This window comes from Somniosus microcephalus, chromosome 11, assembly GCF_052327205.1.
Source record: "Somniosus microcephalus isolate GS21.2 chromosome 11, FLI_Smic_1.0, whole genome shotgun sequence".
Classification (NCBI taxonomy): domain Eukaryota; kingdom Metazoa; phylum Chordata; class Chondrichthyes; order Squaliformes; family Somniosidae; genus Somniosus; species Somniosus microcephalus.
This window is the reverse complement of record NC_140997.1, coordinates 49,157,067-49,229,155: the sequence shown is the minus strand read 5'-3', so window position 1 is coordinate 49,229,155 and position 72,089 is coordinate 49,157,067.

The window sequence follows — 72,089 nt, the reverse complement described above, 5'->3', positions numbered from 1 at the left end:
TGACAGTAAACACCTTAACAACCTAGAACAGGTGCTCACTGGACTACGGGAACATGGGCTACGAGCCAACCGCCCCAAGTGCGAGTTTTTTAAGAAACAGATATCGTAATGTGGCCACGTGATTGATGAAGAGGGGTTACATAAGTCCCCTGACAAAATTGAAGCGGTTGTTAAGGCCCCAGCACCTGAAAATGTGTCGCAACTGAGGTCATTCCTCGGATTGGTGAATTACTACCATAAGTTTTTACCGAATTTGTCCACAATTCTGCACCCACTGAACGCCCTACTACGAACGGGAGTAGCATGGAAATGGAGCAATGACTGTAAGCGGGCCTTTCAGAAGAGTAAGGACTTAATCACTTCAAGAGAAGTATTGGCTCACTACAACCCAGCACTGCCGATCAGACTGGCGTGTGATGTGTCTCCCTACTGTCACATAAATCCCTTGATGATTTAGAGAGGCCGATAGCTTTTGCGTCACGCTCGTTAACTTCTGCCGAGCGTAACTACGCCCAAATTGACAGAGAGGCCCTCAGCCTGGTGTGGGGGGTGAAGAAGTTGAATCACTACCTGCACGGTCAAAAATTTACTCTATTAACTGATCATCAACCTCTTGTCTCCATTTTCAACCCTCAGAAGGGTGTACCGATAATGACAACTCAGCGGCTGCAGAGGTGGTCCCTTTTCCTAGGGGCACACCAATATGACATCGAGTACAAAGGAACTAAACAGCATGGGAATGCTGATGGATTGTCGCGCCTACCGTTGCCGACGGTGGAAGAAGACCTTGCAGTGGATCCAATGGAGATATTCCACTCGACCATAGTCGAAGGTCTCCCTGTGACGAATGCAAACATAGAAAAGGAAACACGAAATGACCCGACACTATCCTGGGTCTATGATTTAACGGTGAAGGGATGGCCAGCACATGGCGAACCACTGCTGCCAGCATTCTCGCTGAGAAGGGAACAGCTGTCAGTGTGCAGAGGAACCTTGACGTGTGGATCCAGAGTAGTAATTCTACCCAAATTGCAGGATAGAGTGCTCAATGAGCTTCATGAGGGTCATCTGGGAGGGGTAAAAATGAAGAACTTAGCCAGAGTGTTTGTGTGGTGGCCGGGAATCGATAGAGAAATCGAAGAGATGACCAAGAGCTGTACAGGATGCCAGAAGGTCCAAAACGCCCCACCACAAGCTCCTCTACATCCATGGGAGTGGCCCTCATCTCCATGGCAAAGGGTGCACATTGATTTTGCTGGTCCCTTCATGGACTCGATGTTTTTAATTGCGGTGGATGCACATTCAAAGTGGCCAGAGGTAATAAAAATGTCCTCAACCACCACAGAAAAAACTATCACAGTTTTACGAACCATATTCCCCAGGAATGGGCTGCCTGAACAGATTTGCTCTGACAATGGACCACAGTTTGTGTCTGAAGAGTTCCGGAGGTTCTTAAAGAACAATGGTGTTAAGCATTACACATCTGCCCCACATCATCCAGCCACTAATGGACTGGCCGAGAGGTTTGTTCAAACATTCAAGAAGGCTATCAAGGCAATGTGTAATGAAGATATACCCCTACAACACAAGGTGGACAACTTCTTGTTTGCCTACCAGAATGCGACACATGCGGTTACCAACCAAACTCCAGCCATGATGTTCTTCAATCAAAGACTACGATGCCGCTTGGATTTGGTTAAGCCAAACGTCCGAAGAGATGTGGAGAACAGGCAGTTTCAGAATATGAATGAAAGGTCGACCAGGAGTTTTAAGATAGGTCAACCAGTTTTGGCCCGGGACTACCGCACTGAGAAATGGCAGCCAGGAACGATTTGTACACGGCAAGGACCTCTCATGTATACCGTGAACGTTGGAGAGAGCATTGTAAGACGCCATGCTGACCAGATTCTAGATTCACTGGAAAACGTCAACTCCACACCACGATCTAATACACCTGGCAATGAAATCGACGTACCAATTGCAGCTACCGCAGAATCGGTGATATTGGAAGCAGATGAACCAAACAACGACATGGATCCAGACTCAACCTTGCCAGAAGAACCTGATACTCCAAAGAGGCGTTATCCAGACAGAATCAGGAAGCCTCCTCAAAGACTGAACTTATAATTGCTTAACCTCAACCAATGTATCTAGCAACCGCAATTGTGATTATAATTAGTTATCATTTAGTTGTTAAATGAATGTTATGTACTGTTTATCTAAAAGGGGAGGAATTGTTGTGTATGTACCTTTAAGGGAATAACTGGTCTCAGACTTCAGTACCGGCAGTGACCACCCCTGTATGAAAGGCGCTAGCAAGCCTCTGTAGTTTCAGTTTCCCGATTGACTCCATTCAGTAAAGACTTGTTTAAATCAACTCCTGCTGTCCGTGTCTCAATTATACACGGACATAATACCCTAGCCCTCTGCTTGGCTACTTCATTAGTCCTTTGGTTACCCTCCCATACGGTATGGAGGGATCCTAAAACTATGGCCAAAAGTTTGGCCATTTCCCCAGCCTGCTCGTCCCCTGTGGCTCCCATTACGCTAAATGGGGCCTCGTTAGACCTGGGTGGATTGGATGGGTCTTCCAAATGGATCACCATGCTGGAAGCTCCAGTGTCCACCGAATATCTCCCCTGCATCGTCTCCACCCGCATCTTAACACAGGGCCTGTTCCCCTCATCGTTTTCAAGGGGACACAGGTCGACAGGCTGCGCTGGTTCTAGTCAGGGCTGTGGGTTGGATGGGGCTGATGGAGTCAGTGCACCGGTAGCGGCTGCTACTCTCCCCTGGCCAGTCAATAAGGACCTCACGGTGTCCAAAAGTGACTCGACCTCTGCGGGAGGGATTCCTGTCCCCGCCTTTTGGGCTGGGGCTGTGGAATTCTTTCCCTTGTTATCTTTAGAAGGGTTTTTGCACTCCTTCCGCCAGTGACCATCCTTCCCGCACCCGTAACAATTCGTCTTTGTGTTGGGGGGTTATTCCCCTCCTGGTGTCACACTTTCCTACCCGGTCCGGGTTTTACCTCATGCACCTTCCCCTTGGGTGGGTGTGCATCGGTTCCCCTACCGTTTTTATAGGCTAGAGTTAGCTGCCTGATCACCGTAAGCTCGATGGTCTGGGGAATTTTGGGGTCGAACCAGACTTCTGCACTGGCCCGGACCTGTGGCGAGCTGTTCGCCACCAGGCAACGGAGCCAATGGACCAGGGGATCTCCATTCAGGAACGCCCGGTTCGGCGCACCCGGGCAGGCCCTCTGGTACACCGGCCATAACTGGTCCGCGAAAGCCTGCGGGGTTTCCCCTGCGAGCTGGACCATCTTCTCCACACGGGAGAAAGGGCTTCCCTCATTTATCCCCATGGCCTCCAGAACTGCATCTCTGAGCTCCTCATACCCGCTCTGCTCCCTCTTACACTCGTCAGAGAGGGATTGGAGGAGACTACTCTCCAGGGTGAATAGCAGCATCTTGGCCTGCTTAGCGCCATCGCAGTCGTTGACGCTGGCTGCCTGCTCTATGTCCCTGAAATGGATCGATGGGTCTCCCTTTTCGGAAAGCCTTGGGATATGGTTAACCATAGCCCTAAGCTGTTGGGTGCTACAGGGTAATACGAACTGGTTTTGGAGGGGTCCCTCATCGTCGCCATTGACGGGTGGGCCGAACCTCCGATGCTGTGCTGGGCACATCGGTCCCGGCTCCGACCTCTCTGGCGGGGGTTGCTCCACCTCCGCTTCCACCTCTGGCTCCACCCACCCTTGCTGCCAAACCTCGCTGTAACTTGGCGCTACGGGTGGTGGTCGTGAGATCTCCTGTCCCTCAACTGGGTCGTCCCTGGCCACTACCGGTGACGTTGGAACTGTCCTCCCCTCGTTCCCCATAAAATCTGCCTGACCTGCCTTTGGGCTTATGAGGCATACCATGCCTTTTGCCTTCCGGAGAGCCCGGCTCAGATTTTCTATCCGCTCTTTACAGGGGCCGTGGCCTGCCTCCTCAAACCCCTGTTCGCTCGCTAGCTTGTAAGCTGCCTTTACCTCCTGTACTTTCTCTTCCTGTTCCCTAATCTGCCTTGCCAAGTGGGCGTTCTTCTCCCGCAACCTTAACTCATTTCCCTTGACTTCGGTGACTTGGCACCGTAGGTATTCCAACTGGGCCTTGTGTTCTCCCATTAAATGCACTCTCTCCTGATTCAAGGCCTGCAAAGCTACCAATAACTTCTCCCCTGCTAGAGCCTTATCCTGGATCTCCAGGGCTGACTCCCTTATCCTGGCTGCCTGTGCTGCAATGAGCCTGTCCAAAAGCTGGACCTGCTTTTTGAAACACATCAGCCAAACTGCCTTCTCTAAGGACTTCTTGTGTTCCTTTCCCTCTGTCCACTTAGCTGCTGCATCTACCGGAAGCTCAGCCCTTAACAGAGTGGTGATCCACTTCTTAGTGATATTCACCTTGCTAAACACATAATCAGAAATCCTTTCCTCCATCATGGTTTGCTCATCCGAACCATTGTCTACTGTATCGCAACCCTGTTGCCGGTGTCCTGCCGTGGTCGTCACTTTCTGTAGGGGGTGGCGGGTGGCGCGTGCGGCCAGTCAGTTATGCCCCTGACTGCCTGTGAGCGGTTCGAATCGCTCCCACACCCCTGGGTTCCAGACACTGGACTTAGGTACAGGCTGCGATACAGAAAGACTCAAGTAGACAGGTGGTTCGGTGTAAGAAAACCAAGATTTTATTAAAACAGAAACAAAAACACAGTCTTATGAGAAAAATTACTGGTGGAGAAACAATTACAGGCATATAACACTATAACTATACTTATACAGGGAATGGGGAACACACGGCACATCGAGGGAAAAACAGCTACTTTAACAATCTCCTTATCCTTATCCCACCCCTATATCTAACTAGATTAAGTTATGAGGAGCCAGGAATTCATGCTCACCAATTCAAAGCAAAACCTGTTGTTTTAGCAATCGCGAGTTTTGAGGTTTGGTCTGCTGTCCTTTGGGGTACTCCGTCGCCACGTGGTCTCAGGACACGGAGCTGGAGCTGCTGCTGCAACTCACCTTTCTACTCCTCAGCTACCGTCGTCATCTCGTCACGATGGGTTCTCTTCTTCTTTTCCCTCGGGCGGTCGTCGGCGGTAACGTTGCGTCAATGGGCTGATTAGCAGTCTTCACTGCTTAGATTTTCCTACCCATTCTTGGAACGCCAACATATTTGTTATGGCGTGGACACCTGCGTTTATTCACAGTGTTCAACAAGATTCTTCCCCCCCAAGTGCCAGCTTATTTGCAGTGTTCACCCAACCACTGTCCTCAGATATTTTCTTCCCCGAGCGTCAGCTTATAACTCGGCGCTCGGTCTTAATTAATATGTCTTCTGCTGCCCTTCTCTGCTCATTGTCAGGTGTACCTTACTCTTTGTCTCGGTTCGTCTCGCCTCGTTTCCTCTGCCCTCTCTCTTGTCCTGGGTGTTCTGGGTGACTTTGGACTCGGGTCTCATTCCCCTCCCCTGCTGTTGGTATGGATGTCCTTGGTTGCTTGCACAATGCGGGGAGCGAGAAGAGAACCCGCTACAAGGCCAGGGCATGAGTGCGAGCGGCGGTAGCCCAAGACCAGATGAGAGGCCAGAGTCAGGAGGAGAGAGCCAGCAGAGCAAGATTGCTACTAAGGGTCTACAGTTATACTCTTTTCGAAGACCCCTTATCTGCGCGCCAAATCAGGTCAGTCCATTGTTTCGCTTTTGGCGGGCTGTGTTAAATGATTGTACCAATCTAAAATAACTAGTTTTAGATGGCTGTTTATCGCACCTAATGGCCTGATGTCCGGGCTGTATTGTCATTAATGCATTTTAATCGGCCTGTCCAGCCTCGATGGCTTCCTTAAGCTGTTTCCGATTATTTATGCGGACAAACTAATGACCTCATGTTTAGGCCTAACTGGGTTGATCTGTTCCAATTTGACGAAAATGCATATTCAATGTTTGCTTAGCTGTCTAGCCATTCAAACACAAAAGCCCTTTTCACAGAAATGCATTTTAAGTTTCGATTTCCCAAAGCTGCTTGTTCTGAGCTGCAGAGTCCAAGCTTTTAAAATCTTACAGGCTTTTGGTCACGAGGTGCGGACGCCATCTTTGGGTACCCTTTTTTTTTAATTGTCCATAGGGTCCCTTTTATTAATAACCTTGGGAGAATGTGGAAATGTTGCGAATCCTACATTTAGGCACTTTACAACCTTCTGGACTCAACACTGAGTTCAACAATTTCAGATTATAACCACTGCTCCCATTTTTTCAGACAGTAGGTGCTGGTAATGATTCTGCTTTTGTCATTTCAGCTGCTCTGGACTCATCTTTTGTTTCTTTTCTTGTCTCATGACCACCCCCTTTTGTCTTGCACCATCATCCTTTTTGTCATTTAATCTCTCCTGCCTTCCATCCTATCACAGACCTTCCCTTTTATTCTTTCCTCCCCTCCTCCCTTTCCCTGCCTCTGTACTTGCTTAAAACCTATTACAGTACATGTCTAACTTTTTCCAGTTCTGATGAAAGGTCATCAACCTAAAACGTTGACTCTGTTTCTCTCTCTCTACAGATGCTGCCTGGCCTGCTGAGTATTTCCAGCATTTTCTGTTTTTATTTCAGATTAGGAAGATTCCAGGTCTGATCCCAGCTGGGGAGGTGGTCAGGGGATGGTCTCGGGAAGGGAAAATGAACCAAGATTCCTTATCCTGATCTCTGACCTGCTGCATGGAGAACTGTGGGCATTGAGGAGGGCAGGCTGTGATGCCTCTTCATGATGAATAGTCTATAACCACTTATTTTCAAATCCCTCAATGGCCTCACCCTGCCCTATCTCTGTAATCTTTTCCAGTCCTGCAACCCTCCGAGATCTCTGCGCTCCTCCAATTCTGGCCTCTTGAGCATCCCCGATTTTAATCGCTCCACCGCTGGCGGCCGTGCCTTCAGCTGCCAAGGCCCTGAGCTCTGGAATTCCATCCTTAAACCTCTCCACCTCTCTCTCCTCCTTAAAACCTACCTCCGCACTTGTCCCAATATCTCCTTATGTGGCTCAGTGTCAAATTTTGTTTTTCCTGTGAAGCGCCGTGGGACGTTTTACTATATCAATGGCACTATAAAAATGCAAGTTATTGTTGCTGGTATGAAACATGGCCACTTGGGTGAGGTGCGGGGAGGTTGCCAGCACTGGTGGAACTGTACCCCCCTTCTGGGGAGAAGCTGAGAAAATTGGGGGAAGTGAAAATAAATGCTGCTTTATTCTAAATGTTGCCACTTTTGTTCAGGACAAGTGCTGATTCTAAAGGCATTGCTGATTGAAATATTTTCAGGCACAGAGCTGTTTAAAATGTTATTTATATTATATATGCTTCCTTTAAAATATAATGGTGTGGATAATGTTGTATGGACGTTGTTTAACAGGCAACGACTGAGGTTTATTTCATGATAATGCTCCTCTGTCTTCACTGCAATAATATGAGCCATCCTGGAGGCTGAAATCTTTTCAAATGTCACAAAATCCCCAAACGCATTTTTATTTAAATCAAGCAGAAGTTTTGCCACAATATGGTTCATTTGATAAATGAAATCATATTTTAAAATTCCTCCGTCCAATCTCACATAGATTTTCTTTCATCTGCAAAATGATAAAAGTTTGTGGGGGACCATACTGAATCTCGGTACCGTTTTCCTTAAAAGAAAATTCAAATGATACTGTTCAGTGAACTGGATTTCCAATTATAGTGCTGCATCTGATTACTGATGTTTTCTCTAACGCTTTCTATTTTCAGGGAAAAAATATACACAGCTTTGTGTCTCGCATGCATCTGTCACATTCCAAACTCGTAACAGCAAAACAAAGAAAGAAAGCCCATCACTTCCTGCTAGATTATTCTGTCCTTCATAACCAGGCCTGTCCCCCAAGGGCCGGAGCTGTAAATTTACAAGCAGTTGCCAATCTACACATCAATTAGCTTCTCACTGACCTTGAGATCATAGAATCATAGAATAGTACAGCACAGAAGGAGGCCATTCGGCCCATCGAGTCTGCGCCGGCTCTTTCGAAGAGCATATTTCTGCTTAGATCATTTCCCCATTTGGAGAACCTGCACAATGACCTTAAAGGGATGGGTCAGGTTAAATACAGTTCCATCTTAGCAGCTGAGCATCACAAACATAATCCAGACTTTCTTGTTCTGGTGACCAATAATAACAACTTTTATCGTTCTGTGGTGTCAGTATCTTGTACTCAGTTTCATGTGTCCCTCAAGAAAATGGTAACATTTGAACTTGGATTGGCCTCTGGACTCGTGATCGTGAGCAATAAAATAAATTAAACTCAATTGAGGTCATTTTGACTCTGTGCGATAGTGTAAAACGGGTGAGAGCGAGATGGCAGCCAGTGTTACAATCTCTCCCGATATTTATTTCCACTGATTTCAATGGAAGTCAGAGGATCTTTTTGTGGGCCTGGAGAAGGCCGCAATTCACAGGCCCAGAATGAGCGCAGCCCAAAGTGAGGGTTGCTCTGGCTGCTTGCCTCCCTTTTGCGGTCTAGTCCATGCCCAGATGGCCTTGGAGAAGGAGCATGCGGTGTTCACTGGTGTGCTTGGGGCTTTCCGCGACCGGTGAGCACCGCAAGGCATCAAGCATCTTATCAACGCCGATAATAATGCCATGCTTTAAATTGGGAGTTTATTTTAGTTTAATCAAATTTTGGGGCAATTTTGGCCGAATACTTTAGGCGTTAAAGAACCTTGGCGGTGGCCAAAATGGGGTCTTAAGCTGCAACTCCGGTTTAGCCTGCATTTATCGCAAGATGTCAATTTGGTAAAGGTGTTGAAGCGCGCTTTAGGAACAGCCATCCAGAGGATTGTTAAGGGGCTGATTGACAATTAAATTGCCTGCTAGCGCTCATTAAAAAGGCTGCATGCCATTTTGGTGGGTAACGCTTCACTTAACAACCTCTGCTAACAGTGACGAGCTGAACGGGAGTAAACAAGTCATTGCTGAGGATTTCAAGCGCTACTTACAGCCATTCTCATCTTTCACTGTTTACTTGCTGATTGAGGTCGACTGACTACACTGCATATGAAGAGGACTTTGAGACACATCGGGAGACTTTCTGGGACACTTTATCAAGACTTCACCAACACTTTATCAACATTTTTCCCAGAGATTCTCTCTGGTCTTCACCTAAAGAGAGTGAGTGCTGAGTTACTCTACCTGTTGTGTCTCCTTGTATTCTTATACTGTATATATTACAGACACTTTTAGTTCGTTTTAGTTAGTGCTTTTACTTTGCTGTATTCTTGCTTTTGTTACAGTGCTGCCGCATGGTGCGGAGTGATACAAGATGTCCGACGCAGCACTGTGCACTGCCTGTGCACAGTGTGCCACATAGCAATATAACTACACCATACCAAAGTAGTTCCATACCAAAGTAGTTCCATTTAACGATGTGATACTATAACAATGTAACATCCCTCTTTCTCAAAAAACTAAAAGATGAAATTTAACAATTTAAATGAACAAATATTATATCTAAACTATTATTATCAACTACAACGAATCATGAGTTTTTTTTTTATTCGCGATATCGCTCAGGTGGTTGGATGTTGTCCCTCCATCTTGTGGATTTGGTGGTGACCATTCCTGTCTGCGGTGTTTTGGTGTGTTCCGCTCTCGTTGTTGTTGTTGCTGTCGCCTTTGGAGTTGGAGTGTGCATGCTCGTGGTTGTTTGATTTGTAGCGCTTGTTTCTGGTGTTGTACTGCTTGTGGTAGCTGGTGTTGTCAATGTTGCTGATGTTGTCTGCTGCTTATCCAGTTCAGGTGAAGGTCTGATGTGGAGTCTGTTCCGTCTGTATTGGTTACCAGGTTCAGTCTCTACGAAGTAGGATCTTGGAGTATCAGCTTTTCCAATGACCTTGGCTGGATTCCAGGTTTCCAACACCGGGTCTTGCACATGCACTGATTGTCCATTCAGCAATTCTGGTAGCGTCTTTGCATGTTTATCGTAATGTTTGCTTCCTATGATTTGTGCTTCTGCCAACTTTTGTCTGAAGTCCTCCTGGTCCTGGGGAGGATGTATTTTTGCTGGTAGTGTAGTCTTAAACTTCCTCCCATTCAGCAATTCCACAGGTGATTTCATGTCTGCTTTCAGTGGTGTTGACCTGAGTGATAGGAGGGCAAGGTCTTGGTCTTCCCCATCTCACTACTTTTGATGAGAGTTCTCTTGACAGTCTGGATCTGTCTTTCGATGAACCCGTGTCCCCTTGGGAAATGTGGGGGGATGAGGTTACTATTTTGAACCCATACTTTTCTGCCAGAGCTCTGAATTCACTCGATGTGAACTGGGTTCCATTGTCACAGATTACCTTTTCCGGGATTCCTTGTTCAGCAAACAAGCTCTTTGCAATCCTGGTGGTAGTTGCGGCTCTCAAGTCTTTCATCCTTCTCACAAAAGGAAACTTGGAATAGTAATCTGCCACTATGAGATACCATTCGTGATTGCACATGAAGAGATCTGCCCCAACAGTGTGCCATGGTCTTGACAGTATTTCACTAGGTATCATCTCCTCTTTCTGTTGTGCATTTCTGTATTTCTGGCATATACCACATGCAGAGACCATCTGTTCGATATTTTTGTACATGCCTTTCCAGTACACAGCTGATCTGGCTCTCAGCTTGCATTTCTCCATTCCCATGTGGCCTTCATGTATGAGATGGAGAAGTTGTGTCTGCATCGTCTTTGGCACGATGATCCTCGATCCAGCAAGGAGAATACTGTCTTCTACTGCAATATCGTCTTTAATCGTCCAGTATTGACGAATCGTCGCCTGTACCTGCTGGATTCTCTCCGGCCACCCCTGTATTACTTGTTGTGTGAGTAGTTGCAACTCCTCATCTTTGCTAGTCTCATCTCTGATTTGACTGAGCTTTGTAGGGGTAACATTCACTAGGTGGTGGGTTTTTACTGTTAGGCCCTCCACCTCGTGTTTCTCATATGGTGACAATCGATACAACGCATCTGCTAGCACCATTTCCTTTCCTGGCTTATATTTAAGCATGAAGTCATAGCTATGGATCCTTAGAAGCAGTCTTTGCAGTCTTGCAGGCGCTTTGCACAGATTCTTCTTATAGATCTGTTCTAGTGGACGATGGTCACTCTTTATTGAAAATTGCCTGCCATATAGGTATGTATGGAATTTCTTGCATCCGTACACTACTGTTAATAGTTATCTTTCTATGTTGGCGAATCTCGTCTCGGCTGACGTCAAGGCCTTTGATGCAAAAGCTATCGGCTTTCCTTCCTGCACCAGAACTGCCCCTAGTCCTCTGGTAGAAGCGTCTACTTGCAGAGTGACTGGTTTTCTTCTGTCATAATATGACAGACTTGTTTCTTTGCACAGCAGTTCTTTAAGTTGTTTGAAATTCTTTTTGTGTGATTCAGACCACTGCTATTCGGCATCTTCTTTCAATAGCTCTCTGAGATTTGTTGTATGTTCCGACATGTGTGGGATGAAAGAACTCATGTATTGGACCAAGCCGAGGTAACTCCTCAGCTCTTTCTTGTCTTTGGGTGGTTTCATTTCAGCAATTGCCGCAATCTTCTCTGGATTTGGCTTGACTCCCTCTGGTGTATAAATCATACCGAAGAATTGGCATTCTTTGACTTTAACTATGCACTTATCTGCATTTAACTTGATGCCAGCCTTCCTGGTACTCTCCATGGCCTCATGTAGGTGCATGTCATGGTCTCTTTCATCTGCTCCATAGATCTGAATATCATCAGCTATTCCTATAGCTCCTTCACAGCCTCTGTATGTCTCATCTATTTTTTGTTGAAAGATATCTTGACTGACCTTTAGCCCGAATGGTAGCCGCAGGAATTTGTAACGCCCAAATGGTGTGTTGAATGTTGTCAGTGTTGTTGATTCCTCATCCAACTTCACGTTCCAATATCCATTTCTGGCATCTAGTTTTGAGGAAACCTTGGCTCCTGCCAGTGATGGCGTAATCTCCTCCAGCGTTGGGGTGGGATAGTGGTCCCTCTTTATCACCTGGTTTAGATCTTTGGGGTCCAAACATATTCTGAGATGCCCGTTTGGCTTTTCTCGTACCACAATTGAGTTTACCCAGTCTGTGGGTTCAGTGACCTTTACGATCACTCCCTTTTCTTCCATCTCCTTTAGCTCTCTTTCAAGCTTTGTCTTCAGCTCGATGGGTACTTTTCGTGGAGCACGGGCTTTACCTCTGGGTCGATGGTGATGTGGTATTGGAAATCTCCGAAACATCCCACTGTATCATCAAAACATTCCGGATACATGTCTATCAAGTCTTTTTTACTCTTGATTTGTGGGCGGTTCTCCAGTGGGGTGTTGCTGTCTATCTTCAGTGACGTTTCCGTCAGCTCGTGATGCACTGAGATCAATCTCAACTTCTCGCAGCTGTTTAATCCCAGGATCGCTGGCCCCTCAGTGTCCGTGACATAGAACATGCAGTTGATGTTCTTTCTTTTATGTGTCCCTTTGATAAAGGTTATTCCGAGTTGTTTAATCTCACTCCCCCCGTATGCTGTCAGCGTGACATTACTTGCCTTTAAACAATCGCTTTTCGGGTAGCCATCTTCTCTCAGGTTTTCGAGAAAGATCTGCTGGTACAGTCTCAATGGGAGAATGTTGCTCTGAGCCCCTGTGTCCAGCTTCAACTTTAAGTTGATTGTTGTGGGCCGACCTTTGACCTTTTTTTTGATTTGGATGATGGTGTGCAATTCTCTCCTCGGAGTATTTTCCGCTCTGGACATCTCGTGAAGCTGTATCTTTATGGTTTCGATGTTCAGTGCATTGTCGTGATCATCATCATCAGCCTGCTCATCCATGGCATGTATATTGTGTTTCCTTCTCTGGTTCTGCTGTCCGCCTTTGTTTTTGATGTATGTTCCTCCTTTCTTCATTCTACACCTCTGTTCCCAGTGGTTTAGTTTGCCGCATGCATTGCAGCTTGTTCCATATGCTGGACATTTCCTCTTGTCTGTGTAATTGTGCGGTCTTCCACAATTTCTGCACATGTTTCCCCCGTTGTCATGTGCATGTCTTTGTGCGTTGTACTTTTCTCTCACTGCATCCACTCTGTTGTCCGTCTCAGAAGCCGTCCGCATGTCAGCTGTTTGAGAAATCAACGTTTTCATTTGCTGCTTCATGGCTTCATGAGCTCTCGCAGTATCTATAGCCTCTGTTATTCCGAGCTTTTCTTTTCCTATCAGGGCTTTTTGTACCTCTACATGCGCTGACCCCCATATTAGCTGGTCCACAAGCCTTTCAAATCAAATCAAATCAAATCAACTTTTATTGTCATTGTTAGTGCACAAGTGCAGTACAACGAAATGTAGGCTTGCGGCTCCCGAGAGTGTACATTTGGATTCAGACATTTAAACATTCAACATACATTTGGCTTGTAGTATATTAACATAAATATAACCATAATACAGTGCATTGGCAGATGTGCAGGCTTTAGAGTTTATTTGTGGAGTTCAGTAGGATGACAGCCCTGGGAAAGAAGCTGTTCCTAAATCTGGTCGTACGGGTGCGAATGCATCTGTAGCGTCTCCCAGATGGCAGGAGGGTGGGTAGGGTCTTTGATGATGGACCGTGACCTCCGTAGACAGCGTTTCTGGTATATGTGCTCTATGGTCGGTAGCCGGGTGCCGGTAATGCGTTGGGCAGTTTTGACTACCCGCTGCAGGGCTTTCCGGTCATAGTAGCTACAGCTGCCATACCATACTGTGATACAGTTTGTCAGGATGCTCTCTATAGTGCAGCGGTAAAAGTTAGAGAGGATCAGGGGTGACAGGTTACATCCCTTCAGCCTCCTTAGGAAATATAGGCGCTGCTGGGCCTTCTTCACCAGAGAGGAGGTGTTGAGGGATCAGGAGAGGTCTTCCGTGATGTGGACTCCGAGGAACTTAAAGCTGTCCACCCTTTCCACCACAGCCCCATTGATGTGGATGGGGGTGTGGCTTCCGCCTTTGGACTTCCTGAAGTCCACAATGATTTCTTTGGTTTTCTTGGTGTTAAGGGCCAGGTTGTTATCGGCGCACCACTTCACGAGATGCTGGACCTCCTCCCTGTAGGCTGACTCATCGTTGTTGGTGATCTGGTCTACTACCGTGGTGTCATCCGCAAACTTGATGATGGTGTTGGAACCATTAACAGCCACACAGTCGTGGGTGAAGAGGGAGTAGAGGAGGGGGCTCAGCACACATCCTTGTGGGGCCCCCGTGTTCAGGGTCGGGGGGGGAGGTGTGGTTACCTAATTTGACAGACTGGGGTCTGTTTGTTAGGAAGTCCAGGGTCCAGTTGCAGAGGGAAGTGTTCAGGCCAAGAGTTTGGAGTTTGGTGGCCAGCTTGTTGGGGACGATAGTGTTGAATGCTGAGCTGTAGTCTATGAACAGCATTCTGATGTAGGTCTCCTTACCATCTAGGTGATTCAGTGCCGAGTGTAGAGCAGTTGTGATTGCATCCTCCGTTGATCTGTTTGCACGATAGGCAAACTGGTGTTGGTCAAGAGAGGCAGGAACACTGGCTTTGATGTGGGCTAAGACCAGTCTCTCGAAACACTTCATTATGACGGGTATGAGTGGGACAGGTCGATAGTCGTTCAGGCACGTCACAGCCGTTTGTTTTGGCACAGGAATAATGGTAGCGGTCTTGAAGCTTGTAGGGACTACTGCCTGGGCCAATGACAGATTGAAGATGGCGGTGAAGACATCAGCCAGCTGATCAGCACATTCCTTGAGTACCCATCCAGGGATGCTATCCAGTCCAGCAGCCTTTCGTGTGTTCACTCCGCGTAGAACACCCCTTACATCGGAGGTCGACAGAGTGAGCACCTGGTCCTCCATTTCCTTAAATTTACACTTGCTGGCTTCATTTCTCAGCCTTGTCAGGAAATCGTCAGCTGTTTCACCGGGTTCCTGTCTTAGACTCTGGAATTTGTATCTGTGTATACGGTGATTGGATTTAGGCTCCAGATGGTTGCTGAATTTATCAAATATTGTCGCTGGGTTTTCCTTTTCCTCTTCAGTCAAACTCCAGCTATTATACAAATCTAGGCCTTTTTCTCCTGTCCACAACAGAATGTAACTAACCTTTTCCTCGTTGGTAGTACCCTTCAGGAAGCTTTTGAATGTAAGCTCATATTTCTGTTTGAACTTGCGGAATGCTTCTACTATATCGTCGGCTTCCCAGTTCATGAGGGGTTGCATTTGCACATTCAGTGCAGTGGCAGCCGTCATTTTAGTTTCACTTTCAATCACCGCAGACACCGGCACTCACAATCAGCTCATAAAATCACTTTTCTTCTTATTCGTAGTTCGTATAGCAGAATTTGTACTCACTTATACCGCTGCCACCATGTTGTGTCTCCTCCTGTTCTTATATACTATATATATTACAGACACTTTTAGTTCATTTTAGTGAGTGCTTTTACTAAGCTGTATTCTTGCTTTTGTTACAGTGCTGCCGCATGGTGCGGAGTGATACAAGATGTCCGACGCTGCACTGTGCACTGCCCGTGCACAGTGTGCCACATAGCAATATAACTACACCATACCAAAGTAGTTCCATACCAAAGTAGTTCCATTTATCAATGTGATACTATAACAATGTAACACTACCTTATTGGACACCTTATAGGAGTCACCAGGAGAAAAGGAGTGCTTGGTCATGGGCCTCTTGCTGGGGGTCCCCCTTGCTCTGCATGAGGAGGACATGAGGACAGGCAGAGCAGCACCAGCTGCTGCAGGAGAGTGGGACAGGAGGGACAGGGGGGCGAGGAGGACTCTCAGCAGGAGGCCCTATCCACCCAGGGTATACAGAAAGCAGTGCTCCTACATTCACATGACCCAAGACCAGTGCATGAGGAGGCTGCGCTTTACCAAGGAGGTCGTCACAGAGATCTGTGGCCTCATGGAACGAAGGCTCAGATGTCGCAGCACAGCCAGGACTGCATTGCCTGTGGCAGTCAAGGTCACAGTAGCACTTACTTTTTATGCTACTGGAACCTTCCAGGCTGCCACTAGTGATGTAAGTCGCATTTCACAATCTTCTGCGCACTTCTGCATAAGGGAGGTCTCTGCGGCCTATATGCTCTGAGGAATGACTATATATCAATCCCTATTGCCAGAGAAGACCAGAGACAGAAAACTCTAGGATTCGATAGGATTGCGGGATTCCCCATGGTCCAGGGAGCCATTGACTGTACACCTGTGGCTATGCGAGCCCCTCATTTAAACTCGGAGGTGTTCAGGGATTCCATTCTCTCAATGTACAGCTTGTCTGTGACCACTGGCAGCGCATCATGCAGGTGAATGCCTGATACCGAGGGAGCTGCCACAATGTATTTGTCATGAGACAGTCATCTGTCCCACAGATCTTTGAGCCCCAACACAATGGGGCTGATTTTCCCGCAGGTGCGGGGAATTGTCGGGTTCCCCGAATGTCGGGGTTCCCACAGGAATCTAAATGGGTCTGCCAGCTGGATGCAATTTTCCCTCAATTGGCCAATTCATTTCCAGCGTGTGGGCACCCTTGCTAATTGACTATTTCCAGTCAGAAAGCCCCACAATATGATGTCATCATTCATGGTGCTCTTAAAGTCTATAGCAAGCATTGCAACCTCTGCAGGCTTCCCAACGAGCCGTTCAGTATGGCAGAGGAGCCTGCAGCAGCTGTGGCCAGTGCCAGACCCCGAGCTGCCGTCAAATTCGACGAGTCGTCACTACAGACATTATTGGATGGGGTTAGGGCCCACAGGGAGGTCCTCTTCCCTAGGTCAGGGAGGAAGAAGCCTCCCACTGAGACCAAGGCTGCATGGATGCAGATGGCAGCCGAGGTGAACTCTCTGGGAGTCACCAGAAGAACATGGATGCAGTGCAGGAAGCGATTCCATGACCTTCACCATACAGGAAAAGTAAGTATGAAGTTTCCATCACCCTCAACCTGATCCCCATTGCCTTTCCCCAACAGCACTCAGCTTCAGCACTCTCTTCCTCCACATCCCACTTCACAGTCACATCCATGCACCCTTACCCATTCCCTCTCTCTCTATGCTCACATTCACATAACTATTCCACCATGCAGCCCTCACACTGCCTCTCACTCTGATGCTTGGAACACAACTGACAACACACAGGGAGGGCCCTTGGTCTTGTAGCCTCACACCATCTTTGTCTCCCTCTAAGTATCTATGCTATGCAATCTCTACACTCACTCCTGCACTCTCACTCAAACTCCACTTGTCTCCCTCATTGCAGGAAAAGAGAGCTCACAACAACAGAGAGCGAGCCAGGACTGGAGGAGGACCACCCTCAATAGCCCACCTGACCCCCTGGGAGGAAGGATTGCTGGAGATTGTCGGGGCTGATGTGGCTGCGGAAGCTGGGGAAGGAGAGACAGGGGCAGGCCCGCAAGCTGGTGACAGAATAGTTTTCCATCTCTCTCATTGATATAGCATGAGTCGCTGTTATGATTCTGAAGCTACATCATTTGGACTTCATCTGCAAAATCCAATGTGCATGTAGCCTTGGCCTCACATCTCTAACTCTTTCCTTTACTCCCCCACAGGACCATCAAGAGCCCCCGTCCCCACTGTGGAGAAGGAAGAGGCTGTGCATCCAGACTCCTCAGAGGAAGCTCCAACATCTGAGGGCGCAGCGTCAGCAGAAGTAAGCGCACCCAGCACCAGCGCAGTCACTCACACCTCGGGGGGGCCCTCGGGACATAGAATAGAGTTGTCACCTGGGCCTAGAAATTCAGTATAGCCACTTTTGGGGCGGTAAAGTCGGGCGGGCGCTAAAGTTTGCACCCGCCGGAAAGTGGAGGCCACTTCGCCGATATTCAGTAGCTTTGGCCAAGGAGTATGGGCGAGCGCTAAAACTGGCGTTGCACCCCTCTCTTTAGGCGCTAAGCCGGCGGTGCAGAGTGATACCGCCGAGGCCAGGCGCAGCGCAGGTGCGGTCATGTTTTGATTGACAGCAGACACCCTGACGCCGGCCAGCTCTTAAAGGGGGAAGGGTCGACTTGGTCTGCTGCCACGCCCTGGATACTGCAGCCCTCCAGCTAGGCCTAAACACTGCTGCTGGAGAGAAATAGCGCCAGCAACGATGCAGAGGGCCCGTGAGCGAGCGCAGCGCTTCTCTGCCCATGATTTGAAGGTGATGCTTAGGGGTTTGGAGAAGAGAAGAGATATCTTGTGCCCGGACAGTGGCAAGAAGGCTCCCAAGAGGCTGTACAGGAGAGCCTGGAGGGAAATCGCCCAGAGGGTCACAGCCAACAGCGATGTCCCCAGGACTGCTGACCAATGCCGGAAGAAGTTTAACGACCTCACTCGGTTGGTCAGGGTGAGTACCCTTTCCAGTGTCCTCCTCATCCTTGCATGTGCACCTCACATTATGGGCAAAGGGACCTCAAAGGCCTAATGGCCAGCCCTCCTCCAGCAGCTATGGCACTGGCATGCTCATCAATAGCACTTTCTGCACTTTACACACTGGCCAAGCTATTCGACCATGGGAGGCAGTGCACACACCAACAGGGCACCACACTGGCCAAGCTATTCGACCATGGGAGGCAGTGCACACACCAACAGGGCACCACACTGGCCAAGCTATTCGACCATGGGAGGCAGTGCACACACCAACAGGGCACCACACTGGCCAAGCTATTCCACCATGGGAGGCAGTGCACACACCAACAGGGCACCACACTGCACTTAGAGGCCGTCCTTTCTCTTGCAGGCCAAGCTGGCGCAGAATCTGAAGAGCCGGACTGTAACCGGGGGAGGCCGTTCCCAGTTCCAGGAGCTCAGTGACCTGGAGGAGCGCGTGGCTCGACTCATGCGTGCCCGGGTGATTGGCCCCGTTGCTATTGGAGATGCCGACCCTGTGCTGGGCCCCAATGGTAAGGACATGACCGTTTGGACCTCTCTCGGTTCCCTTGCGCTTCAGATCTACATCCTTTGCCACTGTCCCACCAATGCGCATAATGCCACCACTCATGCCTCGCTCGCTGACGCCCTGTCCTCACTCTAAAGCTACTCTTGTGCCTTCCTGCTTTCAGCTGGTGAGGAGGAGGTCCCTGAAGCTGCGAGTGTCAGTCCCTCGGAAGAGGAGGACGACGAGGAGCAAGAGGAAGGCGGCACATCGGGGGAACCCTCATCCGTGCCAGGGGATGGCAATGGAGGGGACACGTCTTGCCTGAAGGAGAGCCAGGGGGAAGTGTTGCAGGGGGGTGTAGCTCCTGTGCCCAGTGGCGTCCAGCCACGCGGGAAGGGTCGGCCAGCACGGCTGCCTTCTCCCCAGAGGGGGGAAGTGTTGCAGGGGAGGGCAGTTGCTGGGCCCAGTGGTGTCCAGCCACGCGGGAAGGGTCGGCCAGCTCGGCGGCCTTCTCCCCAGAGGGAGAGTCCGGCCTCCAGTCCAGAGGCGGTCCTCGCCCAGGAGGTGCGCCTCCTTGATCAAATGTCCGCGGACTCGGAGCGTCGCCACACCGAGTTCATGGGGGTTGTGGCACAGTTGCCTCAGGCCATTGAGTCCCTGGCTCATAGTGTGGTCAATTTCGGGGACTCACAGGCCAGGGGTTTCGAACAACTCGTGGCAGCACAGGCCAGGGGTGTTGAACAATTCGGGGCATCACAGGACGCGAGTCGGGCAGAATTCAAGGCATCACAGGACGCGAGTCGAGAGTTCATGAGTGGTGCCGTGCAGACACTGGCTGGTCTGATGCGGGCACAGACCAGGGCAGTACGGGCACTCACTTCTGCCACACTCGCTGTGTCACGGACGCATCGCCAGGGCACCCGCCGCGCTGCTGCAGCACAGCGGTCTGTCCTTCACCAGATTGCTGCGCTTGCTGCAGTGCCAGCCCGGCCGACTGCCAGTGTCTCTGGCGACCAGCGAGCGCCTGGCATCAGCCAGCTTGCCCCCATTGCTCCAGCCACCACTGCCACTCCCCCAGCAAAGCTGCGACGAGCTGCTGGAAAGGCTGATGCTGGCCAGCCACAGCTGCAGCAGTCAGCAGCCGGCCCCTCCAGGGCCGGACCTCGTCTAGGCCGACCCCCAAGGGCATCTGCCGTCACGCATTGTGCCCCTCAGGAGCCTTCCCCCAGCCTTGCAACACCCACAGGGCCCAGGTTGAGGCGGAGCAGCAGGTCGGCCAGGGGCCGGAGAAGCCTGCACAAGGACTCGCCCTCTCGGCACATAAAGTAGAGTGTGTTGCCAAATGTTTTTTTATATGGGGGTGTTTGTGTTCTCTATGGGGGGGGTTTATTTTGGTAAGGCCGAAGATGAAGGCCAATTGGATGGACAAGTTTTGTTATTCCTCCCCAGGTTGTGGGAGTGAGATATGTTTTTGACTGTTTTTTGGGGGTCTTGTCTGTTTTTGTGTTTCATGTGGGAAGGGCCCTGAGTTTGTTAAATAAAGCTTTTTATTTATTCAGCTTGTCCATGTGTGATGTTTCAAGTGGTTGTTGCGTTAACCGGCTGAGGGCTTGCGGAGCGACTGCATTCAGGTGCGTTCATTGCCACAAGCCATTCCCTGACAGGGGGCCTAGAAGTGTCGTTCAATAAGCCGCCGACGGACGGCCCTTGGGGCTCCCTCCTGGGCTGGTACTCCTCCTCCTCCTCCTCCTCCTCATGGTCCTCCTGCTCATCCTCCTGAGGTGGTGGTCCAACGTGAGGTGGCAGTGCCTGAGTCCTGCGGATAGCCAGGTTGTGCAGCATGCAGCAAACGACGACGAACTGGGAGACTCTATCCGGCGAATACTGCAGAGATCCGCCAGAGCGATCCAGGCAGCGGAACCGTTGCTTGAGGACGCCAATCGTTTGCTCTATGATGTTCCTTGTGGCTTGATGGCTTTCGTTGTATGCCTCCTCAGCAGGGGTCCTGGGCGTGCGGAGCGGGGTCATGAGCCATGTACACAAAGGGTAGCCCTTGTCCCCGTTAAGCCATCCTCTTGGGGGAGGCTGTGCCTGGAACATGTCAGCCACAGTAGTCTGGCGCAGGATAAATGCATCGTGGCTGCTTCCTGGAAAGCGGGCATTGACAGCTAGGATGCGCTGCCTGTGGTCACACACCAGCTGTACATTGAGGGAATGGTAGCCCTTCCGGTTGCGGTAATCCTCGGCATTGTCGATAGGTGCCCGCATAGCCACATGCGTGCAGTCAATGGCGCCCTGCACCATGGGGAAGTCGGCGATCCTCGCAAATCCGACTGCACGCTGCTCCTGCCTCTCTAGGGTCATGGGGAAGGAGATGAATTGGTGTCTCCTTACGAAAAGGGCATCGGTGACCTGCCGGATGCAGCGATGCACGGCGAACTGGGAGATGTTCGCTATGTCCCCAGCAGTGGCTTGGAAGGAGCCGCTTGCATAAAAGTTCAGAGCCACCGTGACCTTCACTTCCACCGACAGAGACGTCCTGCACATCAGCTGTGGACGCAGATCCCTGTGAAGCAGCTGGCAGATCTCTGCAACCACCTCCCTTCTGAAGCGCAGCCTCTTAACACAATGCGCGGCAGTCATGGTGAGATAGGACACCTGCTGCCGGTATTCCCTGAGTGGGTAAGGCCTACGTTGCCGACGCCTGATGGCCCCTCTGCGTCTAGGCATGGCTGCCCCTCTCACACAGCGTCTGCGAGCTCTTCGCACATAATGCTGGAACTGAGGGTTGCAAACCCATGCAGCCCCCATAATATACTTGCAAACAGTGAAATCACAATGAGTCAAATTTCCAAGCTCTGGCCAGAAGCCAAAAATACCTCTCCTATGTTGTCCCAAATCAGTAAGGTCTGTTCCTTGGTCTCTGTCCAGAAATCCAAAGCACTAAAGTCATTGCAGCAAAATGGCTGGCCTTTATAGTTCAGTGTAAGTGCCCTTTAATTAGCGCTCCCCGAGGCCCGCAGGGCCTCTGCTGCGTTCCACTTCACAGTTCTTAACAGCGTCACGCCCACATTGGGCGGGCGCCACTGAAGTTCCGGTTTGGGGCGCACAAACAGCGTTGCACGACGAAATGACGTCATAAGCTGCGCGCGCAGCTGAGCGCACGCAAACTCTTTGCGCCGGCGCTAACTGTCAACTGAAGTTGGGCGTAGGTGCAGATCGGTCTGCACCCGGGCGCTAAGTGCCTAGCGCTCGAAATCTACCCCTCTTATGGCGCTAACGGCTGGCGGACGCAACTGAATTTCTAGGCCCTGGTGTTTTACAGCTCACAAGTGAGCATCAGCAGATTGTGGAGACAGGGACAGCAGTGGAGAGTCCTCGATGGAGGGCGCAGGTCTCTGCCAGCTCAGCTCAGCTGCATGTCGAATCTCTGCCTCTTGGTCCATCCGCAAGAGAAGAGGTAATGGATCTCCATGCTCAGATGCAGAAGTCTCTGGCAGGTTTTGTCTCCAGGGTCGCTGCGAGTGTGGAGCGAATGGAGGAGTCCATAGCGAACATGAGCAGAGCCTTAGTAGTGTCATTGGCGCATGAATGCATCACCACGGAAAGGATGGCTACCTCCGTGGTAAGGCTGGCTGCCGCCGAGGAGAGGAGGGCTATGGCTGAGGAGAAGAGGGCTATGGCCGAGGAGAGGAGGGCTGCGGCCGAGGAGAGGAGGGCTACAGCCGAGGAGAGGAGGGCTATGGCCATGGAGGAGCTTAGTCGCCAGGGTATGGAAAACATGGTGAGTGCTCAGAATATAATGACATCTCTTGAGGAGCGATGGGCATCTATTGAGCACAGAAACCAGACCTTCATGGAAGTCCTTCTGAGCAGGACTTCCAGTGCAGATATGAGGTCCCCATGGTCCCCCTGATGTGCAGCAAGGTGCTCTCCAGCCACTTGCAGGCGCTGAGGGGGACCTGACCCATGAGAGGGAGGTTGCTGGCACACCTCAAGGAAGTGGGGGCTCCTCTCCATGCACTCACACTTCCATGCCACTGCAGAGCCCTCAGTCAGAGCCCCGCCGGAGTCCACACCCAAGTGAGATACGCGTCTCAACCCCTGCACAGCCGCAGGAGCAGCAGACTGCTGGCGAGCCCTCACAGGCTCGCCACCCCACACCCCAGAGGACGCATGCCAAAGGTATTGTTGAGTCTGTGTTTTCAATTGCAGTTATACTGAATAACAGGACACAGACTACAGAAGTAAGTAAACAGGTCTTTAGTGATTGAGGGTCAGGGCTGAACTGAGATACACTTTGCTCTGCAGGGTTTATATACCGGTGTGGTCACCACCGGTACTACAATGTACAGGAGCCATCAAAAAGTAGTCCATCACCTTAAGGTATCCTCTTAAGGTTGTACAGGTTACATACACTACCATTCCTCCCCTTTTAGCTTAACAGTTGATACGCTTATCAATTAATCCATAAAAAGCGATGAATTAGGATGGTAATGAAAAGGTTTTTATTAACTAAAGAACAGAGCATGCCTCTCGTGGACGACTGGTTCCAAGAAGAAAGTGGGTTGCTGAGCAGCCACCTTTATACCAGGTCATGTAGGCGGAGCCATGGGTGGAGCCAGCTGAGGCATGCATTGGTACACAGTGAGTAGCAAGAGGTAACAATGTGCAATAACGATAACAGTAGTGAACAACAGTGAACAACAATGAAAACGATAACAGTGGTTTACCACAACAGTGTACACCCCAAATTAAACATTACATGGATAACATATATACAATTTACACACAACTGTTCAAAGATTAAGTCTCTGAGGAGGCCTCCTGATCCGGACCGGATAACGCCTTTCAAGGGTCTCTGGTTCTCGTTGCTGGGGTGACTCATCCACTTGATCTCCTATGGATTGAACATCATCAGGTACGTTCGAGCCTGAGGTAGATGCTACAGGCTCAATAAATTCTTCCACTGGTGTCTCTGCCGTAGACATGGGGTCGACCCTTGTTCTCGATTCCACAAGTTGGTCAGCATGACGTCGTATTACGTTCTCTCCAACGTCTACCGTGTACATCAAGGGTCCTTGTCGTGCACGAATTGTTCCAGGTTGCCATTTATCATCCCTATAGTCCCTGGCCAACACTGGTTGTCCTATTTTGAAACTACGAGTGGCCTTGTTATTTACATGCTGGAATTGCTTGTTTTCGACTTCCCTTCGCACATTGGGTTTTAACAAATCCAACCGGGACCGCAACCTTCTGTTATAGAACATTATGGCAGGGCTTTGATTTGTCACTGAATGCGTGGTGTTTCGATACGCCATCAGGAAATTGTCCACCTTGTGTTGTAGTGGAATATGGTCTTCACTCATGGCCTTTATCGCCTTTTGAACGTTTGTACAAATCTCTCGGCCAACCTATTTGTAGCCGGATGATATGGGGCAGATGTATAGTGTTTCACCCCATTCTTTTTCATGAATTTCTGGAATTCTTCTGACACGAACTGTGGTCCGTTGTCTGAACATATTTGCTCCGGCAACCCATTCCTTGCAAATATGGTTCTTAGAACTGCGATCGTCTTCTCAGAGGTAGTGGTCGACATCTTAATCACTTCTGGCCATTTAGAATGTGCGTCTACTGCTATCAAAAACATGGAATCCATGAATGGACCTGCAAAGTCGATATGCACACGTTGCCATGGGGCTGAAGGCCATTCCCACGGATGCAGCGGTGCAATTGGAGGTGCATTTTGAACTTTTTGGCACCCTGAGCAGCTTTTAGTCAGATCCTCCATTTGTTTGTCGATACCTGGCCACCACACATAAGCCCTAGCAAGGCTTTTCATCTTGACTCCCCCCAGATGACCTTCGTGCAATTCTTTCAGAACTCTCTCTCTTAATTTCAGAGGAATAATCACCCTTGTTCCATACATCAATGTGCCTTGACATATGGACAGCTGTTCTCGTCTGGCTGAGAATGCTGGTAACAGTGGTTCGCCATGTGCTGGCCATCCCTTCACTGTCAAGTCGTAGACCCGAGACAGTGTCGGGTCATTCCGGGTCTCTCTCTCAATACCCGCATTGGTGACTGGTAAGCATTCGATGATGGTCGAGTGAAATATCTCGACAGGGTCAACTGCCGGTGCCTCTTCCGCTGTAGGTAGTGGCAGGTGCGACAGCCCATCAGCATTACCATGTTGCTTTGTACCTTTGAATTCAATATCATATTGATGTGCCCCTAGGAAAAGGGACCATCTCTGAAGCCTCTGCACCGTCATTACCGGAACACCCTTCTTAGGGTTGAAAATGGAAACCAACGGCTGGTGATCTGTCAGCAGCGTAAACTTTTGGCCTTGCAGGTAATGGTTAAATTTCTTAACTCCCCACACGAGGCTGAGAGCCTCCCTATCTATCTGAGCATAGTTGCGCTCTGCGGAGGTCAATGATCTGGATGCGAAAGCGACTGGCCTTTCCGAGCCACCTGGAAACTTATGTGAGAGCACTGCCCCGATACCATATGGAGAAGCATCACAAGCTAAGCGAATAGGCAGCGTTGGGTTAAAGTGAGCCAACACTTCCTTAGAGGTGATCAGTGCTTTGCTCTTTTGAAAAGCCCGCTTACAATCATCGCTCCACTTCCATGGTATTCCCATTTGCAAAAGAGTGTTTAGCGGGTGTAACACCGTGGATAAATTTGGAAGAAACTTATGGTAATAGTTAACCAACCCGAGGAACGACCTCAACTGGGATACATTTTCCGGTGCAGGAGCTTTTACAACAGCTTCGATCTTGTCAGGTGACTTATGGAGCCCCTCCTGGTCAATGACGTGGCCGCAGCACGAGATTTGCTTTTGAAAGAACTCGCATTTCTGGCGATTAACTCTGAGCCCATATTCTTTCAATCTGATGAGCACCTGCTCCAAATTCGCGAGGTGATCCTTATCGTTATCTCCTGTAATCAGGATGTCATCCAGGTAGCATTGTGTGCCTGGAATTCCCTGCAATACCTGCTCCATGGCCCTTTGCCAAATCGCTGGAGACGATGCCACTCCAAAAACCAGTCTATTATACCGATATAAGCCCTTATGCATGTTGATCGTGAGATACTGATGTGACGCTTCATCAACTTCCATCTGTAGGTACGCCTGCGCCAGGTCTATCTTAGTGAAGTGTTTCCCGCCAGACAGCGAAGCGAAGATATCTTCAATCCGCGGAAGCGGATATTGCACCGTGTGAAGAACCGGATTAACAGTGATCTTGAAATCGCCACAGATGTGAACTGTAAAGTCTGTGGGTTGTATAGCGAAGTAATACACAGACTACAAGAGTAACTTAAACAGGACTTTACTATTCGAAGGTCAGGGCGAATCTGCCCAATAAATCCTGACACAGCACTTATATACTGGTGTGGTCACCGTCGGTATTACAGCATACAGCAGCCAAGATAAAGTAGTGCCACACCTAAAATAGTTCTCTTAAAGGTGAACGGTTACATACAATAGTTCTCTTAAAGGTAGAACAGTTACATACACTACAATCCTCCCTTTTTAGCTTACAACATCCTTATTCCCCATTAACCATATCATTAGAACATATATACAAATTATGTAAAACAGTTCACAGATTCAGTCTCTCTGGAGGTCTCCTGACTCTGTCTGGATAACGCCTCGGTGGTGTAGTAGTTTTCGGCGGGGTAGTAGGTTCTTCCGGCAAGGCCGATTCAGCTTGAAGGACAGTGTCAGGATCATCTGATTCCAGTATTACCAGATCGGAGGTAGGTGCTCTGGGTATCTCTGTTTCTACATTAGCCGTGTAAGGTTGTGGAGTAGGTTGGCTCTTTGTGGATGACCCTATGATCTGGTCAACATGGCGCCTTATTATGCTGTCACCAATGTCCACTGTATACAGCAGCGGCCCTAGCCTTTTTACAATAGTTCCAGGCTGTCATTTCTCGGTACGGTAGTCCCGGGCCAAAACTTGTTGACCTGTCTGAAAAGATCTAGTTGGCCTTTCATTCATGCCCTGGAATTGCCGGTTCTCTACGTCCCTTCTGACGTTTGGCTTAATCAAATCCAGCCGGCATCTTAGTCTTCTATTGAAAAACATCATGGCGGGAGTTTGATTTGTGACCGCATGTGTTGCATTCCTGTACGCCAACAAGAAGTTATCTACCTTAGGTTGTAAGTTGATGTTCTCATTACCCATGGCCTTTATGGCCTTCTTGAAGGTCTGGACAAACCTTTCAGCTAAGCCATTGGTGGCGGGATGGTATGGGGCTGACGTGTAGTGCTTGACCCCATTGCTTTTTAAGAACTTCCTGAATTCTTCGGACACAAATTGTGGTCCATTATCAGAACAGACCTGTTCCGGCAGCCCATTCCTGGCAAACATGGTCCTTAATACTGTGATGGTTTTTTCCGTGGTGGTGGAGGACATCTTTATTACCTCCGGCCACTTGGAGTGTGCATCCACCGCTATTAGAAACATTGAGTCCATAAATGGACCAGCAAAGTCGATGTGTACCCTTTGCCAAGGAGATGAGGGCCACTCCCATGGATGCAGAGGAGCTTGTGGTGGCGCGTTTTGGACCTTCTGGCATCCTAGACAACTCTTGGTTATTTCCTCGATGTCTCCATCAATACCTGGCCACCACACAAACGCTCTTGCTAGGTTCTTCATTTTCACTCCACCCAGATGCCCCTCGTGAAGTTCCTTTAGCACCTTATGCTGAAGTTTGGGTGGAATCACCACTCTCGATCCACACATCAAGGTTCCTCGGCACACTGACAGCTGTTCTTTCCGTTGCGAAAATGCTGGCAGTGTTGGTTCGCCATGTGCTGGTCATCCCTCCACTGTTAGATCGTAGACCCGTGAGAGAGTCGGGTCATTTCTTGTTTCATTCTCGATCATCGAATTGGTTACTGGTAGACATTCTACTATGGATGAGTGGAACATCTCTACCGGGTCCATTGTAGCCGCCTCTTCTACTACCGGCAACGGTAGGCGCGATAACCCATCAGCATTTCCATGCTGTTTGGAGCTTTTGTATTCAATGTCATATTGGTGTGCCCCAAGTAACACGGACCACCTCTGTAACCTTTGCGCTGTCATAGTGGAAACGGCCTTGTTAGGGTTGAATATGGACACCAACGGCTGGTGGTCTGTCAGTAATGTGAACTTCTTGCCCTGCAGGTAATGATTGAATTTCTTTACTCCCCACACAAGGCTGAGGGCCTCCCTGTCTATCTGAGCGTAATTTCGCTCCGCGGAGGTCAACGATCGGGACGCAAATGCGACTGGCCTTTCCGAGCCATTTGGTAACTTGTGTGAAAGTACTGCTCCAATTCCATAAGGGGAAGCATCACAAGCTAGACGAAGAGGTAACGTTGGGTTGAAATGAGCCAACACTTCCTCAGAGGTAATCAATGCCTTGCTTCTGCCAAAGGCCTTTTTACAGTCCTCGCTCCACTTCCATGGCACTTCTTTCCGTAACAGAGCATTCAGCGGATGTAGCACCGTGGATAAATTTGGCAGAAACTTGTGATAATAATTAATCAACCCCAGAAACGATCTCAACTGTGAAACGTTTTCCGGAGCGGGGGCCTTCACGACAGCTTCTATCTTGTCAGGCGACTTGTACAGCCCCTCTTGGTCAATGACATGACCGCAGTACGAGATCCGTTTCTGGAAGAACTCACATTTCTGGCGATTAACTCGAAGGCCATATTCCTTCAACCTGGTGAGCACCAGTTTCAAATTTGTGAGGTGTTCCTCCTCGTCTTCTCCCGTAATCAGGATATCGTCCAAGTAACACTGCGTTCTTGGAACACCTTGTAAGACCTGCTCCATTGCCCTCTGCCAAATTGCTGGAGCCAAAGCTACTCCAAAAACCAGTCTATTATAACGATACAAGCCTCTGTGCGTGTTGATTGTGAGATACTGGCGCGACTCTTCCTCGACTTCCATTTGTAAGTATGCCTGTGCCAGGTCTAACTTGGTGAAGTGTTGCCCGCCAGACAATGAAGCAAAGATATCCTCAATCCGCGGAAGCGGGTATTGTACCGTGTGAAGCACCGGATTAACTGTGATCTTGAAATCTCCGCAGATGCGGACCTTCCCCAGTCCCCCTAGCTTGTTACTTGATGAAGACTTCATGACGGGAACAATGGGCGTGGCCCACTCACTCCAGTCCACCTTAGACAGTACCCCTGAACGTTCAAGCTCTTCCAGTTCTGCCTCCACAGCAGGTCGTATCGCATAAGGTACCGATCTGGCTTTGAAAAATTTTGGGCTTGCATGTTCTGCAATCTTGATTTTTGCTTTAATTCCTCTCAGTGTTCCCAGTCCTTGCTGGAATACCGCTTTAGCTTCGTCCAATATTCTGGACAACCGTTCAGGTTTGACCTCTTCCTTCCTGGAATCTACCGTCATTGTGTTTAGTGAATGCCAGTCTATCTTTATTTTCCTGATCCACTCCCGTCCCAGAAGTGGTGGACCTCCCTCGGGCAGCACATACAAGTCCATCCTTTGGTGATCTTTGTCTTTGTATCTCACCTTGACTTCTATCTTTCCGATGGGGTATACTTTGTGCCCCGTGTATGTCTGCAATACTATCTCCGTATCCCGTAGGGGAATATGTTTGAATAACTTTTTGTAATCATGCTTATTCATGACCGTCAACGCCGATCCAATGTCCACTTCCATCTTCACTTGGACTTTTGCAATCTGTAGTGTGATCCAGATAGTTTGTCGGTCAGCTTCTTTACTCACATTATGAATCCTCAGACTACCCAGTGCCTTGCTGTTGGAGTCTGAGTCCAAATTCTGTTCATCTGGACTCTTCCCAGTCACCTCATGTACCTTTCTGTACTTCTTCTGCGGTGACTTATTATTGTTGTTCTTCTTTCCTGACCGGCATACCTTAGCTATGTGGCCAAGCTTGCCACATTTCCTACAGTCCTGGTTTTTAACCCAGCATTGGTTCTGGTCGTGTGTTGTCTTCCCACAACAAGAACATTTCGTTGTACCCGAAGTCATTTGATCCACACTGAGTACCGCTGTCTTCCGCTGCATTTCCGCTGTGCCTCTCGCTGCGGCTTCGTGCGATGCTGCAATAAGGACAGCCTTATCAAGTGTAAGATCGTTCTCTTCGAGTAGTCGTTTTTGCGTTCCTTCCTTCGACAATCCACACACGAACTTGTCTCGCAATGCCTCTGTCAGATTTCCTCTAAACTGGCAGTATTTCGCTAGTCTACGCAGCTCGACCAAGTACTCCGCGTTGCTTTCCTCTTTTCGTTGCGTTCTCCCGTAAAATTTAGATTGTTCCGCTAACATCAGCGGTGCGGGGTTAAAATGATCCTTCAGGACAGCAACAATATTATCAAAAGACTGATCCGTCGGTTTAGCTGGTGATAGAAGATGCTTCAATAACCCGTATGTCCTCGCACCCATTGAGTTTAATAAGGTTAGAGCTTTTTCATAATTTGCTATCTTATTAGCTGTACAATATATCTCGATGCGTTCTACTTACGTGGGCCAGTCTTCCACCTCGGCATTGAACCCGTTGCTGTTACTATGCTTAGGCATCTTCACACTCTTCCTGAGAAACAACAACAATATTCTTTAACTTTTTTTTTCCAGATGGCGGTTTCCCGCGCTTATCTTCTTTCCCCGCCCACTTTAAAAATGGCGGTTCCCGCTTCTGTCTTCTTCCCCGCCTACTGGCGACTTCCCGTGTTTCTTCCCCTGGCAGGAGGGGTAAGCTTCCCTCGGGCGACGGCCGCTGGCTTTCGGGTTTGCAGCCTGCGCGTCGGCTTCAGCGCGTTCCCTTCTCTCGGCAGGGCAGCCGGTGCTGGGTACAACCCGTTGGCGGTGAACAGTTTCAGCCGCTGGGCTGGATCTCGCTCAGCCTTCCTCGCTCGGGCTCTGTCTCTCCCGCTCGCTCGGCTCCCAATCGCGCCTCCAGCCCTCTCGCAGTCCGGTGCTTCCCTCCCCGGCTGCGGCTACGTTCTCCGCGGTTTATTTATTTTATATCGTCCCGCGCCTTACGATCCGGTCGCAGCGCTTCGTGGCCTCAATCACTGTCTGGCCTTTTTCACCCCAATCGCGCCTCCCAGCTTCTCGCAGTCCGGTGCTTTCCTCCCCGGCTGCGGCTGAGTTCTCCGTGGCTTATTTATGTTTATATCTTCCCGTGCCTTACGATCCCGGTCGCAGCGCCTCGTGGTCGCGGTAGTTGTCCGGCCTTTTTCGCCGTCGCGGTCTAGCCGTCTCACGATGCTCCCCAGCCCGCTTGTACCGCGGCTTCTGCTCCACGCTGCCCCAGTCTCAGCGCCTCTGGGCCCGACTTCTGTCCGGCTCCTTTCCCCCTCGACCGTGGTCGAGTGCACCGCCCTTATCCTCCGTTTATTTGTTTCTATTTTCCCTTTACTCACAGTCACCGTGGCCGACTTGCTTCTCGTGTTGATCGGCTCACTCACCACCGTGGCAGAAGGGACAATCCGTGCCTGTTGCTGATGGAAGACTTCGTGTTTGAAATCTTCCTCCTTTCTTGGTCTGCAGACTCGAGTTTTCTCTCAGCAAAACGACGAGGGCGGGTGCCTCTTTTCAACGCTCGTTTACTTCTTCAGAAGTATTGTTGCCGCAGGGTAAGATCGAACTCATCGCCACTGTAAAGTCTGTGGGTTGTATAGTGAAGTAATACACAGACTACAAGAGTAACTTAAACAGGACTTTACTATTCGAAGGTCAGGGCGAATCTGCCCAATAAATCCTGACACAGCACTTATATACTGGTGTGGTCACCGTCGGTATTACAGTATACAGCAGCCAAGATAAAGTAGTGCCACACCTAAAATAGTTCTCTTAAAGGTAAACGGTTACATACAATAGTTCTCTTAAAGGTAGAACAGTTACATACACTACACGAACCTTCCCAGGTTCCCCCGGCTTGTTGCTCAACGAACGCTTCATGACAGGAACAATGGGTGTAGCCCATTCGCTCCAGTCCACCTTTGACAGTACCCCTGAACGTTCTAGCCCTTCCAGCTCTGCTTCCACAGTAGGTCGTATCACATAAGGCTTTGAAAAATTTTGGGTTTGCATGTTCTTCAACCTTGATGGTTGCCGTAATTCCTTTCAGTGTTCCAAGTTCCTGTTGGAACACCTCCTTAGCATCGTCTAAGATTTTGGACAGTCGTTTAGGTTTGACGTCGTCCTCCTTACAGGCATCTACAGTCAGTGCTTGTATGGAATGCCAGTCCACATTTATTCTCCGGATCCATTCCCGTCCCAGTAGTGGCGGACCTCCATCAGGTAACACATACAAGTCCATTTTCTGACTTTCTTTACCATTGTAGACCACGTTTACTTTTATCTTTTCTTTGGGGTATACTATTTGCCCCGTGTATGTTTTCAATACAATTTCCGTATCCCTCAGGGGAATGTGCGAGAATAGCCTTTTGTAATCTTGCTTATTCATGACCGTTAATGCCGACCCAGTGTCCAATTCCATCTTCACTTGGACTCCTGCTATCCGAAGCGTGACCCAGATAGTTTGGTGGTCTGCTGTGTTACCCACATTATGTATTTTCAGACAACCCAGTTGCTTACTGCTGGAGTCTGAATCCGTCTTCTGTTCATCCGAACTGTTCTCTGTCACCTTGTGTACTTTTTTGTACTTCTCCTGCGGTGACTTTTTGCTGCTGGTCTTCTTTCCTGACCGGCATACTCGCTATGTGACCAAGTTTGCCACATTGCCTGCATTCTTTATCTTTGAACCAGCACTGGTTTTGGTCATGCGTTGTCCTTCCACAACGATAGCACTTTACTGTGCCCAATGCCATTTCATTGGTGCTGAATTCCAATGGCCTTTGCTGTAACTCTGCAACGCCCAGTGCTGCTGCCTCGTGGGATGCTGCAATGCTGAAAGCTTTGTCCAGCGTAAGGTCCTTTTCCTCTAGCAGTCGCTTCTGGGTTCCTTCCCTTAGGAGCCCACACACAAACTTATCTCTCAGTGCATCTGCTCGTCCTGTTCCGAACTGGCAGTACTTTGATAACTTGCGCAGTTCTGTTAGGAATTCAGCGTTGCTTTCTTCTTTAAGTTGAATTCTTTTGTAGAATTTAAATCGTTCTGCTATCAGCAGCAGCGTGGGGTTTAAATGCTCCTTCAGGATAGTAACAATATCCGCGAAACTCTTCCCTACCGGTTTGTCTGGTGTTACAAGGTTCCTTAATAACCCGTATGTCTTCGCACCCATTGAGTTTAATAGGGTTAGTGCTTTCTTATCATCCAGTACCTCATTCGTTGCACAGTAAACTTCGATGCGTTCCACATAAGTGGCCCAATCTTCCACATCGTTATCAAAAGCAGTGATGTTACCCGTTTTTGGCATCCTTGCTGAGTTTCTCCTTCCCCTTTGGATATTATTATTATTATTTTTTGATATTTTTCAAAATTGCGGCTTTTCCCGCGCTTGGCGGCTTTTCCCGCACTTGTCTTCTTCCCCCGCCGACTCAAAATGGCGATTCCCACGCTGTTGCCATCCACGCCTCCCAGCAGTCCTTTATTTTCCCCTGCGTTGCTGCTCTTGTTCCCCCGCCGCTCCCGCGGTCCTTGTGGCCATAAACGCTTTTCTGGCTGCTGCGTGTCTCTGCCCGATTGCAGTCCGGCCCCTGACACTGGCTGCGGTCGTGTTCTCCGCCCTTTTCATCGTTTTCCCTCCCCTTCCCCCACTGACAACTCGGCCGACTTTCCCCCCCGTGCCGCTCGATCGGGCTTACCCGCCGCTGTCGTAGAAGGGATGCTCACTGATGCTTGACTTCGTGGTCAGCAACCCAACCCGGGTTTCCGATGGCCTCCCGTCCGATACAGGATGTTGAGGGCGGATGCCCTTTTTCGACGTCCGTGTCTGAGGACGAAGCTTCCTTTGATGCAAAACTGCCGCAAGGTAAGATCAGACTCGTCGCCACTGTTGAGTCTGTGTTTTCAATTGCAGTTATACTGAATAACAGGACACAGACTACAGAAGTAACTAAACAGGTCTTTAGTGATTGAGGGTCAGGGCTGAACTGGGATACACTTTGCTCTGCAGGGTTTATATACCAGTGTGGTCACCACCGGTACTACAATGTACAGGAGCCATCAAAAAGTAGTCCATCACCTTAAGGTATCCTCTTAAGGTGGTACAGGTTACATACACTACAGGCGTTGAGACAGGAGCAGTAGGAAAGTGATCAAGGGGCCTCCACATCTGCTGAAGCCACAGGGGTACCACTACATAGGAGCACGTGTAAGAGAAAAATAAAGCACCACTAATCACAAGGTTAGTCAATTGGGTGAAAAGTTTGGTATATAGTTTTATTGCCATCAGTATCTTGTGCATTAAAAATCTGATTGCAACTGCTGCAGTTGTGGCGTCTGTCATTTGGCGAATGGCGATTTCATATAAAGGCCTTAGGATTACTTGCAGTTGTCAGCAAGCTGGTCAAATAGGTAGAAATGCGCAGGGATTGGCCATTGTCCATGCTCAGGTAAGAAGCAGCAAGGCTACAGTGTTTGATGTACCAGACTAAGCAAATTTGGACAGGATGAGTGCGTTCCTTGCATTCCGGCCAGCAATGTTCTCGTGTAATGGTGCCACTGGTTGATGGGCCTCTGCAGGATGGTTGTTTTCGGCCTCCTCCTCCTCCTCCTCCTCCTCCTCAGCATCATCCTCATCCGAGGCGGCTCTGTGAGGAGGCTCTTGATCCTGTGGAATCTGCAAGCCACGATGCTGTGCCATGTTGTGAAGTACACAGCAAACCACGACGATTTTGGAGACCCTGGCTGCGGAGTACTGTAGGGCTCCACTTGATCTATCCAGGCATCTGAAATGTATCTTCAGCAATCTGATGGTTTGCTCGATAATGCATCTGGTGGAAATGTGGCTGGAGTTGTAGCGCTCCTCAGCTTCATTGGTTGGTCTCCTCAACGGCGTCATTAGCCAAGTCCGCAAGGGGTATCCCTTGTCTCCAAGTAGCCATCCCTGAAGTTCGTCTGGTGGACTGAATAGCGGAGGTACAGTAGACTGGCGCAGTATGAGGGAGTCATGGCAGCTGCCAGGGTACTTGGCACAAACATGCAAAATCTCCTTCTTGTGGTCACACACCAGCTGAACGTTAAGGGAACGGAAGCCCTTGTGGTTGACAAAAACTCCTGGATTGCGATGGGGTGCCCTAAGGGCAGCCAATGATGCCCTGCACCCTTGGAAAGTCTGCCAGCTGAGCTAATCCAAGCGCTCGCGCCCTCACACTTGCGCGATCCCTGGTGAAATGGACGTGATTGTGCGCGAGGGCAAAGAGGGCATCCGTTACCTGAGTGATGCAAGTGTGTGCGGCCGCCTGGGTGATGCCGCTGATGTCTGCTGCTGATCCCTGGAAGGAGCCTGAGGCAAAAAGGTTGAGTGCGGTGGTGACTTTGATGGACACTGGTAAGGAGTGTCGACCTGGTGCTGTGGGCTCCAGGTCTTGCTGCAGCATTGCGCAGATGTCAGTCACTACCTCTCGCAAAATTCGGAGCCGCCTTTGGCACTGCTGCTCAGTCATGTTGAGGTAGCTCACCCTGTGTCTGTAGACCCTGTTTGGGGGGTATCTCCTGCGCCGACGGCCTTCCATGCGCTGGCCCCTTCTGGCCTGTGCTGCCTCAGGTGGGTGAGCCGCAGCCTGTCGCTCCTGCTGGTGCTGCTGTTGCTGGTGCTGCTGTTGTTGCTGGGTCTGCTGCAGTCTCCTCTGCTGTTGGAGATCCTCTAATGCCAAGAAGGGAAGGAAAAAAAGGCCTCCCATGCTTCTGGTAGATGCCTCTGTTGAGGAAGCACTGAGTGAATGTGATGAGAGGGGCTTCCTAGGAGCTCACACTGGAGAAGTGTGTGAGGCTCCAACCTTCCACAGCAGTGCCTAAGCCTTGAACAAGTTGCCCCAAGCCTGAAACAACAAGGTCCTGCAACCTACAAATGCTGTCTGATTAAATCTCTTCTTTCCTGATTGACTTACATCTGAAAGTAAGCAAGCCGACATTGTTCACGCCAGGTTTCATCAGCGGGGTCCCCACCAGGCGTGTTTAACATGGGGAAAGGCTGAAAATAGCAAGGACCCCTTAAAATGGCATTATAGATGCCAATTATTGTTGATTAGGCGCCCAACAACCAGTCCCGCCTGCTGCGGGCGGGACTGATTCGGGTCGGATTGAAACGCCGGGGTGAAAGTCGGACAGGGCGGGGAATCAGGCGGTGGGGGGGGGGGTTGCGACCCCCTAATTTTGCGATTTCCCCCCCCGCACATGCCTGAAACCCCGCCTGACGGCTCCAGGAAAATCGACCCCAATGTGTATGGCTGGCTACTAGGTGACAAGGGATACCCTCTGATGCCATGGCTCATGACCAATATCATTTATTGCCCATCTCTAGTTGCCCTTGAGAAGGTGGTGGTGAGCCGCCTTCTTGAACCGCTGCAGTCCGTGTGGTGATGGTACTCCCACAGTGCTGTTAGGGAGGAAGTTCCAGGATTTTGACCCAGCGACGATGAAGGAACGGCAATATATTTCCAAGTCAGGATGGTGTGTGACTTGGAGGGGAACTTGGAGGCGATGGTGTTCCCATGCGCCTGCTGCCCTTGTCCTTCTAGGTGGAAGAGGTCGCGGGTTTGGGAGGTGCTGCCGAAGAAGCCTTGGCGAGTTGCTGCAGTGCATCTTGTAGATGGTACCCACTGCAGCCACGGTACGCCGGTGGTGGAGGGAGTGAATGTTTAAAGTGGTGGATAGAGTGCCAATCAAGCGGGCTGCTTTGAGCTTTAAGCTGTGCAGCTCACCAGAAAAACTGAGCATTCGAGGTATTTTGAATGGGCTGCGTAGCCCCTTAAAGGGGCCGTGCACCACAATTTTTTTTTAAAGGGAACAGTGCTCATGACTCCCCTGAGAAATCCCCAGACACCAGCTGAGCACTCATACAATGAGAGCCACCAGGGATATTGTTAAGTCTGCGTGTTCCAGTTATGGTTAATATGAATCACTGCACACAGACCACAAGAATAACTTTAACAGGTCTTTACTAGTCGAAGGTCAGGGCTGAACTGCCCAATAAATCATTACACAGCACTTATATACCGGTGTGGTCACCACCGGTATTATAGTATACAGCAGCCAAGATAAAGTAGTGCATCTCTTAAAATAGTTCTCTTAAAGGTGGAACGGTTACATACACCACAATCCTCCCTTTTTAGCTTAACAGTATATATTCCCCATTAAACATAACATAATAACATATATACACAACTTCATGTAAAAACAGTTCACAGATTCAGTCTCTGAGGAGGCCTCCTGATCCGAGACGGATAACGCCTTTCAGGGGTCTCTGGTTCTCGTTGCTGGGGTGACTCATCTAATAGTCCTTCACTGGACTTAACAGCTTGAACTTTCGTAACTTCAGAACCAGCATTGTTGACTTCTAAAGGCTCGAGTACCTTGGGAAGTTTTTCTGCTTCCAGACTGATTTGGCTCAGTTTGGAGGGACCACGTGCGTGACCTGGTAAGGGTGATAATGGTTCAGATGAGTCATCATCTTCTGCTTCCTCTCTATTGTCTTCTATTTCCTCCATCACTTCAGCTTTTGCCTCTGCCACCAATTCCCTGAGTGGCTTATTACTGCTGACACTGCTCACAAAAGGGTGCTCTTTCTTCTTAGCTTTCAACTGATCGATGAATTTGACATATTCCCTTTCTTGCTCAGCTTTGATTCGTTTGGCCTCATCGCGCAGACGGTTTGTGTGTTCCTGTTCCATTTTCTAAATCAACTGCTTCTGCTGTCTTTCCAGATTCTCCAACTCTGTGTCAAAGAACTTTTTCTTTGCATTCATCTCTTGCTCAAAACGGCGAATCATTTGTTCTAATTGCTGTTGTAGTTTGAAATTGAGTTGAGTTCGAGCCCGGTGTTCCTCCTTCTGAAGCAACCGCAACTCTCGCAGCTCCTGCCGCCTTAGGAATCACATTTCCTCAGCTTTCTTCTCATCCTCACCAATAATCTTTGAAGTAGTGACACTCACTTCCACTCCATCGACAACAAATTTTCTAGTTCGTTTCAGAGTTTTGTTGTATGCTTGGTTACCCCGTATTGATAGAGAGCCACTTTCCTTGTTTAAAGAGAGATCACCTGAAAGGGAAATGTTCAAGTCAACGCTATCGGATGCAGATATGTTACCCGAATCAGAATTTCTCTTTGACTTTCTATTGGTAGAATCTACTGCTCCATTGAGAGTTAATGAATCCGGGACCAGAGTGACTTGTTTATCAGATTTACTTTTCTTTTCATTTCTGGTTAGCAATTCTTTTTCATTCTTTGAATCAGCAGTGCCCTCAGAAATGTGCATGTCTGTAGACTGGACAGACTCAGAATTCTCTGTCAAACTATGTTGTTGTTGTTCAGTGGAATTCTGTTCTGATACTTTGTTCTCTTCTGAAGCATTTATGCACTTCTTCGTTTTTCCATCATTAGTCTGCAAGTCCATTTTAGACTTGTCTTTTGCACATGGGCTCGTCTTACCATCATCAGTTTCAGAGTCTGAGCTGATTGTCTTCACCGAGTTCTCACTCTCTGCTTTGTCACTGTCACTGCTGCATATGCCCTCATCCAATATTCTGGACAATCGTTCAGGTTTGACATCTTTTTTTCCAGAATCTACCGTTATTGCTTTTAGGGAGTGCCAGTCCATATTTATTTTCCTGATCCACTCCCGTCCCAGAAGTGGTGGACCTCCCTCAGGTAGTACATATAAGTCCATTCCTTGGTGTTCTTTGCCCTTGTGTACCACCTTGACTTTTAAATTTCCGATGGGGTATACTCTTTGCCCCGTGTATGTCTGCAATACTATCTCCGTATCCCGTAGGGGAATATGTGTGAATAACCTTTTGTAATCTTGCTTATTCATGACCGTCAACGCCGATCCGGTGTCCAATTCCATCTTCACTTGGACTCCTGCTATCTGAAGTGTGACCCAGATAGTTTGTAGGTCAGCTTCCTTACTCACATTGTGAATTCTCAGACTACCCGGTTCCTTGCTGTTGGAGTCTGAATCCGAATTCTGTTCATCCGAACTCTTCTCAGCCACCTTATGTACCTTTCTGCACTTTTCCTGCGGTGACTTTTTGTTGCTGGTCTTCTTTCCTGACCGGCATACTTTAGCTATGTGACCAAGCTTGCCACATTTTCTACATTCCTGATTTTTAAACCAGCATTGGTTCTGATCGTGTGTTGTCTTTCCACAACGATAACATTTCGCTGTACCCAAAGCCATTTGATCTACGCTGAGTACCGCTGCCTTCAGCTGCATTTCCGCAGTGCCTCTCGCTGTGGCTTCGTGCAATGCTGCAATAGTGACAGCCTTATCAAGTGTAAGATCATTCTCTTCAAGCAGCCGCTTTTGTGTTCCTTCTTTCGACAATCCACACACGAATTTGTCTCTCAGTGCCTCTGTCAGTCTTTCCCCAAACTGACAGTATTTTGCTAGCTTACACAGTTCAATTAAATACTCCGCGTTGCTTTCCTCTTTCAGTTGCGTTCTCGCATAAAATTTAAATCGTTCCGCTAACATCAGCGGTGTGGGGTTCAAATGATTTCTCAGGACAGCAACAATATTAGCGAAAGCCTGATCCACCGGTTTAGCTGGTGATAGAAGATGCTTCAATAGCCCGTATGTCTTCGCACCCATTGAGTTTAGTAAGGTTAGTGCCTTATCTTCATCTGATATTTTATTTGCCTTACAATAAATCTCTATGGGTTCTACATACGTGGCCCAATCTTGAACATCGGGATCGAAATCGTTGATGTTACCACGCTTAGGCATCCTCGCAATCTTCTTGAGAAACAAAAAGAATTTTTTTTTTTTTTTCAAAATGGCAGTTTCCCGCGCTTGTCTTCTTCCCCCGCCTACGAAAATGGTGGCTTCCCGCGTTTGCCTTTCTCCCCCGCTGGCTGTAATGGCGATTGCCGTATTGCTGCGTTCGCCCTCCCCAGCGGTTCTCAAATCGTGCCTCCCAGCCCCTCTTGCAGTCCGGTCCTTTCCCCCGGCTGCGGCTGAGTTCTCCGCGTTTTTTTTATTTTCTCCCGCGCCTTACGCTGTCCCGGTCACTGCGCCTCGTGGCCTCGGTAGCTGCCCGGCCTTTTTCACCGGTCGCGGTCGAGCTCTCTCTCGACGCTGTTGCGTCTCCCAGCCCGCTTGCAGCCCGGTCTTTTACACCGGCTGCGTTTGCATTCACCGCGGCTCCCGTGCCTTACGCTGCCCCAGTCTCAGCGCCTCTGGCCCCGACTTCTGTCCGGCTCTTTTCCCCGGCCGTGGTCGAGTTCTCCGCCCTTATATCCTCCGTTTTCCCTCCCCTACTCCACAGCCAACGTGGCCGACTTGCTGCTCGTCGCTGATCGGCTTACCCACCACCGTGGTAGAAGGGATGATCACTGCCTGTCGCTGATGGAAGGCTTCGTGTCAGGATTCTTCCTTTGCTCTTCAGACCCGAGTCTTTTCTCAGCAGGATGATGAGGGCGGATGCCTCTTCTCGACGCCCGTTAAACTGCCTTGGATGTATCTCTGCCGCAGGGTAAGATCGTACTCGTCGCCACTGTTAAGTCTGCGTGTTCCAGTTATGGTTAATATGAATCACTGCACACAGACCACAAGAATAACTTTAACAGGTCTTTACTAGTCGAAGGTCAGGGCTGAACTGCCCAATAAATCATTACACAGCACTTATATACCGGTGTGGTCACCACCGGTATTACAGTATACAGCAGCCAAAATAAAATAGTGCATCTCTTAAAATAGTTCTCTTAAAGGTGGAACGGTTACATACACCACAGATATCATTGAGCAAACCATTGGGGTCATGCAACAGAGGTTAAGATGCCTTGACCAGTCTGCAATACTCGGCTGAGAAGGTATCCAGATTCGTGGTGATTTGCTGCATGCTCCACAATCTGGCGATCATGAGAGACCAGCTGTTACCACCAGCAATTGTGCCAGATGGTCAAGCTGAGGAGCCAGAAGAGGAGGAGGAGGAGGAGGAAGAGGAACAAGAGGGGGAACAGGAGGGGGACCAGGGGGACCATGTGGAGCACCAGAAGCTTTCAGGTAGTTGGGCCATCTGGGAGGGACGCTCACCGCCATCTAATTGAAGAGTGCTTTTGAGAGACGTGAGCCACCATCAGACTCCAGAGCACTGTTGCCACATGATGTACCTTCCACGAATTACGATGCATCAGACAGTCCAGCATCTGCACTTAATCCTTTCAATCCCTTCGCCATGAAGTTCACAATAAAAAAGGCCACAGATTACACAAACATTACACAACCAACAGCACTTACAAATATTAAACTATTGTCCCTGGTGCTTACCCTGGCTAGCTATAAGTGCTCTTATGTAATCTAGAGCTTCTACGAAGTGCAACTCCAGTGGGAGCAGCAGACGAGGTGGGTGGCTGCTGAGAATCTGAAGAGGGCAGTTCAGATGTCCTCCTGGGATGCCCTCGAGAGGCTGTGGGCTTTGATGGCCCCACCTCAGACTGCACCATCTCAGTATCAGCTTCAGCAGTCTGGCTGACAGGCAACGGAATGGGCAATGGTGGAATGGCAGGAGCAGCAATGCTGGCATCCGGAGAGAGGCCAGTAGGTTCCTGTTCCATGATTGCCACGCCACTACCTCGGGGCCTCTGTTCAGCCCGCCCAGTGATCTGGTGGAGGACAGATCTCTGGCCATCGGAGACACTCTGCAAGCCCCTTTCAACCAAAGGAGCCCAGAGCCACCATGGCAGCTGCCTGAGCTTCCATTGCAGCACTTTGTCGTTCCATGCAAGCTACAATGACTGCAGTGAAAGCTGCTACCTCAATCATCAGACACTGCACGATGTCGGGCTCCACTGTTCGCTGGCTGGAATTGGCCAGCTTCTCCACGCTGGAGAGGATGGGTTCCAGGCTCTGCGCCCAGCCACGGACCAAGGTGGAGGTGGACCCCTCCATCCCCCTAGCCACAGCCCATAAGCTTTCAGGCAGGCTCTCCATTGCACCAAGCATTTGGTTTGTCGCACCCATTAGCCTTCTTCTGAAGCTTGGCCCTGCGAGGTATCATCTGCCTTCTCTGCAGCAGAACTAGTATGTGACCTTGTCCCCATGAAAGGTGGCACCTGTGGTGTCCCTTCCACCCTGTGTGGCTCCTGCCCACTAGTGCCAGTGTGCCCCACTGTGAGGATCCCTCTTCTAAGCTGGCCTCTAAGTTACGCGTGCTGCCAGACTCTGAGCTGGTGCCTGCGACAGTGCATTCTTCCTCGCTCTCCTCCTCCTCCTCCTCTTGCTCCGGGGGCGAGGTGGCTGTTGCTCATCTTGACCTTGCTCCGGGGTGGGGTGGGGGGGTGGGGGTGGGGGGGCGAGGCGGATCTTGCTCTTGGGAGGCTGCAATGGTAAACCTGGAAGAATTAGGGTACAGCGCATATAGCCACTATAAGAGGATGTGTGTGATGAGATCATATGGAGCTTGGGAGTGAGGATAGCTTTGGGTGGTTAGGGATCAGGAATAGTTGTGCATCTGTAAGGAAGCTGGAGTGGCCACATACCTCTAGGAGATATGCCCCCTGCATCTTTTTCTGACCACAGCGTCTCCCACTCCACTCCCACTCCCCTCCTGATCATGTTCAGCACTGCCTCCTCAAGGGAAGTGATATCATGAAGTCGCATTTCCCCTCCCCCAATCAGGTCCTGCTGCTGCCTGTTAAGTGCTATCTTGCCCTGGATGAAAAAGAGTGGTGATTATGAATGAGTGTATTGACAGGTGTGTTTCTGTGTGTGTGAGCTGCCTCACGTGGTTGAAGAGCTGTGAGATGTGTCTGAGGTGTGATTCGTGTGAAGGATGCAATAGTGTGGCATGTGTGAATGTCAGTGTAGAGTTAGGTGGCGGATGAAGTGTGTTGAGGTTCTGCTGGTGGTGGTGGTGGGACAGTTATTGAGAAGTGTGTTTGTGAGATGGGATCATACCTTGTGTCAAGTTATTAAGGGCTAGGAGTTCGGCTCTGTAGCACCCGATTTTTTGGTGCTACAGGTGCCATTTTGTGCTAAAAATGGTGTCCATGCCATGGTGCGGGCCGCAAAGGATGCTGTTTTGGTGAGGGTTGTAGGACGGGCGTTAGGAGCGTGCACTGAAAGTATGTAGAGTAGGCAGAGCGTGGCATCAATCAGCGGGCAACACTGATTTGACGCCAGCGCTGCCATTTTAATTCTCAACGCTGGAGCTAACGCTCTGTCTTAACCTCGCACAGCTGAACATGTGTCCAGCAGCAGCAAGGACCCCCCCACCAGCGATATTTAAAGGGATCATCAAGCACTCTCAGGTTAGTTGCTGATTAATTTCTACTGGCTCTGTGTAAGTTTGTAGAAGTGTTTGGTACTTTCTAGAGTTGTTTAAAGTTGGTGAGGTGATGGGGAGTGGTGCTGCAAGTGGAGAAGGCCTTGCTTCTGATTTCAAGGGTTCTGGTCAGACCACTTGCCCCCAGTCATGGGTGCAGTAGTTGCCATTCCCCTTGACTGCAGAATGACAGGGAGATGGAGCAGAGGCAGCGAAGAAGACAAGCTGCTCGCAGAGGGAGGAGGAGGGGAGGGAAGAGGAGGAGGAGGAGGAGGAGGAGGAGGAGGAAAAGGAGGAGGGGGAAGAGAAAGAGGAGGAGCAGGAGGAAGGAAGGGGGCAACCAGCACATCCCGTTTCCGGCCGGGCGATCCGTGATTGTCTCATTCAAATATGGTTCCACTGAACACAACCCCAGATCCCCATTGGATAACTTTTCCCCACATTACCATCGCTCTGTTCCAGACCATCCCAGCAGCCTCTTGGCCACAATGCAGAAATAAAAGCCACCACAAAAGAAACATTCCAAACCAACTTTATACATCAATCCATCCAATACTACATAACAAAGTCAACTAATCACCCTTGTGCATTCCCTTGGTGCCTATCTTCCATGTGCCTTTGCCTATCTAGTGCTCCTACGAGGTGCTTCCCCAGTGGCTGCAACAGGGGTGGTGGGAGGCTGCTTGCCTTCAATTAAGGAGACTGCAGATGGCCTTGTAAGACGACCTAAGCAGCTCTGGACCTAGAAGGCCCGGTTGTAGACTGCACCACCTCGGGATGGGTGGCAGCAGTCTGGGCTGGCTGGCCGACAGGCAACAGCAAGAGCACTGGTGGAGTGGTAGGAGGATGAACGTTTTCATCCTGTGAGAGGAGAGCAGGTTCGTGCTCCACGGCGCTACTGCCACTCCCCTGGGGCGGTGTCTCAGCAATCCTACGAATCTGTTGGAGGACAGATTGCTGGACTGCTGTAATACTCTGCAAGTCCCTTTCACACTGGTAAACCCAGCCACGATGGCCGCAGCCTGAGCTTGCGTGGCAGCAAGTTGAGCTTGCGTGGCAGCAAGCTGAGCTTCCACTGCAGCACTCAGACGTTGAGTCACTTCCGCTTGTGCTGCAATGGAAGCTGAGCCATTGCCCACCAGGCCCTGCATCTTGGTTGGGTCCACAAGTGCGTTAATGGAGTTGCCCATCACTTCCATGCTGGAAATCATGGGCTCCAAGCTCTGCGCAAAGTCCTCTGCAAGGTTGGTGCCGGACCTCTCCTTGCTCCTTGACATTGGACTCAGGCTTTCTGGCAGGCCTGCCAATGCACCAAGCATTTCATTGTGCATACCCATCAGCCTCTTCTGTAGGCTGTCCTATTGAAGTCCTCATCTGAGTCCTCTGCAGCAGAACTCTTGTGCGGCCTCACCCTCCAGGGAGCTGGTACCTGCGCTACCCTTTCCCCCTGCCCTGGCTGCTGGCCACTCATACCCACTGACAACTAAGGTTATCCAGGTGTACATGTCCCCCGCCGGTTAGGTCCTGCTGACTCCAGTTCTGAGCCACCTTGTCCTGCAAGAAAAAGGGAAGTGTGTCACTGAGTGTGCTGCAATGGGTGGATGATGTGCCTGTCATGGTTGAATAGCTGACAGTGTGTGCAAGCTGTGAAATGTGGGTATAAGGCTTGCAGCAGTGGTAAGTGTGTAAGGGCAAGGTGAAGCTATGAATGTGAGGCATGAGTCGTGTTTGGTAGAGATTGTTGGTAGGTGAGTGATGGAGGTGTGGTGCAGATGGTAGGATATGGCATTTGAAGATTGATTCACTGACCTTGACCACTCATGTGAGGTCATTAAACTTCTTCCTGCACTGTGTCCAGGTCCTTGGGGCTACACTGCTGGCCTTGACCACAAAGGCTATCTGCTCCCATTGCCTTTTCTGAATTTGCCTGGAAGGCCTCCTGGCCCACTGTGGAAACAGGACCTCTCTCCTCCTGTCTACCTCCTGCACCAAGGCCACCAATGCTCCGAGAACCTTGGAGCATGCTCTCTCCCCTGTTGTGCCATCAGTAGTACTTCTTCCTGCTCAGACTTTGTTCCCCAGCCAGTTGAATCACCTGCTGCAGCCAGAATGCACCTCCCTTTTAAGAGGCGCAGGCTGCCTTTAAAAAGTGCAGGCTAGCTTGAATTGGAGCTAGCCTTACACAAACTTGGGCTCCCTGCTGGGCATGCAGCCACTCAGCAATGTAGTCAGCGTTGGGCTGCACGTCACAATCATGATAAACAGCAGGCAACACGAAGTTGGTGTGCTGCCTGCATTACTTTGAACAGACTTGGGTTGATCTCGCGTCACGGTCCCCATGCCCATTTTCGGGGCCAATTGAATTTATAGCCATAAATTTCTTGTGGCACTGGAGCCATGGCTCCTGGCTGTCACCTCCCAGGTGGTCTCCTCCCACTTAAATAGTGATGCATACTGTGACAGGAAAAGGTTATTCTTAACCTGGGCATTAAAATGCGCACAAGTACTAAAATTGTCCCGTTCTGACGAAGGGTCTCCGACTCAAAACGTTGACTCTGTTTCTCTCTCCTCGTTGCTGCCTGACCTGCTGAGTGTTTCCAGCATTTTCTGTTGTTATTTCAGATTTCCAGCATCCACTATGTTGTATTTTGCTATTGTACTAAAATTGTCCTTTATGTTCAGTTATTAGATTGTTAAAATATCAAACCCAACCTCAACTCGCTCACTTGTAGTTTTAACGGAAACGGTTCAGGAGGCGAGCAACCAATCCGCTCTCAGGAGGCGGCTCGGTCACTGAAATCTTTTAAGGAGGCTCCGTGCCTCCATGTTAACTGGATTTTATTTTTTACCACATGGAGGTCGGGATTCCCGGGCAGGTAAAAGGAGGTGAGAAGGGCCAGATCCATGAGGTAAGTGACTTTATTGCACTGCTTGTGGACCAGGAGGAGCAGGAGTATTTCCCCCAGGCCCGACAAGCTTACCTCCATGCGATCAGACCCCAGCGAACAGCCGCCCCCCCCACCCCACCCCTTGATGTCCGTCGCCCCCACTTCCCCTCCCCATGTGATTTCAATCTTACCTGACTTTCGCTCCCCGGCTGCTTTCCCATACTTCCAGGTTTCCCGTCCGAAAATCCTCCCTCCTGCACTCTTCCTGGCCCTGAAGAAATATCGAGGCCAGTGTCTCTGGGTGCATTAGTTGGCCTCTGGTTAAATAATCCTTCATTAAAAGTATTGCTCCCACCAGAGTTAAGTATTGTTGTTGTTCATGCCGTCAACGTGTTTCCATCGAAACAGATAGAATTAGAAATGGTAGGGAACGGTAGCATAGTGGTAATGTCACTGGGGACTTTAAAAACAGTTAATTAAATAAATCTGGAATACAAAGCTAGTAATGGTGACCATGAAACTATCGGATTGTCGTAAAAACCCATCTGGCCGACATGTGACTCCAGACCTGCAGCAATGTGGTTGACTCTTAACTGCCCTCTGAAATGGCCTAGAAAGCCATTCAGTTGTAACAAACCACTACGAAACAAAATAACAAAAATGAAACCGAACCACTCAGTATCAACCTCGACCGGCTACGGACACGGCAACGGCACAACCAGCCCAGCCAACCCTGCAAAGTCCTCCTCACCAACATCTGGGGACTTGTGCCAAAATTGGGAGAGCTGTCCCACAGACTAGTCAAGCAACAGCTTGACATAGTCATACTCACAGATTCATACCTTTCAGCCAATGTCCCAAACAGACCCACCTGGGGTGGTGGCACAGTGGTATACAGTCAGGAAGGAGTGGCCCTGGGAGTCTTCAGCATTGACTCCGGACCCCAGGAAGTCTCATGGCTTCAGGACAAGCATGGGCAAGGAAACCTCCTGCTGATTACCACCTACCGCCCTCCCTCAGCTGTTGAATCAGTACTCTGCCATGTTGAACACCACTTGGAAGAAGCTCTGAGAGTAGCAAGGGCACAAAATGTACTCTGGGTGGGGGACTTCAATGTTCATCACCAAGAGTGGCTCGGTAGCACCACTGCTGACCGAGCTGGCCGAGTCCTGAAGGACATAGCTACCAGTCTGGGCCTGCGGCAGGTGGTGAGAGAACCAACATGAGGGAAAAACCTACTTGACCTCGTCCTCACCAATCTACCTGTAGCAGATGCATCTGTCCATGACAGTATTGGTAGTAGTGGCCACCACACAGTCATTGTGGAGACGAAGTCCTGTCTTCACACTGAAGACACCCTCCATCATGTTGTGTGGCACTACCACTGTGCTAAATGGAATAGATTCAGAACCAATCTAGCAGCTCAAAACTGGGCATCCATAAGACGCTGTGGGCCATCAGCAGCAGCAGAATTGTATTTCACCACAATCTGTAACCTCATGGCCCGGTATATCCCTCACTCTACCATTACCATCAAGCCAGGGGACCAACCCTGGTTCAGTAAAGAGTGTAGAAGAACATGCCAGGAGCAGCAGCAGGTGTACCTAAAAATGTGGTGCCAACCTGGGGAAGTTGCAACACAGGACTACATGCATGCTAAACAGAGGAAGCAGCATGCTATAGACAGGGCTAAGCAATCCCACAATCAACAGATCAGATCAAAGCTCTGCAGTCCTGCCACATCCAGTCAAGAATGGTGGTGGACCATTAAACAACTAACGGGAGGAGGAGGCTCCATGAATATCTCCATCCTCAATGATGGTGGAGCCCAGCACATAAGTGCAAAAGACAAGGCTGAAGCGTTTGCAACCATCTTCAGCCAGAAGTGCCGAGTGGATGATACACATCAGCCTCCTCCTGAAGTCCCCACCATCACAGAAGCCAGTCTTCAGCCAATTCGATTCACTCCACGTGATATCAAGAAACAGCTGAGTGCACTGGATACAGCAAAGGCTATGGGCCCCGACAACATCCCGGCTATCATGCTGAAGACTTGTGCTCCAGAACTAGCCGCACCTCTAGCCAAGCTGTTCCAGTACAGCTACAACACTGGCTTCTTTCCGACAATGTGGAAAACTGCCCAGGTATATCTGTCCACAAAAAGCAGGATAAATCCAATCTGGCCAATTACCGCCCCATCAGTCTACTCTCAATCAACAGCAAAGTGATGGGAGGTGTCATTGACAGTGCTATCAAGCGGCACTTACTCACCAATAACCTGCTCACTGATGCCCAGTTTGGGTTCCGCCAAGATCACTCGGCTCCAAACCTCATTACAGCCTTTGTGCAAACATGTACAAAAGAGCTGAATTCCAGAGGTGAGGTAAGAGTGACAGCCCTTGACATCAAGGCAGCATTTGACTGAGTGTGGCATCAAGGAGCCCTAGCAAAACTGAAGTCGGTGGGAATCGGGGGGAAACGCTCCACTGGCTGGAGTCATACTCAGCACAAAGTGTTAAGTATGTGTATTGTATTGAACAATTAACACAAAGACTTAAACGTATAACTCAAACAGGCCTTTACTGGTTGGAGGTAGGGACTGCACATAGGTCTTTACTTCATGCCCACAGGCGGGAACTGAGGGGGATCAGTACCCACAGTACTATTTATACCCCTATGGCCAGGAGTGGTACTGCGTATCACTACGCCCAACAAGTAGTGCAGTCCTGTCCATAGGTTCAAAGTAGCACACATATTACATACACAACATTCCTCCCTTCCTAGCTTTACAGTCATCTCCCCATTTAACATAACGTAATAACATATATACATATATAACTTCAGGTTTACATAACAGAATAACATAGATACATAGATAACTTCATGTCAAAACAGATCACAGATTCAGTCTCTGCGGAAAACAGTTCACAGATTCAATCTCTGTGGTGTAGTCGGTTCACGTTGCTGGAGTGACTCATTCAATAGTCCTTCCATGGATTTAACAGTTTGAACTTCCGAACTGAATTGGCTCCGTTCGGAGGGACCACGTGTGTGATCTGGTAGAGGTGATAATGGTTCAGATGGGTCATCTTCTGTTTTTACTTTTCCTTTTCTGCTTCTTGGAGACTCTCTGGGCTCCATTGTCAGCTGCCACAGCTGCCAGCTGCATGCGCAGTTCCTCCTTCTCTTCCTCCTGTTTCCGTCGTAGAGCCAGCTTCTCCCGATGTTCCGTAGACTTTTGGTGCTCCTCCATGATTTCTGCACTTTGGGAGTCGAAGTTACAAACTGGGCAGGACAGGACATCGTAATATTCGGTGTCGTCCTGAGCTAGACCAGTGAGAGGGTCGTCTATTTCCTCCATACCCAGCTGGACATTAGCCAGCTCTTGTTCCAAATCCAGACATCTTTCCTGAAGAGACTTCTTCATGTGTACCTCTGCATCCAGCTTTTTCTGGGCTTTCAGCAAGTCGTTTACTAGTGACCTCATTTGTGATTTTAATACTTCAACTTCCTTTGGAGATTGATTGATCGGACTATGCAATCCCTCTACCGGAGCAGCTGTTTCAGCGGTCTGTTGTTCTACGTTGATGTGAGTCAGCGTACTTTTGGCATCCAAGGGCTGCTCTGTTGCAGTCATCTCAGTCTGTGTTGCCACCTCAGCTCTTCCAATAACCTTTGAGAGCTCCGAACCCCTTTCGTTTGAATATTGAAGTTCATGTTCAAGTTTTTCCCATTTCAGAGTCCTGTCCTTCAGCATATGCAGGAGTTGGCTGACCGTTAACTCCTCTGACATCAGACGTTTTGTGTGCTCCTGCTCCATTTTCTCCATCAGCTGCTTCTGTTGTCTTTCCAGATTCTCCAACTCTATATCAAAGAACTCTTTCGTTGCATTCAACTCTTGCTCAAAACGGCGAAGCATTTGTTCTAATTGCTGTTGTAGTTTGAAATGGAGTTGAGTTCGAGCCCGGTGTCCCTCAGAAATGGGCACATCAGTAGACTTGCCAGACTCAGAATCCACAGTTAAACTATGTTGTTGTTGCTCAGTGGAATTCTGTGCTGAAACTTTGTCTTTTGCACCTGAGTTGGGCTTACCATCATCCGTTCCAGAGTCTGGGCCGACTATCTTCACCGAGTTCTCACTCGTTATTGTTTGTAGGAAATGCCAGTCCATATTCATTTTCCTAATCCACTCCCGTCCTAGTAGTGGAGGACCTCCTTCAGATATCACATATAAGTCCATTATTTGACTGTCTTCGCCCTTGTGGGCCACTGCAACCTCTATTTTCCCGATGGGGTACACTCTTTGCCCCGTGTATGTTTTCAATATAATCCCCGTATCCTGTAGGGGAATATGTTGGAATAACTTTCCGTAATCTTTCTTATTTATGACCGTCAATGCCGATCCAGTGTCCAATTCCAGTTTTACTTGGACTCCTTCTATCTGAAGAGTGACCCAAATTGTCTGGAGGTCTGCACCCTTACCAGCGTTGAGTACTCTTAAGCTAGCCAGTTCATTACAGCTTAAGCTAGCCAGTTCATTACTGCTAGCGTCTGAATCGGACTCCTGTTCGGTCACCTTGTGTACCTTTGCGTATTTTCCTTGCGGTGACTTCTTGTTGCTGGTCTTCTTCCCTGACCTGCATACTCTAGCTATATGTCCAAGCCTACCACAAGTTCTACATTCTTGGTTTTTAAACCAACACTGGTTCTGATCATGCGTTGTCTTTCCACAACGATAACATTTGCCAGAACTCACACCCAATTTGTGTGCACTGAGCTCCGGTGACCGTAGCTGCATTACTGCCATGCCTCTCGCTGCGGCTTCGTGTGCTGCTGCCATAGTGACCGCCTTCTCAAGCGTCAGCTCATTCTCCTCGAGCAGTCGCTTTTGTGTATCCTGTTTAAATAAACCACACACAAATTTGTCTCGTAGTGCATCTGTCAATCCCGTTCCAAACTGGCAATATTTCGCTAATTTACGCAATTCCAGCAAATATTCAGCATTGCTTTCATGCTGTAGCTGCCTTCTGTCGTAAAATTTAAATCGTTCCGCTAGCATCAGCGGCGTGGGGTTTAGATGATCTTTCAGGACAGTAACAATCTCATCGAACGTCTTATCCGTCGGTTCATCTGGTGATAACAGGTGTTTCAATTGCCCGTACGTCTTCGCACCCATTAAATTTAATAATGTTAGAGCTTTATCTTGGTCACGAATTTTATTGGCCTTACAATAATTTTTTACTCTTTCAACATATATGGCCCAATCTTCGAGGTCACTATCAAAGGTGCTAATATTCCCGTGTTTAGGCATTGTAGATTTGCAATTTCTCAGATTTTATTTTCTTTACTTGTTATCAAAGATGGCGGCTTCCCGCTCTTGCCGTCGTCCTCCGCCCACAAAATGGCGGTTTTCCCGCGCTTGGCGGTCTTCACCCGTCCCCCGACGCCGTCTCCCTTCAGCCCTCGAGTGCGGCCCTTATCTTCGCCGCGATCGATAGCCCGCGCTGTGCACCGCGACTCTCGCACCTTGAGCTTCTGCAGCCGCCGCGCCTTTCAGTCCGAGTGCGGCTCTTATCTTTGGTCCCGATCGCTGGCCCGGCTGCGCCCCTCACTTCAAAGCGGCCCGGCCCTTATCTGCCGATCGCTATCGCCCTACCTCTCTCTCTTCCCCAGTCCTGTCTTTACTCCGGTTCACAAGCTGATGGAGGCTTCAGGGTCCTAATGCCTGTCTCTTCCAGTCGCTGGAAGCTGTCAGGATTTCTGCTGCCCTTCAGTTTTGAGTGGGGTGTTGAGGATTGAAACCTCTCTTCAACGTCCTGTCTTTGGACGAAGCCGCCTGGAATAACTGCCGCAGGGTAAGAGGCTGACTCGTCGCCAGTGTTAAGTATGTGTATTGTATTGAACAATTAACACAAAGACTTAAACGTATAACTCAAACAGGCCTTTACTGGTTGGAGGTAGGGACTGCACATAGGTCTTTACTTCATGCCCACAGGCGGGAACTGAGGGGGATCAGTACCCACAGTACTATTTATACCCCTATGGCCAGGAGTGGTACTGCGTATCACTACGCCCAACAAGTAGTGCAGTCCTGTCCATAGGTTCAAAGTAGCACACATATTACATACACAACACAAAGGAAGATGGTTGTGCTGATTGAAGGCCAATCATCACAGCCCCAGGACATACCTGCAGGAGTTCCTCAGGGCAGTGTCCTAGTAGGCCCAACCATCTTCAGCTGCTTCATCAATGATCTTCTCTCCAACATAAGATCAGAAATAGGGATGTTCGTTGATGACTGCACAGTGTTCAGTGCCATTCACAACTCCACAGATAATGAAGCTGTCCATGCCCGCATGCAACAAGACCTGGACGATGTTCAGGCTTGGGCTGATAAGTGGCAGGCAACATTCGCGCTGCAGAAGTGCCAGGCAATAACTATCTCCAACAAGCGAGAGTCTAACCACCACCCCTTGACATTCAATGGCATTACTATTGCCAAATCCCCCACCATCAACATCCTGGGGGTTACCATTGACCAGAAACTTAACTGAACCAGCCACATAAACACTGTGACAACAAGAGCAGGTCAGATGCTAGATATTCTGCGGCGAGTTTCTCACCTCCTGACTTCCCAAAGCCTTTCTATCATCTACAAGGCACAAGTAAGGAGTATGATAGAATACTCTCCACTTGCCTGGATGAGTGCAGCTCCAACAACACTCAATAAGCTCGACACCATCCAGGACAAAACAGCCCGCTTGATTGGCACCCCATCCACCACCTTAAACATTCACTCCCTCCACCACTGGCATACCGTGGCTGCAGTGTGTACCATCTACAAGATGCACTGCAGCAACTTGTCAAGGCTTCTTCGGTAGCACCTCCCAAACCCGCAACCTCTTCCACCTAGAAGGACAAGGGCAGCAGGCGAATGGGAACACCACCGCCTCCAAGGTCCCCTCCAAGTCACACACCATCCTGTCTTAGAAGTATATCGCCGATCCTTCATCGTCGCTGGGTCAAAATTCTGGAACTCCCTCCGTAACAGCACTGTGGGAGCGCCTTCACCACAAGGACTGCAGCGGTTCAAGAAGGTGGTTCACCACCACCTTCTCAAGGGCATCTAGGGATGGGCAATAAATGCTGGCCTTGCCAGCGACACCTACATCCCATAAACAAATAAAAAAACAGTCAATCAATCTTTACAATGCTGTTTCAACTACCTCAGAGAATGACTGTCAGAAGCTGCTGCTTTTATTATTTCAGAATGTTCATTTTTGCAGTCAGTGTGCACTGAAGAATTGGGAGGCAACCTTGATTACATTTTTAGAGTTTCTAAATATTTTCCTGGCTTTTTGTCAGGAGCGAGGGTTTAAAAAAAACACATTTGTGGCGTTTTTTGTAATTTTACACACTACAGTTCCATAGGCCACATATTTAAGCTGCTTTGATCAAGATGGGAAACCAGGTGTTAGTTTTGAAAACTTTTGCTTTCCTTCAGTTTATGACATTTATTCAACTGCAGGAAATGTTATAAGGCTTTTTAAAATATCCTTCACACCACAACACCACACCTTCCAATTTTGTTCCTCAATATTCAACTGGCCAGTCGCTGGTAATTGTTTAAAATATTGAATCTAAAATTTTGTGGGGTGGGCTGAAGGTGATGGTTTTGGTGTTGCAATGTTTATCTGGTGGAATTTTCTGCTCATCCAAGACTGGATGTCGGACAAGAAGCCTGACAGGACAGAGGCAGTGGAGGGATCGAGAGAGGTGGTGGTGAGGTAGAGCTGGGTGTCATCAGCTTAATGATGTTGCCAAGGGCAGCGTGTAGATGAGGAAGAGGAGGGGGCCAAGGATAGATCCTTGGGGGGAACTTCAGAGGTAACAATATGGGGGTGGGAAGAGAAGCCATTGCTGGAGATGCTCTAATATGACTCAATAGGTAAGAGTGGAACTGAATGAGGGCAGGCCCACTGAGGAAGAAGGTTGGATGAGGAGGAGGATGGCATAGACGAGGACGAGGAGAGATAGAGTACCACTGTTACAATCAGTTACCATGGTCTCCTGGAACTTTTTTGACTGCCGTCAATGGTCGGAGTGAAATTTTGCAGAGTTTTATTCCCCTAAGCTTACTTTTTATTCTGTTTTATGCCTCTCCCAGGAAATTGCATAGTTGGTTAGTATGGGAAAGGAGGTGAGGGCAGTTGAAGGTGTATAAGTTGTAGCATGGCTATATGGGACAGGCTTAATGGATCAGCTAGTCTTTTTCTGTCCATTTTTGTATGTTCATATGCTTGAGCATTATTGGATCTAATCCCTTCATATTATTATGATTTTACAAATGTCAAGGCTGGTAAGATTCTAAAGAATTTTTTTTCAAAAAACATACTGGAAATCTGAATTGAATATAGAAAATGCTGGAATTACACAGGCCTGTGTATTCTGCTGATAATGGCCCAGAAATTCAGGTCCCAACACTTGATTACACACGGGGTACTCACTCGTAGGCCCAACGAAAGTGCCGGTTTCGTGCATGCACTGCGCATGCGTGGGTAACCGGCACTTCTGTTCCCCTGAAAGAAGGGGTTAAGAGGTGGAACGCTTGCGCAGGAGAGGCAGCGCGTGCGCATTGAACTTACGTTTTTTTTCCAGGTTTCTCCGGGGAGGTAAGTCTCCAGAAGTTAGACATGTAAAAAGCAGGCGCAAGGCCAGCTTTTAACAAGGTAAGTGGTGAATTAATTAAAATTAAAACATTTTTTCCACAGGTTTATTATTTTTAAATACTTTAAAGAAAGGTAAGTTTATTTTTAGCCCCGTTAGAAAATGTAATTATTTTTTTCAAAAATTTTAATTATTGTTTAAAATAGTTATTTCATGTAATTTATCATTTATTTTAAAAATGTGATTTAAAAAAATATATATTTGAGGTTTTAGTGATGTTTTGGGGCTTATAGTATTTATAGGTTTGACAGCTCTTCCTGTCAAACTTATGAATGAAGCATTCCCTGCTACCATTGGCTCTCCATGGCCCACGTGATCCCAGGGGACGCATCGAACTAACTGCGCCCCTGGGATATGCAAGCACTGCGCGCCGGCAGTTGGAGGAGGCTCAGGATCGCAATTCCACGGGGGCCCACAGCTCAATGGCTGGCGCGCAAGGTAAGTGCAGGTCGGGGGCTTACACCCGCGGGAAGCCCCCACCCGAATTTCTGGGCCATTATCTTAAACCCTGCAATATATATTTTTATTTTTGGAAGATGATTTTCTCTTCAATTTCTCCAGATTCTCTGACTTCAGAATGTAAGCAGGTGGCAAAAAGATTTAATTTGGCTATCGGAAATTGTATTGAGGATAGAGTGAGAATAAACACATAGGGAATAAAATTGGTCTTGGATGGCCATAACTATAAGATGGTCACTAATAAACCCAATAGAGATTTCAGGAGGAGCTTCTTTACCCAGAGAGTGGTTAGAATGTGGAACTCGCTACCACAGGGAGTAGTTGAGATGAATAGCATAGACGCCTTTAAGGGGAAAGAAAGACTTGCATTTATATAGCGCCTTTCACAACCACCGGACGTCTCAAAGCGCTTTACAGCCAATGAAGCTGGATACACATATGAGGGAGAAAGGAATAGAAGGATATGCTGATAGGGTGAGATGAAGTAGGGTGGGAGGAGGCTGGTGTAGAGCATAAGCATTGGCATAGACCAGTTGGGCCAAATAGCCTGTTTCTGTGCTGTAAATTCTAAGTAAATCTCTGTAAAAATGTACGACAGCGAATTTACAGCCCGTTTTCCACTCTGCCTGATTTAGTTTCTATTGTAAAAAATTGCTACCTCCAAAGACCAATTTCACTTCCAATAGATCTCAAATCTTGAAAGTGTGGAAAGCTTCAGTTGAAGGAGCTACTTCACATAATCAGTCACATCTGACTTATTAATGGAAGTGACTGTTACAATGGAAAGCCGGCATTATGATGCTGTGCAACCATAGTTACCAAGAATTGTATGACATCCTAAAAAAAAGAAGGAAAGTGCACTCTAGTGAAGTGGAAAATATAGAAATGGCCACAAAGTGCTTGTGCTGAAGGCAAGTTTCTATTGTTACAATGCCACTTAACCTTACAAGCTCTCCATTCTGTCCAGGAACTGCTCAATTCTCCTTGAGCTGCTTTCTCTGGGATTTCACTATTGTGCGAATGTCTCTAGAATGTTTTTATTTATTTGTCTGAGAAACATTGATTCAGTGCCTGGTAGAGTTTTCTCCATTCTTCAAATGAGATACATCCTGCACAGACCATAGGAACATGTGCAGCTTACCAGCACGACAAACCATAAACTGGTCAAAACAAAACTGGGAGGCCCACCTGTACCACCATGAAGAAAAGAGGGGTAAGGGAAAACATTGGAGGGGCAAGAAGTAAAGTATATAAGTGCAACTTAGAAAATTGTCAATGGGCTTCACTCTTAGAATCTGTGGAAACCCCTCACAATCGACCAGACACATTCCTTGGTGTTGCAAATAAATCAGCTTGGTGCATCTGAAAACTACCAAAACTTCTCAAGAGTTTTGAATAATTTCTTTCCTTTGGTAAATAAAGAACACCTGAAAATCTAATGAGGTAAAATTTCCATTTATCTTCATGCCAAGAAAATATTATGGGTAGGAAACATGTTCAACAGACAATCTGCTTCCTTATATATCAGCTGGTACGATATGTCAAATGACAATAACATTTGCATTTTAGATTTTAGATTTTTTTAAATCCAGGAAAGAAAGGCAGAATAGCTTCCACAATGTCAATATAATGACTTCAGTTTATCAAAATTAAAAATATCTCTTCAACATGATGTTTTTGAAGAACATTATGTTACGGAAAACATACTGTCAAATATGTCAAGTTTTCAAATGATCATATGCCACAGTATTCTTAATATTTATTCACTGTATAGTTGCAATTTTAGATCGGTTAATACCTGGATCAGCACACAAGGTGGAGGAGAGCCCAGGATAGATGTAGGGATCGTCTTCAAACTGTGCTAGTGGTTATAATAATGAATAAACATAAACTTCAACAGCTGACCTGATGGTGTGATTGTCAAGATTGTGCCTATAAAAGGACTGGGTGGTGCAAAGGGTGAGATACTGGCCTTTTACCTCTTTTTTTCCTACATTACAACAGTGACTACACTTCAAAAGTGCGTCATTGGCTGTAAAGCGCTTTGAGACATCCTGAGTTCGTGAAAGGTGCTATATAAATGCAAGTCTTTCTTTTTCTGATACCTTGGTTTAAAACTATCACAGACTGATGGATGAAAGTTCCTTAGAAAGGTGAGTTTCCTACTGCTGGGATCCAACAATCCTATACATTGAATTACAATGCATTATGCTTTAAGAATTATTTGAAGTCACTTGTGATTTATATTAAAATTTATTACAAACAAGGATAACGAAATAGATCATTTTAACTAAAGGTTAACAACTAAATAGCACTACCGTTATATGTAAAATACTTACACCATTGCAAGACATTCAGAATCTTTTATAAATAAGTAGCAACTTCTAAATTGCATCTTAATTGCACTTATTAACAGTATTGAGACAGAATTTCCTGGATTGCACTTACACAGGGATTATACCGAAAAGGCGAAAAATAAAGGTAAAATGCTCAGACCACTTAGGGAAGAGATTGACACCGGAGCACGTGAAGGTGTCTACAGCTGATCTAAACCGTAAGACCCATCATTGGAACAGCAGTGGCGGTAATTTAGAATATGCCATCTGTGTTAAAAATCATCTTTAATATTTGATATGCATCTGCCCAGAAAGAATAAGCTGCACCCTTTGTATCAGGGTTGCGTTGTGTGCAATTACAGGAATTAGATTGTTGTACCATTGCCAGTTACCTCAACGTACTCTGTTGGTGAACTTCTCGTTCTAACTGGTTGAAGTGTTGTTGGAAGCAATCGAGTCAACATCTCTGGTAGAATTTGTGGTTGCTTCTTATCCCAGTGACAAGTGCTCACCATCAGCTCTGGAAGTCACCACTGGTCAGAATATATAGGACTGCTTTGAGCTCCTGTATCAGCCCAGGCCCCAAAGGCTGCATGTCTAACCTGCATTGTAACGTTAGGCTGGGTTGATGGCAGGAACTGCAGGAGCACTGCAGGCTAGGTGCGAGGTAAGAAGCAGAGAGAGGCAATGGGATGATGGAGCATCCAGGACAAATGGAGCATTCTTTTAATATAAATTACTACCTGGTACAGCAGGGCGATGGAGGCCAGTGCTGCTGAGAACAGAAGTGGGCTCCTGTGGACAGTGCCCATGATGGACCACAAAACATGTCATTCTTTTTTTAACTAGTAACTCAGCAGCCATCTAGAACCAGTCTATAAGACCCATCGATTTGATACTTGCGAGAGGAGATAAAATGGTAGACTGAGTGAGCGTTGAAAGCAAAAATTGCTGCATAGCACAGCCCTATGGCCAAAATGTGGAACTGTAACTGGGTTCAACCAAAAGAAAGTATTGCATTTATATAGCGCCTTTCATAACCTCAGGATGTCCCAAAGCACTTTACAGCCGATGAAGCACTTTTGAAGTATAGTCACTGTTGTAATGTAATATTCTTTGAATAGTGCCATGGGATCATTTACATCCACCTGTGAGGGCAGACGGGGCCTCAGTTTACTGTCTCATCTGAAAGACGGCACCTCAGACAGTGCAGCACTCCCTCAGTACTGCACTGGAGTGTCAGTCAAGACATTGTGCTCAAGTCTCTGAGTGAGCCATGTCTGACACATGGCAGGCAAGATGGCATTTCAGATTGTCACGTAATATATCACATAATGGCCTAGAAATTCAGTTGGTTGCGCCAGCCGTTAGCGCCTTAGGAGGAGTAGATTCCGGGCGCGAGGCGGCTTGCGCCCGGGCGAAGCGCGAACTGCGCCTCGCCCCAACTTCACTAGAGATTTAGCGGCGGCGCAAAGTCTTTGCGCGCGCTCAGCTGCGCGCGCAGATCATGACGTCATTTCCTCGTGCAACGTTCTTTGTGCGCCCCCAACCGGAACTTCAGTCGCGCCGCCCCATTGTGCGCCTGGCGCCCCAAGCCACTGTGAAGTGGAACGGTGCTCAGCCGATGCGGGGCGCGGGGGGCGCAAATTAAAGGGCACTCATCCTGCAATATAAAACGCTGCCATTTTGCAGCACACCTTCTTGCGAAACGGATCTTTGGAGAGAGACCAAGGTAGATAGCTTTCTGCTTTGGCCCAACACTCGGACAGGTACTTCTGGCTTCAGGCCACAGCTTTCAAAAAGTTTTTGCCTTCATTGACATCTCATTGCTTGCCAGCATATTATGGGGGCTGCAATGGGTGTCAACGCTGGCTTTCTCAATTACATCCAAAGGGCTCAGAGACACCATGAGAGACTGGCAGCCCTGGCTAGACGGAGAGGGGGCAACAGGCGTCGGCAAAGGAGGCCTTACCCACCCAGGGTATACCGCCAGCAGTTCTCCTATCTCCAGATGTCTGAGGAGCAGTTTGTTCGGAGGCTGCGATTCAGAAGGGACGTGGTCACAGAGATCTGCCAGCTGCTTGCCGGTGATCTGCAGCCACAGCTGAGGTGCAGGACGTCTTTGTCGGTGGCAGTGAAGGTGACGGTGGCTCTCAACTTTTATGCCACTGGCTCCTTCCAAGCCGCTACTGGCGACATTGCCAACATCTCCCAGTTCGCCATGCATTGCTGCATCCGCCAGGTGACCAATGCCCTTTTCAAAAGGAGATGTCAGTTCATCTCCTTCTCCATGGCCCTTGACAAGCAGCAACAGCGTGCAATGGGCTTTGCAGCATTCGCGGGCTTCCCCATGGTGCAGGGCGCCATTGACTGTACGCATGTGGCTTTGCGGGCACCACTGGAGAATGCCGAGGATTACCGCAACCGGAAGGGCTACCATTCGCTGAACGTCCAGCTGGTGTGTGACCACAGGCAGCTCATCCTAGCTGTCAATGCCCGCTTTCCAGGCAGCAGCCACGATGCCTTCATCCTCCGACAGACTTCTGTGGCAGACATGCTCCAGGCCCAGCCTCACCCACGAGAATGGCTTATCGGGGACAAAGGCTATCCTTTGTGTACCTGGCTGATGATCCCGCTCCGTGCGCCCAGCACCCCTGCTGAAGAGCGATACAACGAGAGCCATCAATCGACCAGGAACATCATCGAACAAACAATCGGCGTCCTGAAGCAATGGTTCCGCTGTCTCGATCGTTCCGGGGGAGCACTGCAGTATTCGCCGGAGCGAGTCTCCCATTTCGTCGTCATTTGCTGCATGCTGCACAACCTGGCTATCCGCAGGACTCAGCCACTGCCACCACACATTGGAGGACCACCTGAGGAGGAGGAGCAGGAGGAGGAGGAGGAGGACCAGCACAGGAGGGAGGCACAAAGTGCAAGGGCCGCCCGTCGCCGGCTTATTGAACGTCGGTTCTAGGCCCCCTCTCAGGGACTGGCTTGTGCCAATGTCAGCAGATGAATGTAGCCGCTCCACAAGCCCTCAGCCGAGCAGGGCAACCAGGACTTAACCAAAAAACCATGCACACTGCAATTTAACAACAAAAATTTATTGAAAACCTCTGCCCTTCCCACATTACATGCTCATGTGGCGAAGCCCCCTCCAAAAACACAAAAATACCAGTCTCGGCCTTACAAAAAGAAAGAAAGACACCAGTCTCGGCCTTACACAAATAAAGAAAGACACCAGTCTCGGCCTTACACAAATAAAGAAAGACACCAGTCTCGGCCTTACACAAATAAAGATAGACACCAGTCTCGGCCTTACACAAATAAAGATAGACACCAGTCTCGGCCTTACACCCAAACAACTGCACAAGTGTCGGCCTTCCAACAAGCACCAGGCATTTGTGCATACCTCTACTTTTTGCCCTTCAAGGGCGATGCCTTGCGCATCCTTGCCTGGCCCCTGCCCGCCCTGCTGCTCCTCCTCAATGGGAGCCCAGTGGCTGCAGCAAGGCTGGGGGAAGGCTGCTGAGGGGCAGATGGCGAGACGGCAGATGCCCTTGGGGGTCGGCCTGCACCAGCTCTGGCCTTGGAGGGGCCGGCTGCTGACTGCTTCAACTGTGGCTGGGCGGCAGCAGTCTGTCCAGCAGCTCGTGGCAGCTGCAATGGCGGAGTGGCAGTGTCGGCTGCAGGAATGGTGGCAACCTGGCAGATCGCAGGTGCTCGCTGGTCGCCTGACACATTGGCACTCGCACGGGCCAGCAGTGCAGCATGCGCAGCAACCAGCTGAAGGACAGATTGCTGGGCTGCTGCTGCGCGGCGAGTGCCCTGGCGAGGCCTGGCTGATCCAGCGAGGGTGGCAGCAGTTAGTGCCCGTGTGGCCCTGCTCTGTGTCCGCAATACACCAGCCAGTGAATGGATGGCACGACTGAGCACTTGGCTAGAAGCCGACTGTGCTGCCGCGATGTCCTGCAGACTCCTGGCCTGTGCTGCATTGATGTCCTGCACACTCCTGGCCTGTGCTGCATTGAATTGTTCCAGACTCCTGGCCTGTGCTGCACTGAATTGTTGCAGACTCCTGGCCTGTGCTGACCCGAATTCCTGCACACTCCTTGCCAGTGACTCTATGGAGTCAGGCATCCGTGCCACTGCAGCCATGAGCTCAGTGTGCCTGCGCTCAGCCTGGACGGCCATTTCCTCTAGGAGGCGCACCTCCTCTGCGCTGACTGTCGCAGGACTGGAGGCCGCACTCACCCTCTGGGGAGAAGTCCGCCGAGCTTCCCCATCCCTCCCGCGTTGCTGCAGGCCGCTGGGCCCCGGAGCTTCACTCTCCTCCGACCCTTCCCCCCTGCTCCCCTCCAGGGAAGACGTGTCCCCTACATCGGCATGGGCTGGCGCGGCTGAGGGTGGCACTGATGGGCCGGCTTCCTCTTCCTCCTCCTCGTCTTCCGAAGGGCTGACAGTGGCAGCTTGAGGGCCCGCCTCCTCACCTGGCGATTCACCATCTGAAAGCAGGAAGGCACAAGAGTAGCTTTAGAGTGAGGACAGGGCGGCAGCGAGGGAGGCATGAGTGGTGCCATTCACCGCATTGGTCGGACAGTGGCAAAGGATGCTGATCTGATGCGCAAATGGAACGAGAGAGGTCCAAAAGGTCATGCCCTTACCATTGGTGCCCAGAACAGGGTTGGCATCTCCAGTGGCGACGGGGCCAATCAGCCGGCCTCCCATAATGCGCTCCACACGCTGGTCGAGGTCGGAGAGCTCTTTGATGTCAGGACAGCCTCCCCCGGTCTCAGTTTGGTTGCGCCGGTTGTGCGCAACCTTGGCCTGCAAGAGAAAGGACGGCCTCTAAGTACAGTGTGTAGCCCTGATCTTGTCTGCACTGCCTCCCATGGTCGAATAGCTTGGACAGTGTGTAGCCCTGATCTTGTCTGCACTGCCTCCCATGGTCGAATAGCTTGGACAGTGTGTAGCCCTGATCTTGTCTGCACTGCCTCCCATGGTCGAATAGCTTGGACAGTGTGTAGCCCTGATCTTGTCTGCACTGCCTCCCATGGTCGAATAGCTTGGACAGTGTGTAAAGTGCTGAATGTGCAAGTGATTTTCATGCCAGTCCCATAGCTGCTGGATGAGGGCTGGCCATTAGGGCTTTCAGGTCCCTTTGCCCATAATGTGAGGTGCACATGCAAGGATGAGGAGGACACTGGAAAGGGTACTCACCCTGACAACCCGAGTGAGGTCGTTGAACTTCTTCCGGCATTGCACAGCAGTCCTGGCAACCACGCTGTTGGAAGAGACCTTGTTGGACACCTCCCTCCAGGCTTTCCGGTAGGCGCTGGGCAGCGGCCTCTTGCCACCTTCTGGTCACAGAACATTGTGCCTGCGCTCCACTCCGCCAACCAGCACCCTTAGGTCACCGTCGCTGAAGCGCTGCGCTCTCTCCCTGGCCTTCTCCATAGTCCTGGGCGTTGTACAGGTGAAGCTGAAGTGGTCAGGCCTAGGTTGAGGGCTGCAGTGTGCAGGGCGTGGCAGGCAAACAAATCGACCCTCCCCCTTTAAGAGCTGACCGGCGCCAGAGTGTCTGCCGTCAATCAAAAACTCGCCGCACCTGCGCTGCGCCCGGCCTCGGTGGTATCGCTCAGCACTGCCGGCTTAGCGCCTAAAGATAGTCGTGCATCGCCTGTTTTAGCGCAGCAGCAACCTCTTGGGGCGTTGCGACTGAATATCGGCGAAGGGGGCGCAACTTTGCGCCGGGCGCAAACTTTGGCGGCCGCCCGACTTTACCGCCCCAAAAGTGGCTATACTGAATTTCTAGGCCAATATGTCCTTTGAGGGCAGTGTTCATAGAGCTTTTCAATAGAGTGTGACAGCATATAATGAAATTAATAATATACAGATTAATAGAGCTCAACATTATTAGAACGGGTTTCTCCAATCCAAACTACCCGCACATGATAGAGGGAGTAAATAAGAGGATAAAAAATGATGCAATTAGCAGTGGTATGAAAAGGAGATTTTGGGGCCTTGATTTCCCTCTCTTGCAGTTTCTAGAATTGAAAACAGACAGTTGCTGAAGGACTGACTGTGCCTTAGTCTAGAAGCAACTTCACATCCAGTGCAAGTGACACATCAATAAGTTACGATCCCTGCGATGAAAGGAAAAAAGAACTGCGGTACTCTGGAAACTTGATGCATACATACCTGTACTGCCAATTACAACAATACCCCAAATACTAAAATAATTGCACAATACTGCGGATGCTGGAAATCTGAAATAACAACAGAAAATGCTGGAAATACTCAGCAGGCCAGGCAGCATCCGTGGAGAGAGAAACAGAGTTAACGTTTCAGGGTCCCAGACCTGAAACGTTAACTCTGTTTCTCTCTCCACGGATGCTGCCTGTCCTGCTGAGTATTTCCAGCATTTTCTGTTGTTACCCCAAATACTAAATATGGCTATTTATTCTGGCAATACATTCAGGTTACCAGATTCAGGCAGACTACATCTAACAGCTGCAAAAAACACACTCCACATAAAAAAGGTGGCACACTGACACTGTCACACAGTGCAATGTAACCAATTTTAATATGATTATTATTTTCATTAAAGGCTTCTGATCTCTTTCTGTTTAAACGGTTGGTGCTTTAGATGGGCCTTGTTGCCTATTGTGTGTATTTTTACACTTGAAATGCTCAAAAGGTTGTAGAACATCGCAGGGGCAGCAATGATCAATTGTGCAAGGAGAATTGGAGCCGCCCTGTGTTGTTCTCAAAATAACTTGCCAGCAATCACTCCTCGGGCATCTCCCAAAGAAACCGCTGGCAAACAAAGCATCACGGAGCCATGCTCACTTGATGGAACATAGCAGAGTGCTAGGATTCTGAATGAATGGAGAGCATTGTACAAGAAATCAAACCGCGGTTTCACTCCATGTTCTCATTACCTCCAGCTGTGTTAACAACCTCCCAGTACTTCAAAGTAACGTTAAATGAATGTGATATGCCTCATCTAGTACAGTTACATGGAAATGCAGTGATAGCAAAGTTGTTTTCATATAATTGATTAATGAGACCGCATTTATTAGCGACTGATTTAAATTTACCGGCCCAGAAATTATACTGTGCGAATGTTAACTAACAAGTGCACAACGGGTCACATGAAATTTGTTTGTCTGCCAGTTTAATGGCCACGTTAGCACGTTTATTTTAAAATAGGTATTTCATACAAATGCATGAAGCACTTGTACACTAATTGCCACACCGTGTCATTTCAAGGCTTCAGACAATAACAGCCACCAGCAGTGATTACAAGGGAGTAATCGTCCTAATGGGTTCGGATAATGTCATTAAATACAAAAGCAGTCTGAAGCAGTTTATAACTGTCATCTTTCCCTGAAGTAAGATCAAAGCCTTCAAATCATCCTCATGTAACTCTTATTGGTTTACTCTGTACTGTAGGTTTTGTGGTTTTTTTTTGCACTTTGAGCCGATTTGTTTTTGGGTAGACTGTGATAGCCAATATGCTCTGCATAACTGATGTGTAATAACATCCACCCTACACGATTAATGACCAATATAGTCACTGCAAGGTTATTCATAATCAGCAGTACATATTAAGAATGTGACGTTAAACTGAGGCCCCGTTGGCCCTCACTGTTGGATGTAAAAGATCCCACGGCATTCTTTGCATATGTGCAGGGGAGTTCTCCCCAGTGTCCTGGCCAATATTTATCCTAAAACCTTTGACCTGGTCATTTATTTCATTGCTGTTTCTGGGACCTCGCTGTGTGCAAATTGGCTGCTGCGTTTCCTAAGTTACAACAGTGACTACACTTCAAAAGTACTTCATTGGATGTGAAACGCTTTGGGACGTCCTAAGTCATTCCAAGAATTCTCTGGATTTCTTGGTTTTTGGTGGAAGGTGACAATTTAAGCATTGCTTCAACGTTAGGAGGATTTGGCTTTAGTCCAACTCCAGAAGGCCAATGATCCACATTTCACTCCTCGTTCCTTGAACTTTACCTTACCCTTGTCCGATTCAATATCGTTTTGTTGCCATCACTTCATGAGAGCTTCGGGTTTCAGATAGTGATGCAGTTCACCCTTACCATGGACTAAAATGTTGTCTGCAGTAGCATGAAAAAATACAACATACCGAATTAGCAACAGTGAATAGTTTTGCTTTTGCTAGTCCAAACAGGCATCTGTCTGTGTGAAATAACAACAGAAAATGCTGGAAATACTCAGCAGGCCAGGCAGCATCCGTGGAGAGAGAAACAGAGTTAACGTTTCAGGTCTGGGACCCTTCATCAGAACTGGAAAAAGCTGGAGATGTAACAGATATTAAGCAGGTGCAGAGACAGGGGGGGGGGGGTTTAGGAGGGGAGGAAGAAATAGAAAGAATATCCTGTACTTTTGTAAGAGGCAGGAAAGATAAAATGTTGCAAATGGGAATGGCAAAAATCATACTGCATGAAAAATGGGGGCAGGGATAATTATCTGAAATTGTTGAACTCAATGTTGAGTCCGGCAGACTGCAAAGTGCCCAATCGAAAGATGAGGTGCTGTTCCTCGAGCTTACGTTGAGCTTCATTGCAACAATGCAATAGTCCGAGGACAGAGAGATCAGAGTGGGAGTGAAGCGGTGAATTAAAGTGACAGGCGACCGGAAGCTCAGGGTCACCCGTACGGACTGAACGGAGGTGTTCCGCAAAGCGGTCGCCCAATCTGTGTTTGGTCTCCCCAATCTAGAGGAGACCTCATCGTGAGCAGCGAATACAGTATACTAGATTGCAAGAAGTACAAGTAAATCGCTGTTTCACCTGGAAGGGGTGTTTGGGGCCCTGGACAGTGGGAAGGGAGGAGGTAAAAGGGCATGTGTTGCATCTCCTGCGCTTGCACGGGAAGGTGCCAGGTGAAGGAGCAGGGCTGTTGGGGATGATTGAGGAGTGGACCAGGGTGTCGCGGAGGGAGCGGTCCCTTCGGAATGCTGAAAGGGGAGGTGAGGGGAAGATGTATTTGGTGGTGGGATCACGTTGGAGGTGGCGGAAATGGCGGAGGATGATCCGTTGAATGTGGAGGCTGGTGGGGTGAAAGGTGAGGACAAGGGGAACCCTACCGTGGTTCTGGGAGGGAGGGGCAGGGGTGAGAGCAGAACTGCGGGAAATAGAACGGACACGGTCAAGGGCCATGTCAACCACGGTGGAGGGGAATCCTCGGTTGAGGAAAAAGGAAGACATGTCAGAAGCACCAGTATGGAAGGTGGCATCGTCAGAACAGACGCGGCGGAGACGGAGAAACTGGGAGAAAGGAATAGAGTCCTTACAGGAAGCGGGGTGGGAGGAAGTGTAGTCCAGGTAGCTGTGGGAGTCGGTGGGCTTGTAGTGGATGTTTGTTGAAAGCCGATTGCCAGAAATGGAGACGGAGAAGTCAAGGAAGGGAAGGGAAGAGTCGGAGATGGACCATGTGAAGGTGAGGGCAGGGTGGAAATTGGAAGTAAAATTATATCTGTCTGTGTGAAGTGGGTAATGATTACGAACAATGATAGACAGGAAATGACCCACAGGTTCAGCCAGCCTGTCCCATACAACTGCGGTGCCTTGTGCATCATTATACATAAACTCTCCACCCCACTTGCATGCCATGCGACCTTCTGGGAGAAGCAAAAAACCAAGTAAAAACCCAGGCCAAGCAGGGTAAAATTTGCAAAGTTCCTTTATGACCCCCTTAGGTGATTGATGTTAGTCCAGGAGACCACTCCGGCCCTGATTAATGTTAAACAGTATCTTTTGTATAAGGTACGAGATTCAATTTGAGCACTGTGTTTAGTAACATTAGATTGATGCATAGGTGCTCTTTACATACCCTTTAATCACCTTCCCAGTCAAGCCATGTGTCCAGTGGAAGAACATTTCATATCAACATTCTTTTAAAAAATCTGTTATTCATTCATGGGATGTGGGCATTACTGGCAAGGCCGGCATTTATTGTCCCTCCCTAATTGCACTTGAGAAGGTGGTGGTGAGCCGCCTTCTTGAACCGCTGCAGTCCCTGAAGTTAAGGTACTGCTGTTTAGGTGCGAGTTCCAGGATTTTGACCCAACGGCGATATATTTCCAAGTCAGGATGGTGTGTGACTTGGAGGGGAACTTGCAGGTGATGATGTTCCCATGCACCTGCTACCCTTGTCCTTCTAAGTGGTAGAGGTCGCGGGTTTGGGAGGTGGTGTCGAAGAAGCCTTGAGAAGTTGCTGCAGTGCATCTTGTAGATGGTGCACACTGTAACCACGGTGCACCAGTGTTGAAGGGAGTGAATGTTCAAGGTGGTGGAACGGGTGCCAATCAAGCGAGCTGCTTTGTCCTGGATGGTGTCGATGTTCTTGAGTGTTGTTGGAGCTGCACTCATCCAGGCAAGTGGAGAGTATTCCATCACACTCCTTACTTGTGCCTTGTAGATGGTGGAAAGGCTTTGGAGAGTCAGGAGATGTGTCAGGCATTGATGAAGCAGCTGAAGGTGGTTGGGCCTAGTACACAGCCCTGAGTAACTCCTGCAGCAATGTCCTGGGGCTGAGATGATTGGCCACCAACAACCACAACTATCTTCCTTTGTGCTAGGTATGACTCCAGCTGGTGGAGAGTTTTCCCCCCGATTCCCATTGACTTTAATTTTACTAGGGCACCTTGATGCCACACTCGGTCAAATGCTGCCTTTGATGTCAAGGGCAGTCACTCTCACCTCACCTCTAGAATTCAGCTCTTTTGTCCATGATTGGATCAAGGCTGTAATGGGGCCTGGAGCCGAGTGGTCCTGGCAGAACCCAAACTGGGCAACAGTGAGTACGTTATTGGTGAGTAAGTGCTGCTTAATAGCACTGTTGATGACACCTTCCATCACTTCGCTGATGATTGAGAGTAGGCTGATGGGGCGGTAATTGGCCAGATTGGATTTGTCTTTTGTGGATAGGACAAACCTGGGCAATTTTCCACTTTGTCAGGTAGCTGCCAGTGTTGTAGAATCATAGCACAGAAGGAGGCCATTCGGCCCATCGAGATCGTGCCACCTCTCTGCAAGAGCACTTCAGCTCGTCCCACTGCCCTGCCCTTTCCCCATAGCCCTGCAACTCTTTTGCACATGGAGTGAATCGAATTGGCTGAACATAAGATCTAAGAGCAGGAGTAGGCCATTTGGCCCTTCAAGCCTGCTCTGCCATTCAATAAGATCATGGCTGATCTTCTACCTGCACTATCTCCATATCCCTTGATTCCCTTAATATCCAAAAATCTATCGATCTCTGTCTTAATTATACTCAATGACAAAGCATCCACAGCACCCTGGGATAGAGAATTCCGAAGATTCACAACTCTTTGAGTGAAGAAATTTCTCCTCATCTCAGTCCTAAATAGCCGACCCCTTATTCTGAGACTGTGACCCCTGGTTCTAGTCTCCCCAGTCAGGGGAAACATCCTCCCAGCATCTACCCTGTCAAGCCTTTTAAGAATTTAATATGTTTCAAAGAAATCACCTCTCATTCATCTTAACTCTAGGGAATATAGGCCTAGCCTTCTCAAACTATCCTCATAGGATAATCCCCTCATCCCAGGAATCAGTCTAGTGAACTTTTGTTGTACTCTCTCTGTCAAGTATATCCTTCCTTAGGTAAGGAGACCAAAACTGAATGGCGGTTGCTTCAGGTTTTTGGGCTATCAAAGTCGGAGCGTGCTCGCCGGCTCATCACGCTGCCCGGCCTCGGGGACTCCAAACCGTCCGAGCTCATGAGCCAAATGCTCACGCTCTTGGGTGCTGAACCGGAATATTTCCTCTTCCGGGAGCTTTTCCTCCATCAACTGCCTGAACAGGTTCAGGCTGCCCTAGCCAGATCTGACATTACAGACTGCGCCAAGCTTGCGGCCGAAGCCGATAAGGTTTTCACGGTTACCCAGCAGTGCTGCGCGGCCACGAGGTGCCCTCCCCTCACAGACGCGGCCCCGGCTTCTCCTACAGCGGGCTGGTGCTCCTACCACACCCGTTTTGGCGCGAAAGCACGACGCTGCCGTTCCCCCTGCAGCTTTTCGCCCCAAAAAAACCCAAGAAAGCGCAGGCGGCGTCCCTGGCGACAGATGACCAAGTCTAATGGGCGTTCCGCAGTGGTGATGGCTGTCGGTTCTACGGGGAAACTCCTCTATATCACCAATTCCCTCTCGGGCCGCCGTTTCCTTTGTGACACCGGGGCGCAGTGTAGCATTCTACCTGCGTTGAAGCTTGACATGCAGACTGGGAACCTCGGTTTTTCCCTCATGGCGGCTAATGGCACAGCTATTCGAACGTTCCGAAAGCGGCGGGTCGAAGTCTGTTTCGGCGGTCAGCGCTTCTTTTGGGAATTCGTCACGGCCACAGTCTCACAGGCTATCCTAGGGGTGGATTTTCTGTGTGCCAACAGCCTACTAGTCGATGTCCGGCACCGCCGGCTGATCAATGCGGCCACTTTCCACTCAATTCCGTGCTTCCACGGTACCTCCGTGGCGCGATCCATTGCCTGTGCTTTCCCTCCTCCAGATGATTTCACGCGGCTCCTCGGGGAGTTTCCGGAGCTGACAAGGCCCACCTTCTCCTCTTCAGCGACGAAACATGGTGTTGAGCATCACATCACCACTACTGGCTCCCCGGTTTATGCGCAGGCTAGAAGGCTCGAACCCGGCAAGCTCGCAGCTGCGAAGGCGGAGTTCGCCACAATGGAGCGGCTCGGGATCATTAGGCGATCGAAGAGTCCCTGGTACTCTCCTCTCCACATCGTGCCAAAGCCAGGCAGCGGTTGGCGGCTATGCGGTGACTACCGATGCCTCAACGACACCACCACTCCGGATCGGTACCCGATCCCGCATATCCAGGACTTCTCGGCCCACTTGGCGGGAAATTCTATCTTCTCTAAAGTCGACCTCGTCCGTGGATATCACCAGGTTCCAGTGCACCCACAAGACGTCCCAAAAACCGCAGTCATCACCCCTTTTGGCCTCTTTGAGTTCTAGCGGATGCCGTTTGGGTTAAAGAACGCAGCACAAGCGTTCCAGTGTTTAATGGACTCTGTTGTTCGAGACCTGCATTTCCTTTTCATATATCTTGACGACATACTCATCACCAGTGCCAGCAAGGAGGAGCACATCTCCCATTTGCGTTCCCTCTTTACGTGCCTCAGCCAACACGGTTTAATCATCAACCCGGCCAAGTGCCAGTTCAGCCTGCAACAAATCGACTTCCTGGGACATCGCATAACATCGGACGGCGCCGTCCCTTTGTCGACGAAGGTTGAGGCAGTTACTTCTTTCCCACAGCCGTCAACAGTCAAGGCCTTGCAGGAGTTCCTGGGGATGGTCAACTTCTACCATCGTTTCGTCCCCAAGGCGGCTCAACTCATGCAACCATTGTTCGGGGCCCTCAAGGGCAAGTCCAGTAAAGATCCAATCAGCTGGACAGCTGAAATGGTCCAGGCATTCGACGACACCAAGAACGCTTTGGCCAATGCAACCATGCTGGCGCACCCACTTCCAGGTGCTACTACCACCCTTACCACCGATGCGTCAGACTATGCCATCGGGGCAGTGCAAGAACAGTGGGTCAATGGCACGTGGCAACCGCTGGCGTTTTTCAGCCATCAATTACGAAAGAATGAAAAAGAGTACAGCACCTTCGATAGGGAGCCACTGGCCCTTTTCCTCGCCATTCGCCATTTCCGGTTTTTATTGGAGGGGCGCCCCTTCACGGCTTTTGTCGACCACAAACCCCTTACGTTCGCCATGGCCAAGACCGCCGAACCGTGGTCCACTCGTCAACAACGTCACTTGATGTTCATTTCCAAATTTACCACGGACATTCAACATGTGTCTGGTAAGGACAACCTGGTGGCAGATTGCCTCTCCCGTGCGACGTCCATGCAGTGCACCTGGGAATCGACTACGCCCTCATGGCGGCAGATCAGGTTTCGGACTCTGAGGTCCAATCATATAGAACCGCCCCCTCTAGCTTCCAAGCGACCGACGTCATCTTCCAGGCCGCAGGTGCCACACTCCTTTGCGACGTTTCCATGGGAGTTCCTCGTCCCATAGTGCCAGTCGCATGGCGCCGGAGGGTTTTTGATGCCATACACGGGTTGTTGCACCCAGGGATGAAGGCTTCGCAATGGCTTATGTCGGCCAAGTTCGTTTGGAAAGGTATGCACATCGATGTCCGTGACTGGGCTAATACCTGCGTCATTTGCCAGAAGGCCAAAGTCCAGCGTCATGTCAAGGCTCCAGTGGCTGCGTTCATTGTTCCGGAGCGTCGTTTCGACCACGTGCATGTGGACC